Source organism: Beta vulgaris, chromosome 1, assembly GCF_026745355.1.
Source record: "Beta vulgaris subsp. vulgaris cultivar EL10 chromosome 1, EL10.2, whole genome shotgun sequence".
Lineage (NCBI taxonomy): Eukaryota > Viridiplantae > Streptophyta > Magnoliopsida > Caryophyllales > Amaranthaceae > Beta > Beta vulgaris.
The window spans coordinates 3,783,177-3,855,265 of record NC_079202.1 but is presented as its reverse complement, the minus strand read 5'-3'; the positions used below and the strand labels follow the sequence as shown (position 1 = coordinate 3,855,265).

The following is a 72,089-nucleotide window of genomic DNA, read 5'->3' as shown; positions in this document are numbered from 1 at the left end:
CTCATTCTTCCCAATTTTCTCTCTCCTTCCATTCCCCCACTCACTGCCAACACCCTTCCCCCAGTCGGCGATCAACAGCAGGCGACCTTCACCCACTCTGGCGCCGGCAACCCTACCCCCTCCTTTCGCCGACCAGAACAGCAGCACCCCTGGCGACCCCACCCTCTCCCTTTCCCCTCACCCTAGCCCTCCCTTTCCCCCCACCCTACCCTCCCTTTTCCCATTCTCGATTCCCCCATCCCAGTCCGACACCACCCCCTCCACCCTTTCCCCCAATCGAAAATGTCCCCCTTCCCTGTCTCCCATCGTGAGTCGACCCCCTCCCGCTCCCCTTCCCCCACCCAGATACCCCCCCAAACCCTCAAACCCACCCTCGAAACCACACTAGACTGTTTTTTTGTTGTTCTAGCCAGCGCCAACGCTGATGGTGAGGGAATGGGGAATGGTGAAGATAGGGGGTAAGGTTGCTGGCGCCGGAGTGGGGGAGGGGGGGTTGGCAGTGGGTATATGGTGAACTTTGAAAAAAGTTGGGGTATTTGGTGAATAAATTTTTTTTGTCAGGGGTATTTGGTGAAAAAATCATATAAACAACCCCAATAGACATACTATCATTATCAGCTTTAATTTTGTTTACATCTCTTTCCTCAAATATTAACTTTGTTTCGGATACAAACATTGTACGAGATAAAATACTCCCTTCGTTTTCTTTTGTTGTTCATATTTGGATTTATTTTATGAGAGAAAATTGGTCAAAGTAGGAAAAATTTTCGTAAATAGAGGGAGTACTAGTTACGTCAATTATTCTTTATAATCAAGTATCTGTAATAATTGTCAAAGTTAAGGATGTGGATTTCTTTGTTAGTAGTAATGGAAGTTGCATTATAAACAATGTTTACTTTCAGTATCATAAATTTGTAGTATACTTTTTTTTAAGGACATGAAGGGGACTCACTTGAGGGAGGAATAAGGAGAATTCTCATACGAATCTCTAAACTTCGGGAATATAAAATGGGGAGTGATGCCACTACCCACCTCAACTTAAGTATAATTGGTTGTATGCTTTTTATTCAGGTGTGACTGAGGGGTGAGGGGTGAGGCTATGTTGCCCGTGTAGTTGTCAAAGTCTCAAAGAGACATTGTGCATTCATCATTCTCAAACGTTCCGAGCAGATCCGCCAATTCATATCTCTCTCTCTAAATGAGTTCTTTTTTTTATCTTTATCTTTTTGAAGGGACTTTAGCATGAGTCATCAACTGATTGAGAGCATAGTTTTCCTCAAACTACAGTTCATATGTGACGAACTGATGACTGATGAGTGAATGACAGCTTATATGTCATTGTTTACGTATGATATCATGTCACTCATTCTTTATGTTATTTCCATTTTGGGTACTAGTGATAGGAGCATATTCTTTATACCTTGAATTTATTAATTAGAAAGTATCTAAAATATTTAATTAAAAATTAATTAGAAAGTATCTAACATATTTAGTTTATTGAATCATGTTTTGATCTTTATTATCATTTCTCATAATTTATTAACCCTCATCTAGACTTAGCATGCGTCATTTTCACTTCAAAATTATAATTTTAAGAGATAATTGGGTCGATTCAGGTCTTCAGGTGAAGAAAACACACCCTTAAAGTATGTTTGATTCACCTTATTCATGATTTTGTAGTTGATTCTGAAATATAATTAGATTAGAAAAAATATTATATCCCAGTCCAAAAAATAATGTTAGATAAGATGAGATAATTTCTTGATCGAATAAGTACATGTCTATGTTTGAAAATCTTATTGATATTATTGTTTTCACGATTACTGTTAATTAGGAAGACTGGTTATAATAATACAAATTTTATTTGATATGTATGTGCAAGATAATACAAACCAAATTGATTGCTTGGAACAACACAAACTTCAATACTAATTATGCAAAATAATACATGTCTTCATGGACAATATATTCTGATCTACTTAATTAAACACATTGTAATATATAAATTAGTTATTAGGTTCGGACCATGCCTCGAGTAAGGAAGATTTTCATTTATTAATATTGTACATTAAAATGGTAACACAAAATACAACTTGGTCAAGTGGTTAGAACTTTACTATAGGAACTTGAGATCATGGGATCAAAACTAATGCACTGCGATTTCTGATTTTTTTTTTATTGTACATTGATTAGATGCTTACATGAACTAAAACTCCCTTAGCAAGAGCGCCACATGGCACTTTGTTTAGAAACGCCTTTTAATATATTTACTAGTTTTTAGGCCCGAGCTATGCTTCGGATAAGAAAAAATTTCATTTATTAATATAATATTTTATGATAATAACACTAAATACAACTTAGTCTAGTGCTTAAGACTTTAGTATATGTACTTGATCAGGTCTCGGGATCAAACCCTATACTACGCAATTTCTAAAAAAATTTATCGTACATGGATTTCATAAACTAAAACTCTCTAGGGAGAGCGCCACGTGGCACAGTTTCTTGTTTATGCACGCCTTTTAATATATTTGTATAGATACTAGCATTTTTTGCATGCGATGCGTGCTTGGATATTTTTTCGAGACAAAAATTCGATTTATTGATGACCAAAACATAAATTTTATTGAATTTATTTATGATTTCTAATATTATAATTCTTTAGTTGATTTTTGAATTAAGTGCACTACTTCATAGATTGTGAAGAAAGTTGACACTTCGATTTCAAGTCAAATTTTTGCGAATGTGTTTGTGAGTATGTATTGACGTTGTAGTGTATTGGTTGTAGTTTGTAAGTGAATCTTTTTAGTTTTTGTAAAGTTTCCTGATTTGAGTGATTTGTATAACGTAAATTATGCAATTTTATGATTATTTTAGTTGACTTGTGAGTGATTGTTATAATGTTATTTTCGGTAATTTTGTTTGAACGCCCCCTTTGATTTGTAAGTGAATTTGTAATTTAGAAAGGCAAGGGGGGTAAAACAGTCTCTTCATTTGGGGACGCCATAGCTTCCCCCTTCCCTTATATAATAGAGACAGATACAACAAAAAAAATCATAAATGTTGGAACCAAGGCTTGAAAAGCCTTAACTTCTTTTATTGAAATATCCCACATTGCTTGTGGGAGGGAATACTTCCTTGTTTTTATATTCCCTCCCTAATTCCCATTATTGAGTTGGTACTTGAGATGCTTTTGTGGTTGCATGTCATGTTTGGTTTAGGCTTGCTATCACGCGCGCGTGCCGCCCGGGCCATGGGCCATGGGCTTTGAGGAATAAACTTAACTTAACTAACTTTTTGGACTCGGGCTGAGCGCGTGTGTGACTGATGAAGATTTGTAATGTTTTGACCGTTAGATGATTAATGTCAATCCCATAATTTCCTCCCTATTTACTGCCTTCCGTTTTTTAGCCTGATTTTCTCCTATAAAACTAGTGCTTCCCTATTCTCTTCTCTTCCTGGGTTCGTGCTATTCTCCAAGTCTACACTGCTAGTGGTGGCAGTTTTAGGCTGTGTTAACCTCGGGCAGTTTTAGAATAAGGACCAAATTTTAAAATATGAAAAAGATAATAAAACTGTTCGTTTCCATCTCCTTAATCTGATGAGAAATAATCTGTTTGATTTATTCATGGTGTATAAGTCATCTAAACTGATTTAGGAGGCCCTTGAGAAAAAATATGGGGATGATGATGCTGGGGAAATAAAAATATGTTGTAGGAAAGTGGTTGGCTTTCTAGATGCTTGATGACAAACCTGTCATGGACCAAGTTCATGTCTACGAAAATCTGTGTGTTGATGTTTTAAATGAAGATATGAATTTTTTTGAAGTTTTTCAGGTTAATGTATTGCTGGAAAAATTTCCTCCTTTCTGGAGGGAGTTCCTTAACAATCTTAAGCATAGTAAAGAGTTCCTGTCTCTACAAGAACTAATCAGTCATATGAGGATTGAAGAGGCAAACCACATCAAGGACAATCAGGACTATGTTCTTGTTAATGTTACCAAAGCTAATCTGGTGGAATCTGCTGCTGTTTCATCAGAATCTGATAAGTTTAAGGGTAAAGGTAAGAAGGTCATCAATAAAGGTAAGAAGCAAGGAAAATTCAACAAACCGAATGGTAAGATTCAAAAGAGGATTGTTCTTTGCTATGTATACAGCAAGCCTGATCATAAGGCTTATAAATGTCCTCAATGCCAAGGGTATGTCCAAAAGGAAACACCTCAGGCGAACCTTGCTGAATCTGATGATATTGTTACTGTTGTGGTTGTTGAAGCAAACCTGATCGAGAACAATTCTGATTGGATTATGGACACCGGGGCTTCAAGGCATTTCTGTTCAAACGAGCTGCTCCATGACTTTCAGGATGCTACGAAAGGTGAGTGTGTCTACATGGGCAATGCGACAACTGCTGGAGTGCTTGGACAAGGAAAGGTCACTCTAAAACTTACCTCTGGAAAAACCATCTCCCTTTCAAATGTCTTGTATGTTCCTACGATGCGTCGCAACCTAGTGTCTGGTGCCTTGTTAAACAAAGCTGGTTTGAAAATTGTTTTTGAGGCTGACAAGGTGGTGATGACTCGTGGTGGGGAATTTGTGGGGAAAGGGTATTTAAGTAGGGGTTTATTTATTTTGAATGTTGCTTCTTCTGTTGTTCCTGGTATTAATAAAACTGTTTGTGGTTCTGCTTATATTGCTAAGTCTTTAAATTTATGGCATGGTAGATTAGGACATGTGAATGTTGCTTCTATCAAAAGACTAAGGACCTTAGCTTTAATCTTAATATGTCCTCAACAGATTTTTCTAAGTGTCCAGTTTGTGTTGAAGCAAAATTTACTAAGAAACCTTGCAAAACCATGACTCAAAGGACCACCCAACTTCTAGAATTGGTTCATACGGACTTAGTTGATTTTCATAACACTAGAAGTAGAGGAGAAAAATTTTGGTACATTTCCTTTGTTGATGATTACTTGAGGTTCACTAAGTTATACCTTCTTAAAGCCAAAAGTGAGGCAGAGAAGTTTTATAAAGTATAAGGCCGAGGTAGAAAACCAACTTGATAGGAAAATCAAGAGGGTTAGGTCTGATGGGGTAGAGAGTATGAGCACTTCTCTTTGAATGACCATTGTGAAAAATTGGGTATCATTCATGAACTTAGTGCTCCCTATGTACCTCAACAAAATGGTATAGCTGAACGAAAAAATAGGTCCTTGAAAAATATGATGAATGATATGCTTGTAAGTTATGGGTTGCCTGATGAAATGTTGGGGGAAGCTGTTCTTTCAGCTTGTCATGTTCTTAACCGAGTACCTTACAGAAAGTTAGATAAGACCTCTTATGAACTATGGAAGGGATATCCTCCGAACTTGAGTTCCCTTAGAGTGTGGGAGTGTCTAGCTAAAGTTCGGCTTCCTGACTATAAGAAGTCAAACATTGGACCCGAGACTTTTGATGATGTGTTTATTGGCTATGCTCATGCTGCTTATAGATTCATGACTTTGAGTGATAGGTCTATTTGTGAATACAGAGATGCTGAGTTTTTTTAACATGTTTTTCCTTTGAAAAAAGGGTGATATTGCATATGTGTCTTCTTGTTCTTCTCCTGCTGTTGATTTATCTACTTGTTCTACACATGATGTTGTTCTACCTGCTAGTGATATTCCTGCTGATTTGACTTTGAGTAGTACTTCAGTTGACATGCATGATAGTAGTTCTTCTGTTGTAGATGAGCCTAGGAGAAGTAAAAGACCTAGAGTAGCAAAAGACTTTGGTTCTGATTTTGTTACTGCTTTTCTTTGAAAGTTCTTGTGTTGACTTGTTGAGTGATGAACTAGTTTATGCTTTCATGATAGAAGAGGACCCAAAGACCTTTGAGAGGCAATGAGATCTGTGGATGCTAGTTTTTGGAAAGAGGCCATTAAGAGCGAGTTAGATTCCATAGTGTCTAACTCTACTTGGGAGTTAACTGACTTACCTAAGGGATCAAAGACCATAGATAGTAAATGGATCTTTAAAAAGAAGTTGAGACCTGGTGGGACTATTGAGAGGTTTAAAGCTAGGGTTGTCAATAGGGGCTTCACTCAGAGGAAAGAACTAGATTACTTTGACACTCACTAGCAGAATTTTTGCTTATTGTTCCGGTTTTACCCATTCGCAACAATATATCACGTAAAAAGAAAAGCAAAAATATAAAATAATCATATTGCTGCGGTTTCAGCCGAAAAACCGCAGCAATATGGTAACAACGGAAATTTTTTGAAATTTTTTTTGACTATTTGACCAAACATATTACTGCGATTTCTGGCAAAAATCGCAGCAATATATTAAAATAATATTTTTTAATAATATTTGAACCTATTGCTGCGGTTTTTAAAAAACCACAGCAATAGATTATTCACGCGTGGCAGTTATTAGGGTTCTTGCTCCCTCACTATTTATCACTCTCATCCTCTCATTTCGACATTGCTCTCTCCTCTCAACCTCTCACACTCCTTGTTAGTCTAGTACAAACACTTAAGCAACTACAAGAGGGGGGGGGTGAATTGTAGTTGGGGAGATTTTCTAACTTTTTGCGGAAATAAAAGAATGATTGACTAAGAAAGAGATAAATGCATAAACAAGAAAGAAATAAGAACACGAGATTTTTACAAGGAAAACTTCCTAGGCCCAATAGGAAGAAAAACCTTGACCACGAGGGATTTTTGACTCAATTCTCTTTAATAACTTTAGGCCAAAAGACTCACTTTTGTACAACCTAAACTCGGACCTACTATGTTCCTCTAGGAACTGGTTCCCAGTCAACTTGTTCCCCCTGAACAGTTGACTTTCTCTCTTGACTTCGCTCGAAGTCTTTTCTCTTTCTCTCTTCTCTTTCTCTTTCTCTTTTTCTCTCAAAATGATTGCAGATTTAGATTCACTCAACCCAATCTATAATATACTAAGTAATAATGAAAGAAGAGTAAAATCGAATACACTTTCACTAAGATATTACACTTAAAATTCTGAAAGCATACATTAAAAGATTGTTACACAAAACTATTTGTAGAAGACAATCTTCCCATGATCTTCTCCACGATCTTCTCCACAATCATAATGGAGCTTGTATTGAGCCACACTCCTTCCATGATCTATCCGTTGCAAGTTACCGTTGGGAGTTAGGCGGTTAGTTTCCACAACTTCAGCCACTAACACACACGTATCCATTATCCCACGCCTTGTAAGTAGGTGGGTTGTTGTGGTTCCTAAAATCTAGGAACTACCTCAACTCATCCACATTAGGCGCTTATTAGGTTAGTTTTTGACGGCTCTTCTTCAAGAATTCTATACAAAAAGCTGCGCACAAACTAACTTCACAGAATATTATGGAATCACAAAATATAACAATTTTTACAACCATAATATAAACGGTTTGTCACAAACACAAATAAAGTTTAACAACTTAATTTTTGATTAATCTCCTAATTAATTCTCCATAAGTTATTTAACGTATTATTTGTGATATCTAAAAGACAATAAACTAAAAAGAATAAATCTAGATTATAAACTAAGCGAAAACAAAAACGACTAAATCTAATAACATAGAATAAAACTAATAACAAACAAATGAAAAAGAAACTAAATTAAACAAAGTTAATTATTTGTCATTATAAAAATAGTGAAACAACACTCCTCACTCCTATCCTCTCGCCATCTCACACTCCTCAATCCTCTCGCCATCTCACACTCCTCACTTTCTCTCTCCTCTCGCCATTTTCTCACACTCATCCCTCCTCTCCTCTCGCGATTTTCTCTCTACGCTCAACCTGCCACACTCATCTTTTGGTTCTACAGCAGTGATGTTATTGTTGTTCCTCTTTTTGAGGTCGATTTCGCGGGGAGCGCGCGGCAAAAGGTGGGAATGGCAGCGGAGTTATCATTTTTTTTGAGAGAAAATTGCGTTTGTTCCCGATTTCATTTTATTGTTTTTTTTTTCGTTTTTCTATTTTTTCGTTTTTCTTTTTATCATTTTTTTTCCTTTTATCATTTTTTTTTCGTTTTTCGATGTTTCAGTTGGTTTATTTTTTCGTTTTTTTGATTATTTTAGATCTATTTTTCTTTTCTCGTTTTTTCTTCATTTCTTTTGTTTCAATTTTTTTTTTCGTTTTTTAAATTGTTTCAAATTTGTTTATTTTTTTCGTTTTTTTTATTATTTCAGATCTGTTTTTTTTGTTTTTCTTTTCTCGTCCTTTTCTTCATTTCGTTTGTCAGATGTGCTTTTTATTCGTTTTATAATTGTTTAGATTGTTTTATTTTTTCGTTTTTCTAGTTTGTCAAATCTGAACGTTTGTATTTTTTTCGTTTTTCAATTATTCAGTAGTGAGTTGTTAACTAACATTAATGTTTTTGTGTTTTTTTTGGTTCGACCTCATGGGAGCTGTTTTCTTTTTTTAAGAAGTTGATGAAGGTTTTGGATGACGGGAAAGCAGATGAAAATGAGGAAAACTTTACATCTTTTAGTTTTGATTGTTTATGCTAAGTTTGTCTAATGTAATGTTAAGGGTTTTTCTTTAATTTTTTGTTAATGTATTAGAATCAATGTTAAGCTTTTTTGATGTAATGGTAAGTTTGTCTCTTCATTTTTTTGTAATGTTAAGCTTTTCTTTCTTTTTTATGTTTTGTACATAGATTTTGTTGAGAGTTTATGATTTTTTGCTATTTTACTAAATTTTGTCCATCTTTCGAATTTAATGATAAAATGCAAAAAAAAAAAAAAAAAAAAAAATTGACCTACTTCACTACCTATTGCTGCGGTTTTGACTAAAAACTGCAATAATATGCTTATTATTTATATTGTAAAATAGAGTATATTGTTGCGATTTGTCCTAGAAACCGCAACAATATACTAAACTTTGTTAATATAAAATAAATATATTGTTGTGGTTTTCGCTAGAAACCGCAGCAATACCTTTCAAAAAAAAAAACCGCAGCAATATGTTAAAATATTGATGCGGTTAAAAACCGCAGCAATATATTAATTACCTATTCCTACGTCCTTAATTGTTGCGCAACTAAAACTGTCGCAATAGGCCACTTAATGACTGCAGCAATAAGTATTTATTCTACTAGTGACTTATTCTCGTGTGACTAAGATAGCCACCATTAGGACCCTACTAGCTCTTGCTGCTATTCATGACTTAGTTATACATCAGATGGATGTTAAGACTGCTTTCTTGAATGGTGACTTAGAGGAGGAGATTTACATGTCTCAACCTAAGGGTTTCGTGGTGCAAGGTCAAGAAGATAAAGTGTGTAAGTTTAGGAAGTCCTTATATGGTCTCAAACAAGCATCAAAACAATGTTATGAAAAATTTGATAGTACTATTGTGTCAAATGGCTTCATTGTCAACAACTCTGATTCCTATGTGTATTCCAAATTGATAGGATCAGATTGTGTTATTATATGTCTTTTATGTGGATGACATGCTGATTTTTGGTAACAACTTAAAGGTGGTTAATGATACTAAACTTTTATTGTCTTCAAAATTTGAGATGAAAGATTTGGGAGAAGCTGATGTGAGTTTAGGAGTAAGACTTAAGAAAATCTCCGGTCGCGTTTCCCTTAGTCAGTCTCATTATGTGGAAAAGGTGCTCAAAAAGTTTAATTACTTTGATGTTGTTCCAGTGAATTCTCCCTATGATTCTAGTATTCATTTGATGAAGAATTTAGGTAAAAGTGTCTCTCAAAGTAAATATGCAAAAATCATAGGTAGTTTGATGTACCTCATGAACTGTACTCGACCTGACATAGCTTGTGCAGTGAGTAGACTTAGTAGATATACCCATAACCCTAATAATGAACACTGGAATGCTCTTCATCGTCTTCTCAGATACCTAAAAGGAAATGTTGATTTTCGTCTGCATTACTCTAAATTTCTTGCTGTTCTTGAAGGATTTTGTGATGCAAATTGGGTATCTGGTAATGATGAGATTATTTCAACTAGTGGCTATGTGTTTACCCTTGGTGGTGGTGCTATATCCTGGAAGTCTTCGAAGCAAACTTGTATAGCACGTTCCACCATGGAGTATGAGTTCATTACCCTCGAGTTGACAGGACAAGAAGCTGAATGGTTGAGAAATCTGTTGTCTGATGTTCCCTTATGGGGAGGACAAGGTGCACATGTCTCTCTTCATTGTGATTCTCATGCAGCCATTGGTGTTGCTAAGAACAGTGTCTACAATGGTAAGAAGAGACACATACGGATCAGACATGGAGTCGTCAAACAACTCCTGAAAAATGGGGTGATTTCTTTGGACTATGTAAGGTCAGAAAGAAATCTTACAGACCCCTTTACTAAGGGGTTATCTAGGAGAGTCGTCCTAGAGTCGTCGAGGGGGATGGGGTTAAAGCCCATTGGTTGAGATTTTGAGGTGGATACCCGTTTGGGGTCAAACGAAGCTATAAAATCTTTACTTGCACTACATCTCTCATCCCTATGACACGTGGTAATGCTTTTAATCCATAGCCTTTTGGTGGTGCTACTGAGACGTACTTGATGGATTTACATTGAGAGGTTGAGCTTTTGCTCTTAATAGTTCCATATCCCTTCGTGGTGGTGTTATTGAAACACTTGATGGACTACCTACGTAAGTGTGGAGGTTAAGCTGCCTTCTATGAAAGACTGGGTTGTCTTTCTAGAGCACTTATTAGACCCAAGGAATGCGCATGGCTATAAAGCGCTTGTGACATATCGCGGAGACTGCACGATCTTAAGGTTGGTATGTGTTGTGGGGGTCTCAATGGAACTCTAGTGAGTTCAAGAGAAATTCACTCACTAGATAGTAAGTTGTTGCCTCATTTCACTATGTATCAATTCAAATCGAAAGATATTGATGCTTAAGTACTTTCCTTTCCTTACCCAGAAATTTCTTTTGCTTTTTAAAGCCTTTGTGGGGGATTATTGGAATCAAGGCTTGAAAAGCCTTAGCTTCTTTTATTGAAATGTCCCACATTGCTTGTGGGAGGGAATACTTCCTTGTTATTATATTATTGAGTTGGTACTTGAGATGCTTTTGTGGTTGGATGTCATGTTTGGTTTGGGCCTGCTATCACACACGCGCGCGCGACCCGCCCGGACCGGGCCAGGGCCATGGGCTTTGGGGAATAAACTTGACTTAACTAACTTTTTGGACTCGGGCCGAGCGCGCGTGTGACTGATGAAGATTTGTAACGTTTTGACCGTTACATGATTAATGACAATCCCATAATATCCTCCCTATTTATTGCCTTCCGTTTTTTGGCTTGCTTTTCTCCTATAAAACCAGTGCTTCCTGATTAGTTCAATACACACAAAACATTCTCTTGTCTTCCTTCTCTTCTCTCTCTTCCTGGATTCCTGCTATTCTCCAAGTCTATATAGCTAGTGGTGGCAGTTTTAGGCTGCTGTGTTAACCTTGGGGAGCTTTCAGGCCAGATCGATTACCATCGTTGTCGGGCGGTAATAGCTTTCAAGTCAGTGGTCTCCTACCAAGACACAACCTTGAAATCAGTGTTCATTTGCCATTGTGATTGTCAGTTCCTAACAATAAAGATCAGCAAAACAGAAAATAACAATGTTTAAAATTGAAATTTCTAAAAAATTTCTGCAAGATCATACCGTAATATTTTTTGTTCAGTACTCCCTATATTATTTTACACATATTAATTATAATTACATAAGTCAGATTTCAATCATTGTAATATACTAATTTACATGTCATAAAAACAACTCTGACATTTGTTAATATAAAGTCCAACACATGCCTTATATACTTTTAATGCAAATCATTATAAAAATAATCATGTAACACTGTAAGTATTATTTTTCTTCATTTATTTAATTTAACTTGTGCATCTAGAAGAATAGTTTTTAGGAATACAAATAGATCACATATAATAATCGATTATATTTAAATAATCGATTATATTTAAATAATTAAATTAATATGTCTACTTTCTAATTCACAAATCACAACCTAATACTCTCTATGTTCTCTTTTATTCTTGGTATTTTGACTTTTTCCCCTCTTTGTTTAAAAGATTTTAAATAGAAAAAATAAAAGAGAACAAATGGGATATATTTAGGAAGTTTAGAGCTAAACAAGCTATTCAAAAAAAAAAAAAAAAAAAAGGAAGTTTAGAGCTATTATATATCAATGTTTTGTCTCATTTGCACATCTTAAATCTAGTCGATCCATGATAATGTATATGAGCTTTTTTTAAAAAAAATTGAAACTATTTATTACACTTATTTTACAAAAAACATATATAGCTATTCTTTATCAAAAAGTGAGGTGTGAGATTTTCAAAGCGGATCGAAATCAAGATCTATGACTTGTTTAGCAAACTATCATTCAATGCTTAAGGTTCAATGTGGTCATTCTTTTCCTCCATACTTAGAGCGTTAGCAGCTGTTAGAGTATTACCAGTGGTTAGTCCACTGACAGTTCATGAGAAGAGAGAAAGCTAAAAAAATAATAAACAAGGAATAGAGAGAAAAAAAGGAAGGAGGGAGAGGTTTGCCCAGTTTATGGAGATGGACCATTTACAAAAAAAAAAGTTGAGAAGTATCACTTGGGTGTGACAAGTGGCAAGTATTATTGGTTCATGGGAATTGTGTCTTTGGATCTAATGGTTGGTAATTGAATGTGGTGAACGGTTGAGATTGTGAATAAATTATTCATGCTTTTTTTACCCTATTTAAAATAATGGTCATATTTAATAATTAAAAATTAAATAATTAATTTTTTTTATACCAAAAACTCTATTTTTTTCTTCTCTATAAATAGAGCTCAATATTAAGGTATTCTCATACATTTTTCATACACCTCTTTTTCATTAAACACTTATTTAAAATACGAATCCAAAAAAATGAGAGGAAAAAAAACCAACAAAAATCCAAAAACACTCTACAACCCCAAAATAATCCAAAAACACTCCACATCCCCAAAAAAGATCCTCTTGTACTTAATTTTTCATTCATATAATTTGAAGAAGGTTTTAAAATAATTTCAAGTAACATAAATAAATAGGTAGGATACAAATTAAATAATATAAATATTATTAACAGTTTATCATTAGTGTATCTCAATTACTCCAAAATGATAAATATGGTGAAGAATTGAGATGAATCAAATTAATAAAGAGAGAAAAAATATAGTGGGGTATGGTAAATAGTAGGAGAGAGAATTTGGTAACCCAAAAGTTGGTCTAACCATTGAGAGTAAGAAAATAGAGGTTCTTGAATAGATTAGGTATGAGTGATGTGGAGGAGAGAAAAATTAATATAGTATTTGATAAACCCCTTAAAGGGTCTAACCATTGAACATACTCTTAGTCCATTGACAGTCCATGAGGAGAGAGGGGAGGCTAGAAAAATAATAAACAATAAAGAGAGAGAAAAAAAAAAGGGAGGAGAAATGTTTTTGTCCAGTTTATAGTGATGAATCGTTTTTTAAAAAAAATCTGAAAAGTATCACTTGGGTGTGACAAGTGGCAAAGCATTATTGGTTCATGGGAATTGTGTCTTTGGATCTAACGGTTGGTAATTGATTGTGCTGAACGGTTGAGATTGTGAAGAAATTGTTCATGCTTTTTTTTACCCTTTTTAAATAATGGTCATATTAATTAATAAAAAATTCAATAAAAAACAACATTACCGACACCTCTATTTTTCTCGTCTCTATAAATAGAGCCCAATATTGAGGTATTTCCATACATTTTTCATACGCCTCTTTTTCATTAAACACTTATTTAAGATATGGATCCAAAAACACTCCACAACCCCAAATTAATCCAAATTTGCAATCTTTTGCAATTCTCAAATAGATCTCAATAATTATGTTGAACCCATTTCACAAAACTTTCCACAATATCCAAATTATGGAATGCAAAATATAAGTTATGCCACTCAGTATTCCCAACTACATCCGTCACAAAATATAAGTTTCTCTAATCCTAGTTCTTTCTCTCAATTTTCTCCTTATTCACAATAAAACTATGTTATCCCAAATCATATTTCTGTAGATGAAACAATTTTTCCTACGTCCTAATATTTTCAAACACAAGGTGGAGGTTCACTTTCGAAATTCAATACTTCATATCATACCCGTATTTGTTGAAGGTGACAACACTGATGAAGAAGGAAATTATGCTAAAGGTAAAGAGTCGCAAGTCAAAAAAGGACTAAGAAAATATTGGTCTGTAGCTGAAGAGGAAGTCCTAGTGAAATCTTGGCTTCAGGTGAGTCCTGACAAGTTTCAAAATACTAAATAAAATAGAGAGACCTTTTGGGGTAAAATTACAAATATGTATGAACAGGTTAGAGTATACAAAAACAAAATGTGGGAAGGGGAGCTTAAAGGATGAGAGAAACTGATCTATTAAAAGAAAAAGAATTATTAGATCTTCTAAGAAGTCGTTGGAAACGAATAAATGCTAGTGTATCGAAATTTATTGGTGCATTTGCTCAAGCAGAGTCAAGGAGAAAAAGTGGTGAATGTGATGATGATGTTATGAAGATAGTGTATGCTATTTACAAGAGTGACAACAAGTCTCACCATAGGAATTTTAATGACCGGCATTGTTGGGAAATTCTTAAAGGTTGTGATGTATGGAATAAAGCTTGATGGGGATATTTTTAAGAAGTGCAAGAACAAGGCAACAACTCAAAAGTGGTTCAAAGAGGTGGAGGATTAATGAAACTGGAAACTACTCTGCTTCAACTGACCCAAATACATCAAGCGGTGGTGATATAGGGTGTTCTGTCCAAACTCCAAGCGATGGGTCCACCAAAAATAAGGGGAAGGAAAAAGTTGTGAACATGCCATCAGAAGCATCCCAACAATGGGTGGATAATATTTAGAAAATAAATTTATCGAAAAATTTAGAAACTGAACTAGAACTAACTAGGTTGAAGTATGAAAGTCACAAATTGAGAGGTTGAAGTAAGAAAGGAAAGTTCAAAATGAGAGGGTGTTGTTGGAAAATAGGAAAGTTTCTATGAAACAAAGGAAGATCAATTTGAATTATTCAAAGTGCTTGCATTAAAGGACTACTTAACTGAAGAAAAGAAAAATTTAGAGAGTCATTTAGTGAAGGTTTTATTTTCATGAGATGTGATCTCATTTATTAATGTAATTTTTAATTCATAGGTGTATGTGTTATTCAGTTGTTTAATTATGAATTTAGTAGTGGTATTTTTAATTGTTGTTCTATTATATGTAAACTCTGTTAACGTATTAGTAAAAGTTAATTTCAAATAAGAATTCTTTTAAATGTCTTATAATTCTGAAATTATTATTGTTTAGTGAAATAGTGGATTATTGTTGTGATAAATAATGTGGTGAAATAACCATTCACTTGCTTTCTTCAGTGAATTATTGTTGTGATAAATACTGTGGTGAAATGAACATTCAATTGCTTTCTTCAGTGCATTATTGCTCTGATAAATATTATGGTGAAATGATCTTTTACTTGTTTTCTTCAGTGCATTATTGCTGTGAAATGAAGTTACTATTCAAATGCTATTTTCAAAGCATTATTGCTCTGAAATGAAGTGACAATTAAATTGCTATATTCAGTTTATTATTGCTCTGAAATGAAGTGACAATTCAATTGCTATATTCAGTGTATTATTGCTCCTCACCTTTTCTATATATTTCCTTCACAATGCTTTGTACTTCAATACACTCAGCTTTCCACACAATATCTCTTCTTGTAGCATCAAATAAATTCTCTATAATGTCATCTAAATCAAGTTATAATAGGTTCATTTCATCTTCAAATTCTTCTAGTTCCGATTATGTCAATTTAATTCCACCAGATTATATAGTCGCAGAAGAACAAAACAATGACTACAGGCGGCGTTTTGAAAGACGTAGACGTGCAAATCTTATGATGGACCAAACGATGGAGCTCTTTATTTTGGCTAATCCAGCTGAAGTATATGCAACGGTAACTCAAGTTCCTAGGGCACCTAGGCAACAAGTTTATCGAAATCGTGTGGATGCACACACTCGCTTATGGAACGACTACTTTGTCGACACTGCCCTCTACCCCCCACAATTATTTCGCCGCCGATTTTGCATGCAAAAACATGTTTTCCTTCGTATAGTAGAAGCGCTGACTAATACGAATAAGTTCTTCCAACAAAGGTCAGATGCAACAGGGAGACTTGGTGCATCAGCATTGCTAAAGTGCACTGCAGCTATAAGGTTATTAGCATATGCCACATTAGCAGATTCAGTGGACGATTATCTTAAAATAAGTGGCTCTCTTACTAGAGATTCACTACAACATTTGTTGAGGGTGTGGTTGCCGAGTTCGGTGACGAATACTTAAGAACCTAGTGAAACAAATTTTACAAGATTGTTATATGCAGGTGAGGAAAGAGGATTTAATTTCCGGGAATGATGGGTTCTATTGATTGCATGCATTGGCGATGGAAAATTGTCCACTACAATTTAAAGGACTCTATTTGGGAAGAGCTGGTAAACCGACTTTAATTCTCGAAGCTATTGCATCATGTAATTTAAGGATATGGCATGCTTTCTTTGGAACACCATGTAGGTGCAATGATATAAATGTTCTTGAAAGTTCTCCAATATTTAATGATGTATTTGAAGGTCATGCACCTCCAATAAACTTTGTTATCAACGGCCACCAGTACGACATGGGTTATTACCTAACTGATGGTATATATCCTCAACGGGCCACATTTATTCCCACAATATCTCTTCCATTGAATGAGAAGGAAAGCATTTTTGCCCAAAAGCAAGAGAGCAAACGAAAGGATGTGGAACGTGCATTTGGAGTATTACAAGCTCTTTTTGCAATAATTCGTCAACCGACACTAGCTCGTGATAAATATATGTTAGGAAAAATAATGTTTACTTGCATAATACGTAACATGATAACTGAAGATGAACGAGATTAGTACTCTCTTCGTTAAGATCCTCAGGATTATGACCAAGATTTTCTCCCATCCTCAAGCCGGCGACAAAACACCGATGAATCTTTTATATATCACAATAGTGATAATCGCATCGGAAATTTGCACATACGTGAATATAGGGATCGCGTTCGTGATCAAGCTACGCATAGATAGCTCAAATTGGATATCGCAGAAAATATTTGGCTTAAATTCGGGCAAAACAGCGAGTAAACTAGTTAAGGTGTTGTGTTATTTTTATTTTGAAAATATGGTATATCAATCTTTATTTAAGAAAAGTCGGTAAGTCTAGTAGAACATCTATGTATTAATGTTTGATGATGCTTAAGCCATTCTTTGGATGGAGTTACCTACCTCTAGTTAAGATGACTTTTTAGCTTGGAATTATTAAGCTTCAGGGAATTATTCTATTAAATCAGGTTATGCCTACTTGCTTCTCAAGAAACATTCGATCTTCGTCCCTTCTAATTATTCCTTTTTCAAGAAAATTTGGCACTTGCTTATCCAACCAAAATGCAAGCTCGTTCTTTGTAAATTGGGGAAAAATTGCCTTTCCTCTTAAAATAAATCTTGCTACAAAAGGCATTGTTTCAAATTATCTATGCCCCTTTTTCCATCAAGATAATGAAGACGTCAATCACCTCTTTAGATTTTTTCATTTTATCTAATGCATTTGGAGGAACGGTCAACTTGGTATCCATTCGATAATGGTTCGTAAACATTTTCCATATCAGAAACAACTTGGTAATTGTTCGAAAATAATTCATCTTTTAAATATATCGCTGGCATAACTCAATTACTTAACACAAATCGCTGGCAAGTACAGGCTTATAACAGAACTTAACATAATACTCGACCTTATCTGGTCTTAACTCATATACGAATGATTTTACTCCACCTGTACCTTGCCCACTATTCATCTCAGTTCATAAACTAAGCCAACTAAAACCATTTTGAAAACATTTTCTCATTATCACACTCAAATCACATTTCTAGAATACTTTATAGTTTCCGAACAATTCCAATAACTAAATCAAACATACTTTATATTAATCAATATAGTTCCATAACTCACGCATGTAAATGCATCTATAACCATGGCCATGACTATAATTGATAATACGATATCAAAAGACCACAAACACACACGGGCATTTAAATGAATTTTGCTGAACATAAAAGTTACCTCGATACGATAATCACTTCAAGATAAATTTAAGAATAATAACACGAAACCTCTCCGCATCATAATTCCATCTCCAATCCAGTTTGAACTCCACAATAATCACCTCAAACAAAAATAGCATAATCAACAATAATCCTCAGACTAATCTTATTTAATTACCATCCTTCAAAGAGTACTAATTGACTTAAATCTCTTAAGCTTAGTTCCAATTCCCATCCTCAATACTAAAACTTCTCAATGAAAGAATCTATAATCTTATTGATCCCCCTTTCTTCATATACTAAAAACTGATTTTAATAAGCTAACTTAACAAAGATCTAAATTATGATGTCAAAGCTGAGTTTCCTTTTTTGTAAATCCATGACAAGTTTAGCTATATAAGTAGAAATCATTTAACAATTGAAAGCATAAAAATAAGTTCAAATTAATCAAATGAAAGTAAGACTTAGCCCAAAATTTATACCAATCGAATTATAATTGAGACCACATCTAATTAACTTACTACTAGAGACTTTAGTTTGAAAATGTAACCATAACAAAACTGATTTACAAGGTCATTTATCAAAGTTGCCATCTGATTCTAAGGTAGTTTCATCAACTCAATACATCATTTCAATTTTGGGGTTTTTATGAATCAAAGAACATATATACTGAAAAGGAAGAAGTGAAACAATAGCTTACCACACTAATATAACGATTCAAGGAGAAAACCAATTGATTTGGACAACACCACCAGCAATTACGGCGGCACAACCCTTGACAAGACCGTACAACCCAGCAACAACCCACGGAACAGTGGCGGCAACACCATACCAAAACAGAGGAGAGAGAAAAACAACAAACGAGCGACACGAATTGTATAGCAGCAGCGACGGTGCCGGAATTTCGGTCGAACACCGACAACAGCAGCAACACATTGCAACATCACAGATTGAACAATTAATAACCACAAGGAGGAGAGAGAAGGAAGCAAGAACAAACGACTATAGCATGCGATGGCGGTATGCGATACCGGCGGTGGTCGGAGAACCCAAAAGTACCACCGACGATGAGTGATGATGAAAAAAATGAGAGTAGTAATTCACAATTGAACAGAGGATGAGATGATAACTTGAAAAGCTGAGTTTTCTTTTACTTGCTCTCATTGAGCTAATATCAAGGTTTGGTAGAAGCTTTATTGAGGAGTATTTATTTGATGAATTAAGGAAAAGCTGAGTTTTCTTTTACTTGCTCTCATTGAGCTAATAGAGTTAAGGTTACTAGTATGAATCCGAATGGACAACAATCATTAATGTAAATGTGATTCAAATGCAACGATTATTCAAGGTTTAGTTTTCTTCTAATACTCGAGTCCTCTCTCGAATGGTACTCAAGAATAATCGCTTAATCAATCAACTAAATCCTCTCTCGAATGGTCTTTAGTCAATTGATTACGAGATTCAATAAATTCGAAAAACCCCTAATAAGAATCCCCTTATATTCTACCCAATATCTTGGCATAAAAATTAAGTTAATTTATGGGGATGATAAAAGAGTTCAAAATTCGATCAAGAACATTTGAAATCAAAATACCAAAGCATAAATGTGATCAATATCTATCCTAAGGCCTCAAAACACCAAGATCAATAATCATTTTTAGATCATCACAATCACATTAATAATACATGTAAACCCTAATTCATACTTTCATCCTAACCCTAGATAGGACACTACCTACAAATCATGGATTCTAAGCATAAAATCATGAAATTTATAACTAATCTAAGGCTAAGCATGATTAAGAGACAATTAATCTAATGAAAATAAACAAATAGGAAACTATAATAAAAGAGAACTAGTACTATGAAAAAGGAGAGATTGATAATATAAAAGATCAATAAATTTGAAAACTTTGAAATTAAATTGATGAAAGTTACCTTGAAAGTGTAGAAAATTAACAACTTTAATCTATGGATCTCAAATCTAAGAATAGGTCAAAATATTTTTCTCTCTAAAGTGAACCCTAATAATCCTCTCTAAACTATAGAATAAAGCATCCATCAAAACGAAAACATCCTTACTGTTTATAATTAGGCACGAGGCTTGACAATTTTTGACTGAACATAAATGGTGCGAGCGCATGACACAAACAGGTGCGGGTGCTCCAAACACAGTGATCTCAAAGTGCAACAATATGTCGAAAGGTGTAGGTGCACCTCAGCAAGTGGTGCGGGTGCACCTCAACAAGTGGTGCGGGGCACCATTTTTATGCGGGCGCACCTCATTACCTGGTGCGGGTGCACCAACTTTTCTGCTCTGGTCGGAAATTCAACTTAAAATGCGCATAACTTTTTCGTTTTAGATCCAAATCAAGCTTATGACCAGTCATTGGAAAGCTATCGAAACAAGATTTCACCTGAAATTGGAATTACCTTCATCCAATTTTTGGTTTAAAATTTAAAGTTCTCTGTACAAGATTCTATTTTACAATGTGCTCCTTTGTGCGAGCAGACATGGGGCATGGTGTAAGCGCAGCAGTTCTTAACATGTGCTATATTTTTATTGCTTTCTTTTTCGACTCTACAACTTGTAGCCATCTTAGGTAGTTCCACCTTATTATGAGCATAATAAAACAGGGTGAAAGCAAATGTACTAGAAATTCGGTAAAAAAATGACTGAAAATCTAGCAAATGTCACTATGATCAAGAATGATCAAGTGAATGAAATAGATGGGGAAAGAGAGAAGAAAAAGGGAAGAAAATGGAGAAAAAGGATCAAAATGAGTTAAAAGGACTCCATAAAGGTTGCTAGAAACGCACTTATCACTCCTTGAACAAACTGATTCATCATATTGGAATTGCATGGTGTTTACTGAATGGTTCAAAAAATTCCTCTGCAGGACAACACCTTTCTACTCGAAATGCTCTCCAAGATGAAGTCTTGGCGTGCCTTCATGCTCTTAAGTGGTCATGTTTTCATGGTATTCACTATCTTCATATTTACACTAACTCATCAGCTCTCATCCACCTTCTCAAGGCTCCTACTCCACACCTCCTTCCTTTATTTTGGACGATCAAAGATCTGCATCAACTGGGGGCATTGTTTGAGCGATGTCTAGGAATGAAATTTTCTAGAGCACAAGTGAATTTAGATGTAGCCAATGTCGAAAAACATACAATTTTTTCTTTTTTTTTTGTGCATGGTGATTACAAGGATACTATCAAAAGATAACCAAGTAGGGGAGTGAAATTTTCCATTGTTTTTTCTTTCCTTCTTATAACATTGTGAAGATTGAGCATAAAATAACTAATCAATTAATATTTCCCCTTATTTTTCAAGAAATTTTGGGTTGTGATCAAACATGATGTGTATGAAAAAATCTTAGAATTTTTTCAAAAATCTTTTATTCACTATCAATGCAACTGTCAGTGGTTCCTAAAGTTGATTAAGCCATCCATGCTAAGAATTTAGACTTGTTGTACTATCATGTACAAAATTATTTCTAAAATTCTCACTCATAAGATGTAATTTGGTGATGCATGAAGTTGTTAATTCTGCTCAGAGTTGATTAGAGATTATACTAGAGCTCATATTTATCTATGATATGTCATTAATAAAGTTGACATAAAAAAGCTTATGATTATGTGGAATGGTCTTTCATGGAAAGTGTTTTGACTGAGCTTGGATTTCCTAATACTTCTGTTAGTTGGATATATAATTGCTTGTGTGAGAAGTGTCTCATGTTCAATTCTATTGAATGGTATTCCATCTTCTTTTTTTCAGCTAAGAAAAGTCTTAGACAAGGGGACCATCTCTCTCTAGTTTTGTTTGCCTTAAACATGAAATATCTAAGTAGATGCCTGGCCGAGCTTAGTGATAATCCTGACTTCAACTTTCACCCTAAATGTAAAAGAATTTAGCTTACGCACCTTATGCTTGTTGATGATCTATTGCTTTTCTCAAGAGCATATCATAGCTCGGTTATCAAGATCATGACTGCTTTTCAAGAAATTTCCTCACTGCCCAATCACAAAAGAGAATTCGAACCATCACTTCTCTCTTCAGAGAAACCCTAGCCCTAACATCTAATTTGTACTTAAAGCCCCTAAAATTGAGCCACCTCAACCATAATGACAAAAGATTAACTATGATTTAGCTAAAGAAGCAAAAATCACTCCACCTTTAATACAGATTTACTTTGCAAAACTGAATTTTTGGGGTTTGAACTCTATACACGCTTGCAGAAATAGCCCTAATTACATTAGGCATAGACTGAAATTTACCAATTGGAAGCAATAATATTCTTGAGAAGAAAAGATTTATTGAAGGAAAGACAATTTGTAAGCTAATTAAAGTACAAGATTAACCATGATTGAAAACGGAAGTTAGGAGGATTTCAGACTTTTTCCGAAAAACTAGGGTTTCTTAAGGAACTGATAGAAGAGGGCTTAGGGCTAGAGACTCTCTCTCTTACTTTTAGATTTATATTTAAATCATCAAACTATAACTTTTAATCATAAAGATATTAAAACAAACTTTAAAAACATAAACTTTGCATTAAATAAAACTTGAGGAGGAAGAAAATAACCAAAGAAAAGATGAGAGAAACTCGTAGCAACCGAGGGGGAATGTTGATTGCTGCTGGTCAGCAGCGCTGTTGCTGCTGGGCGGCGGTGATCCAGTGGTCAGGCAGTCGAGCGACGGAGGCGAGGGAGAGAGAAGAAGAAAAAGAGGACAGGGCCGAAAGAATTGGGGAGGAAAGCAGAGAAAATAAAATGTGTTTAATGTGTGGGAAATTGTGTAATAGAGGGTATTTATAGGTTATCCCATTAAGGATCCAATAATGAGTTGGGTTTTTTGATAGGTTGGTTTAATGAAGATTTTCATAGGAAAAGCTATAAGGTTTGGGCTCCTCTAACCCAATATTGAAATCCTTTTACTTCAACACCACAAGTTTAATTATAAACTAATTTTATCAAAGAGAGTGACAGGTGGGTTAGCGGGTTTGAACGAAATTGGTAGCGTTTGAGATAATATTTTGAAAGGGGAAGCGAATGTGCACAGCACGGACATTATGGTCCGACGCGAATCGTATCCTAAATAAGGCCCAAATGTAATTTAACACACGATAATAAGAAATCCGTCACATTTAACTTACATTCGACGTAAAATTGACTTTTATAATTTGCGTCAAACATTGATTGGGGTCCGATGCACATAATCTTGCACCCATTTACTTTAAATTTTTGCATCGAATGTGTGATATATTCGATGCATATAAAACATAATTTGTGTCAGATTCTGTGAATGTCCGACGCACATGATGCACTCCTCCACTTCTGCGTCGATTTATCTATTGTGCAACGTAATTTAGGAGACACAAATCAACGTTTTTCTACTAGTGAAAGTAAAGAGAGTCTGTTAAATTCTTTTGAAAAATATGTTGTTTAATTTATGTCAATGAGTATATAAAGAATGTCAAACATTTACCATAATTCATTAATATAAAATGAAATGTATTTTAATAACATAAAATGTAGATTGACAAATATTAAAAAAAACAAAAAAAATAATTTATAAAAGGAGAAAGTATATATTTTTTATTATTTTTTAGCCAGAAAGAAAGAAACTAGGGAGGATCCTACATAACAGGCCACCCTAAAGCATCCTTACGGATGATCTTGGAAAAAACAATATTAGGAGATTCAAACCAATAACAGAGATTGGTAATGGAATGACCATGATGTGCCATCCAGTCGACTGCAAAATTAGCCTCTCTAAAAACATGCTGAACATTATACTTATCAAATTTTCTCCAATCATCCGTTGTATCATTGATAAGAGCATGAATAGATCAAGGAATTTTCCAAATTATTTTGATAGCTTGAATAACCGAGAGATTATCACCCTCAATAGTAATATTATTAGCCCCTAGAAGGAGAGCACCCCTAACACCTTCTCTAAGACCCCAGACCTCAGCAACTAAAATAGAATTATTATCAGCAATGGCATTAGCACCACTAAGCAAAAGATTCCCCATAGCATCTCTAATAACAAAACCATAAGCTGTACTGCCATTCTGTAACTTAGAACCATCAAAATTAAGTTTAACAAAATCAAGAGGAGGGGGGACCTAATAATATTAGGCCTATGTTTTTTAGCTTCTTTAATACCTTGAAGACTATAACCCAAATGGGAAAGATTAGAAAAAGAACAATCTAGATTATGCATATAAGCTTTAATCATAGCCCCTAGTTTGTCTGGCGAGAGACTTTCTTGACGAAATGTGATACAATTTCTAGCATACCAAATAAACCGGCCACCAAACAACAACATAGAAATTGAGGTTCTTAAGAGTCAAACAAGACTTGAGATTGACAAAGTACTATGTAAAAGAGAGATCATTAATATTAGGAGGAAGAGGAGAAAAAACCCCATTGCCATTAACTACTTCTAAAACATCATGCATAAAAGGACAGTCAAGAAATAAGTGATGGTCATCTTCAGAGTGAAAGTTACAAAAAACACATTCTAAAGGAAGGAAAACATGACTCATTTCTAACCGCTTTTTAGTAGGGAGACCCTTCTAACAAATTTTCCACAAAAAGAATCTAATCTTGGGTGGAATGGACAAACCCCAAATCCAAGCATAACTAACCTGGTTGGGCGGATCTAGTCCATACCCTTGAAGCAGAGCAGCACCTGATTTAACCGAATATTCTCCATCTGCAGTAAGACCCCAAAATATTCTATCTGCCATTCTATTATAAGGAGAAATTTTTTAAGAATATCCTTCACTATATTTATTATCGGAACATAATTTAAGAGAAGATCTTTATTCCATTGAGCAGCATCTATAATGAAGAAGCTAACCTTCAACTCCTCTTACCCAGTAATAGGGGAGTACTTATTTTTAAGAGGGTAATTAAACACCCAATTATCATTCCAAAACGAGATAATCTCCCCATTTCCCACAATCCATCTAAGACCTTGTTTGAAAGGCGAATGAAGCGTCATAAGTTTACGCCACTGCCACGATACATTAGCTTTAGTTTTATAAGTGAATAAGGTGTCTTGTTTTAAATAATTTCGCTTAACAAGTTTGACCCATAGGTTATTAGGCATCCTAATAATTTTCCAAAGAAGCTAAGTTTAAACTGAAAAGCTAAGTTATTAATTTTAGCTTTTCTCAACCCTAATCCTCCAAATTTTTTAGGTGTACAAATCTTATCCCAACCTATCAAATTGGGAGCTTTAGAATTCGGATCTTTATTACAAAGAAAATTCCTATAGTTTTTATCTAGAGAAGAGAGGATATAAGGAGGGAGGGTAAAACTTTGCATTTGAAAGCTAGCTTTAGAAGCTAAATTAGACTGAATTAAAATAGTTCTACCCGCTTGAGATAGAGAATTGGCTCTCCACTTAGAAAGTTGAGAGGAGACTTTTTCTTGAATTGAACTAAAAGTTGCATTTGGGACCTTGCTACTAATGATTGGGCAACCCAAATAGTTACCTAGTGATAGAGAATTTTCCATCTGGAGAATATTCTGAAAAACACTTAATAGTTCTGTTGGGGTATTAGAAGTACATTGAAAGGCAGATTTATGGAAATTGACAAGTTGGCCTGACATTGAGCAGTACTTGTTAAGTATAGATTTTATAGCATGACAACTTTCTACTTTAGCTTTTGCAAAAATCATTGTGTCATCCGCAAAAGTTAAGAAAGGAATACTGAATACTCCCTTCGTTTCTTCTAATTGAATATATATTTCTTAAATGGTTGTTTTTTTTAGTTATTACATTGTTTAAACTTTTCTTGTTTGGAGTACTTGACTTTTGCACTATTCCACATATCACTTTGATCATATTTTTTATCAAGGACCGTTGAGTATAATGATATGACTTCCCATCTCACACATGAGAGACCAAGGTTAAAATTTTCGTAGTAGTGAAAATTTCAATGTTGTAGTGGGGGGGGGGGGGGGTCGGGAGGGGTTGGGGGTTTGTTGGGCATCTGGATGAGGGACCCTGTGTGCAGTATATAGGAAATTCTTCTTACCACGGATTTTCAAATGAGGGCACGAAAAAGAAAGAAGAAAAAAACCTTGATTGTTTTTTTTTTTTACTAATATATGAAAACAACAAAAATGATCACATAAATTGTTGGATTTATTTCAATGAATATTTTCATATTTCAACTTTTTATAACATTAGCAAATACATAATTCGAGATAAATTGTTGTATTGACAAGTGTGAAAGTCAAATTGTTGCATTTATTTAAAAACGCAGGTTAATATTTGCTTCTCTTTTTCCATAAAAAATACATTTTTTTTTTCACTTTTTCGCTTCAAACATTAAAATGGTCAAACAGTACCATCCAAAAGTTTGAAAATGACATTTTCTAAACTCTTGTACAAAACATAATGCAACAATGAAAAAATGGGGAAGTAACTAACAAGTACAACTGAATTATCCAATTCACCAAATATACCAACTACATCACCCCGATTACATATAAAACTTGGTTAACCTATCAGATAAATTATTCACTATTAATAAAATTTAATCTAAGATAAAATCCAACTAATCATTAATATTAATTTCTTATTAATATAATTCTATTAAGGTGTTGTTTGGTTGGAAGCTATTTTCCTTGAAAATACAAATTCCTAGGAAATACATTATGGGTGTTGTGTTTGGTTGGAGGGAAATGAGAGAAGCATAGGAAATAGAAATTCCAAGGGAAATAGAATTTCCCATGAAACATGGGAAATCACTCACCAAGCCCCCCTTAGTGAGTAATTTCCTAAGAAATACAATTTCCTAAGGTGTCAACCAGACAATTTTGTCTAATTCCTAGAAAATTAACAAGGAAAAGAATTTTCCATGAAATGTAAATTCCCATGGAAAATTACTTTCCAAGTAAACCAAACGAGGCCTGAGAATTGGTAATCTATATAAATATATTAAAAGGCGTGCGTAACTGCCACGTGGCACCCTCCTCCTACCACCGGAATTTTGCTACGCGTCTGTTGACCAACAAAGTCAAGTGGTCATTATTTAAAAAAGAATCATGCTGAAGCCTAGGCTCGAACCCTTGACCTTATGTAAGGGTTTTCAAAGAATCACCATCTAATCTAACGTCTCTTAGTGATCCATGTTTCCACAAAATTACAAATATGTGTTTGTAATTAGTTAATGTTATTAAACATATCCCTTGCATCCTTAAAAATAAAAAAATTGCATGTTCATTAAAATTAATTATGTAAGCATGATACCATTTGAAGAGCAGTGTTGACCACTACAGTACTACCCTTATATTTACAGTAATACTATAAACAAAATTTGATCATAAGTCTGTACTAAATATGGGCCTAGGCTGCATCTGCGTCTAATACATTAAGAAGCGTTCCTTAGAATGTATGTGTGCCATGTGTCACAATCCCTTAATGAGTAACATTCTATCCACGTCTTTCTCATATAGTAAAAAAAACATACATGAACATTCGATCCCACAACCTCAAGTATGAAAGAAAGAGATATAACCATCACTCTATTATACTATTATTGCTTATTTAATCAAAATTAATGATGATGTATGAAAAGAGAACTTTCGAAATCTATATAATGAATGACATAACTTTTTAAATGAGTATGAAATAATTTATTTAATTATTACTAAATTATAGTACAGAAAAACTTCGAGGCATCGCTCGGACCTAAACACTAGTCTATCTATTAAATCATGTCATTATGTACCCGAGAGTCCCCGATTACTACTACTATTCAATATTCATTTCATGATTTTCATCCTCCCGAGATTCACTCAAACTCAAGCGACAGCCATTTTCCACTTTCCAGCAAAACCGCACCCATTCCCTTCATTCACAATTCACAAAACACAACCAAAAAAAAAACTTATTCCCTTCTCCCCCACAACTAAAAAAAAAAAAAAAAAAAAAAATTTAGTTGAACCTCTACGCCACCTTCAAAATTCTTTGCCACCTTTTTCTCTCTCTTCACTCTCCCACTCCACATTCCAAAAACCCAAAAAAAAAAAATATGACAGGCCAGGACCAAAATAAAACAGAGATCACCAGAGAAACAATTACAAAACCCCGACGACAAACCCACTCAAGCCGTCAACCTCGTCCCACAACCCGACCACCACCACCTCGTCCTCCACAACCTCCTCCAACCCGGCCCGCCCGAGTCCCACTAAAAAAGCTCTTAAAAGTAACATCCGTTGCAGGTGGCATACAATTCGGTTGGGCCTTACAACTCTCTCTCCTAACTCCTTACGTTCAAGAGTTAGGCATCCCTCATGCTTTTGCTAGTATCATTTGGCTTTGTGGTCCTGTCTCTGGTTTCATCGTCCAGCCTTTAGTCGGCCATATTAGTGACCGCTCTACTAGTCGCTATGGCCGTCGTCGCCCTTTTATTCTTGCTGGTGCTGCCATGATCATTGCTGCTGTTTCAATTGTTGGATTCTCCGCTGATATTGGGTTTTTGATGGGGGATAAAGTTGATGGAGGAGAGAGAAAACGACCGATGGCGATTGTTGTTTTTGTTATTGGCTTTTGGTTGCTTGATGTTGCTAATAATACTACTCAAGGTCCTTGTAGAGCTTTGCTTGCTGATCTTACTGGTATGTTTGCTTCTCAATTTTGTATTAATTATTAGTGTTGGAAATGCGACTAAGCCTAATGATGTAGGTAGTTGATGAGATTCGATTTCAAGTCTTTAGTACTAATCTTACCCGTTAGTGCTCGTTCGATATGATTATCGGTTTTTAGTTTTTGATTTTATGAATACAAAAGTCATATGAAAATATATTATTTACTATTTTATAATATTTTAAAATAAGTGAAATATATCTCAAAATAGAAAAAAGTGATAAAATGATAAGAGTAGGCATAAATTTGTGTAATTTGTTTTTCTCTTCTCCTTTTAATCATGAAAAGGATATTTTGTGATTTTTAACTTTCGGGAGTGATGTTTATTAAATTTTGCACTCCATCATTTACTCCCTCCGTCCTTTATTAGTTTACTTTTTTTAATCATCAAAAGGAATAGTATTGTGGAGCGTAGAAAGAGAGAGAAAAGATTATTTATACTTTAAAGTTAAATATATGTGTGATGAAAAGTTTGTACTCTCATCTCAAAAATATCAAAAAAAAAAAGAAAGACAGGGGTAAACTAATAAGGGACATCCTTAAAAGAAATACAGGTAAACTAATAGAGAATAAAGGGAGTATTATGGAACAAAGAATGTGTGTCAATTTTAAAACTGACAATAGAAAACCGAAAATTATCTTCTTTTTATTTTTATATTTTTGTTTTTGCTTTCTAAAAAATTGAAAATTAAAATAAAAAACGATAATGAATGAGCTTATGTTAGATGATTTTTATTTGTTTTGCGGTTGTTGATTGATTGCTTTTCTAGGGTTTTGTTGATATTTTTGGGATGCAAAAAGAAAAAGGAAAGTGTGAGTGAGAGAATGCTGTGTTGGTTTATGCCGGTTTGGGTGTCAGCCTATCAGAGGGGAGGGAGGTGGCGGGGAACGTTACTTTTTTTGCATTTTTTAATTTTTTAATAAAATGTTTAAAAAATAAGATAAAAATGAAAATATATTGTGAAAGAGACAAAGAGCCAAGAGGATTTGCTTTATTAGTTGGTAGGACGGTTTTGCCCCTATCTCTAATTGAGGCTGACATCTTGGAGTGAATTTACTTGTCTAATTTATTTTTATTTTTCAAAATTGATTTAATAATTCTTTTTAGGGGTAATTTGATTTAATTAGTGTAGTGTGTCTCTCGCTTGTTAATTTTAAATTAATATTTATTGATTAATTGGAAATTATACAACATTATAATAGATGTCAATGATGAAAACATATTCAACTTGGACCATAAATAATTCTTAAAAGCCTCTAGGGGAGGAAAAAATCAAAACTTTTTTAATTTATTAGGATTAGTTTATGTCCGTGCTATGCGCAAGTATCTAAACAAAGGAAAATAGGAATAAAATAAAGGAAAGATTTACCAAACATTGATTTATGTGACTACATAATTAATCTAAAAATGTTTTTCTATTATAATATTATATTTAGTTCTCAAAATAGTAATACCTCTTTTGGAAAAAAGATGTGTATGATTATCATAATATGAATGACTGAGATGGTGCGAGACTAATAATTTTTGTTGATCACAAGTATAAATCTTATTAATTATACCAATTTTTATCAAATTTTTAATTTTTTTAAAATAAGTTTCCAAAGCTTAACAAATGAACAGATAACATTACCAATTAAATTTGAATGGTTCATTCCCCTCAAAATAATTTTTTTTTGAATGGTTCATTCCCCTCAAAAAAAAAATATTTGAATGGTTCAAACTTTGAATAGTTACAATGGCTACAATTTTTTTTTTTTTGCTAAGTCATTAAGAGTTACATTTCAAGCCCAAACTTTACAACCTACACCAAGAGAACTAATTATAATCAAGAGTAAACTCTCTTAGGGAATGTTCGGCAAAAGTAACTGTTAGGTAGCTGTTGGCTGTTGGAGTAGCTGTCAGCTGTTAGCTGTCGGCTAGTAGCTGTTAGCTCTTAGCTGTAAAAGTAGCTGTTTACAATATAAGTGTTCGGTAAAAGTAGCTGTTATGCTTATATATGATAAAAATAACATATTTTTTAATTATAATATTAATTATAATTATATGATTAATTACTATATGGTTCATACTAAGATGACAGTGTCCTCATCAGTCCACTTAAATACCTCATTCGTTCCTTCTTTGTTATTAGATGAAGTCATCTACGTATCTAACATAACCATGAATAATATAAAAATATTAATGAGAATATAATGCACCAAGCCATCTACGTATCTTGCAGCCATATTAGTATACTAATCAACGTTAAAAAATATAAGCCGAACGAAAACAAGAGAGTTAGTTGATAAAAAAATTTATCTTTGATAAAAATGAGAAAGTGGGATTTTTCCCTAAAAAAGAAAGTGGGATTTTTTATCCTTAAAGAGTGGGATTTTTTTCTGTTAATCTGAAATTTTTATCCTGAATATATGATATTTTATTAATCCCAAATTTTAATCCTTAAATAGTGGAATTTTTTCCTTTGAAAAAAAAAAATAAAAAAAAATAGAAAGCTACTTACAGAAACTGAACGCTATAAAATACTTATAACGTTTGGGAAAAGCTATCCAAAAGCTTTGAAACTCCAATAGCTACTCCAACCTCTACTATGCCAAACACTTAATTAGTGTTTTGACTTAGTCAAAACACTAAAAGCTAGTGCAAAAGCTATTGCCGAACAGGTCCTTAATCACATTCTATCACTTCTAGAGACTTTTTTTTGGCACAACACATAGATTCTATACATGTTTATACAGCATTGCTAGTTTACTATTCCATAGAACATCATTCCTGGCCCACCATATCTGATAGGCAGTAGCACAAATCACAACACTTTTCACTTGTCGCCTGAATTTGTAACCTCCACTGTTGTTCACCATCAAGATCAATCCTTGAATTGATCTATCCTGACAGCTCAAATTCAGCCATCTCACACAGCTCCTAATTACAACCTTACTGAAAGGGCATGAAAAAAATAAGTGATTGTGAGTCTCTCTTTCATTCCCACACAACAGACAAGCAGGATCATCAATCACTCCCACATTGTTTAATCTATCAGCTGTGTTCAATCTGTCCAACATCATCAACCACCACAAGAATCTGTGCTTTGGTACATTAATTCTACTCCATACAAATCCATGCCAAGGAACAGCAGGATGAACTTCAATCATCTTTTTGTAAACATCGTGAATAGAGTACTCTGTCATGTTAGTGATCTGCTGAAAAGAGAACTTCATCTTCATTTGATCTTTAGCTAGGCATACTATTTTCCAATACCAGCTGCAGTGTTGAGGTGGTTTATATTCCCACCACTCTTCCTCTTTAACATAAACTTCATGGCCCCATCTTATCCAGAGGTTGTCTTTTTTTGTAGCAATAGCCCAAACATATCTTCCTAGAGCAGCTTGATTCCATACCATAGTGTCTCTCACACCCAGACCTCCCTCTCCTTTAGTGCTATGGACTTTCTTCCACTTCACATTTCCAACTTTCTGACTGTAATACTCACCACTCCACTGATAAGCTCTGCAAATTTTATTAACGTCTTCAAAATTTTCCTTGGCACAATCAAGATTTGTGCCCAGTGTACATGTAAACTCATCAAAACTGAGTTTAGCAAGCAAAGCCTTCCTTGATAAGACAGATGCCTACTGCTCCAGCATCTGATTCTAGCAATCATTTTTTCAATCAGGCTATCACAATCTTTAGCACTTATCCTCTTATGACAAATGGGAATCCCATATCTCAAAGGAAATTTACCCAAGCTGAATCCAAACACATTCAATAATCTTTGTACTTCCTGCTGCTCGACTGACTCCTACTGTGTACATTTCAGTTTTCTGCTTATTAGCTGTCTTCGAGAAGTGTGCAAACCCTTGCAACATACATAGTACAGATTTGAAATCACCTTTACTGCACGTGATAATATCATCACGAAAACATAGGTGATTTAATTTGACCCCAGTGCATCTTGGATGGAATTTGAAATCATCTCTCTCTCCAACTCTCTTCATGGTTCTGCGATAATACTCCATACATATCAGTTATCACAAATAACAAAGGAGAGAGAGGGTCTCCTTGTCTAAGAACCCTCTTCCCCTTGAAAAAACCCACTAATGACCCATTAATCATCAAAGAGAAATTGAGAGTTTTTACACATTCCATCACCATCTCTACAAAATTTTCAGCAAACTTCAAAGCATTTAGTAGATCTTCAATGAAACACCAATCAAGTGGATGATATGTTTTTTTCAGATCCATCTTCATAATGCATCCAGGGGAAGTTCCTTTCTTCCCATAAGTTTTGACAATATCTTGACATATCAAGATAATATGAGCAATGAATCCACCCTTTATGAAAGCACCCTGATTTGCAGCAATGATCTCAGGGAGAACTTGACTCAGTCTAAAGCATAATAGCTTAGTAATGCATTTATAAACTATGTTGCACGGAAACGGGTATGGGGATGGAAAACGGCAAAATCAAAATTGCAAAAAACTGGTACGGCATGGATTCGGCAAAAAAAAAAAATTTAACTAAATTAAACATCCATACATAAATAGTTCAAAGTTAAAAATACTTTAAAACAACAATTAAATTTAATGTCTTAAAGTAGATAAAGCTTAGATAAGGCAACACCGCAACACATCAATCTTCAAGGAGCAACTCATTTTCTGAATCCGGTTCATCTAGTGAAAGTTCCGCTACATCCTCCAATGAATCAAATGCATCTCCACCAATATCCCACATCTTTGTATAAAGCTCCTAATATTCTTTGGAATTCCTTGATAAAAGGCGAAGATAGTTGTGGATGAAAACCAAATCTTGTGCACGACTTGGATTTAGCTTGTTCCTCCTAAGTGAGTGAATGAAGGAATATGTACTCAATTTCTCTCACTACAAGATGATGAAGTAGGTTGCCCAAGCACTTTAAATGCCAAAGATTGGAGGAGAGGAGTTTGAGCTCCAAAGTTTGCCCACCAACTCTTAGGATCCATAGAATGCATCCTTTAATACAAGTTAAATCCTCAAAAGGTCCACTCTTCATAGAGAATAGTGCATATTCATCCATTACTTTACCAACATCATCACTAAGTGCAAATAATCTACGAAAGCACTTCATTCTTTCTCGAGATACTTCACCATCTCTATGAGGAGCAACTCTAGATGGAGCTCCAAGTAGCCATTCATCACTATAGAACCTTCAATATTTAAAAAAAAGATTATAAATTTGTGTTAAATATAAAAGATAAAAAGAATCCAAAGAATATATACCTCGGGTTCAAGGAGTGGGCTAAACAATGGAGAGGAGTGTTGCTTTTTGCCCAACGAGCTACCAAGATTTCATAAACCACATGAAAAAAGGGACTAAACTCCGAATGAGGACGACATTCTTTCTTGTAAATCTCAAGCTTCACTTGTTCAATCATAGAATCCCACAACACTAAGTGAAGGCATGGTTTATCGGTGTCACAATGCCTAATCATGTCATAGATAGGCCTTGTGAAATCAACAATGTAAGAAAGTTTGTCCCACCAATCATCATTCACAATCTTCTCCTTCACAAAGTTTGCCTTCCCTATGTCTTCTTCTCTATAAGAAGTCCACTCATCACTTATAACCATGGCTTGAAGACCTCGTTTGATGAGCTTAAATCTCTTAAGCATCACAATAATGGAGGCAAAGCGAGTATCGGCCACGGAAAGCAACTTAAGAGGAGAAAACATCTGGAACATGGCCAATCTCATGTTGTGGTTCATGATGAAATTTTCAATTTGAAAGTCATCCCCATGGATTTCAGTGATCCAACTACATTCTTCATAAGTTTCATGATTGCTATTCACATTCCTTGCCGCACAAATATTCTTCAAAGCAAGATTAAGGGTATGAACAACACATGGTGTCCAATAAATGTGAGGAAACTCACTCTCAATGAGCTCCCCGCCCCTTTGCAATTTGCTGCATTGTCAGTTATGATTTGCACAACATTTTGATGGCCTACTTCTTGAATGACTTCTTTCATAAGATTAGCTAAAATACTTATCTTTCACTTCACCAAAACAATTCACAGCTTTAAGAAAGATTGGACCATTACCAGAAGTAGCCATGAAATTAATGAGAGGTTTTCTTGTTGGATCACTCCATCCATCAGTCACAATTGTTACCCCTTTTTCTCTCCAAGTTGATTTCAATGGTATCATAAGCCTCTCTACATTAGCTTTTTCTTGTACAAGTAATGTAGTTCTAAGCTTGTTGTAACCAGGAGGTTTGTAACCTCCTATATTATGGTGGCAGAAAAGTAACCCTCATATAGTGTGGATTCCTAGCAAGATTAAATGGCAACCCTCCTGTGTAAAACATCCTTGCAATTTCTTGATCCAATTGATCCCTATTTCAATCCCAAAACATCTAGTAATAGGTGATTTTCAGACTTTCTTTTCTTGAATGTAGAATCGGAGTCCAAATGAGAAAGAGATTCACTAGGCAAAGGAACTTCCCTAGGGCCCGAATCGTTTCTTATTCTCAAATTCATCATCGTTTTTGCATTTCAAGTTTATCAATACGAGACACTTTCTTACAACATGCAATTCCTTGACCCTTAATTTGAAGCAAAGGGACTCTAACTCTAGAATAACTAGATGTTCGATTTTCATTACAAAAATTACATCGATATTTGCATGTTCCACCAACCGCCCCTTGTTTTTCAAGTCTTGTTACAAACATCCACAATGGAGGAAAACCCTCACTTTGCGTTGATTCGACGCTAATGGACCCAGACCAGACCCACTATCCGTGCTGCTACCAATATTAGTACTTTATTGTTGAGATTGGGATGTCATATTTTTCCTAATAAACACATTCAACACAACAATCAACAATTCAACAACACAACAATTCAACAGAACACAACAACAATTCAACTTTCAACATTGAAGTAAACTAAATAATCTAATAACACTAATTCACTAGACACTAACTTACTGCCTTTCTTCCTAAAAAAAAAACCAAACAAAAACAGAAAAAATGAAAATAAAAAGCAAGAAAAACAGACCCAACATTTTACATGCGAAAAGTTGAAACCCTAGAATCCGAAAGTAGAGAGAAGCTCACCTAGGCTAGTGAGAGAAGAAATCAGGCAAGTTGAGCTACCAAGGAGAAGAAAACCGATGACTTACGAGTCGAGCTTCCAAGAGAAGAACCAGCGAAGAAAACCACGAAGAAAAGAGAATAAACGAGTCGAGAAGAAACCGACGGCGAGGCGACGAAGCACTTCGCAGTTCATATGAGTAGTAGAGAGAATTTGGGAATTTCGAAAATCTAAAACCCTAAAAAAATGAATTTGGGCCTCTCAAAGTTCATTAAACAAGTGGGTACGTGGCTCCTTTCTAAAAAGCGTCCCCAGCCCGTCCCAAAATCTTCAGCCGGGGTCAAAGGAACCATGAGGGCATTCCTATGATCCTCATTCAACACAGGAACACAGGACCTGCTAGAACCACTTCTTGCTGTATTGTGCTTCTACTTTCTCTAGAAGTACCCAGGGGACTATGTAATACTGTAAAAAAGCCTTGTTCACCTCTTCAACACTTTCAACCCATTGACCATTCATATCTGCTATCCCATAGACACTATTTTGCAATCTTCTAGCTTTAATAGCATTATGGAACATCTTTGAGTTCTCATCTCGTGATTTAACCCAGGCGAGTTTACTCTTGTGCTAAAGAAAAGATCATATTTTGAATGCACCTGTTTATACTCCAGAGCTAACTTCTACTCAAGATCACTAGCTTGAATGCTAGTAGGATTTAGTTGCAGTGCATTCTGAGCATCTTTCATGGCTATACTAGCCTTAGTATCACATATATGAATTTGAGAAAAACCTTCTCTATTCATCTCTTTTTTTACATGTGTTTCACTAGCTTCAGCTTTTGCACAAACTTAAACGTGGCACATTCATTTATATTCACACTCCAGACTCTCTACACCTTCGCTTTGAATTCTTCCACCATACTCCACATATGAAAGTATTTGAAGGGAGTTTTGTTGCTTGTGACCCCCTCATGAACTCCTGGTGTATGATAAAAAATCCCCTCATTCACAAACATGGCTTCAGCTGTAGGGAACTTGTCAGTCCATTTCTCATTTCCCATAACTCTATCCAATTTTGAGAAAACTTTGTCACTTGCTTGCTGTTTGTTATTCCATGTGTAATAACAGCCATTGGATTTAATGTCATCCAATCCACATTAAGTAACACATCTTCGAAAAGAGATCATTTCATTATCTCTAATAGTAGAACCCACCCTTTCCTCTTTATTCAAAACACAGTTAAAATCACCTCCTACCATCCAAGGAACATCCATATTGTCTGCTATTTCCATCAACTCAACCCACACTCTGAGTATGTCTCTATCTCCTGCATTATTAAATGCATATATAAAAGAACAGCAGAACCCATCTATAGCCCCAGCAGGCTTTACAAAGCAGTGAATTAGTTGAAGCAGTTTATTAGTTGAGCACTAATCCATCTAATATCCACCTGAAAACTCAGTGGAGTCCAAGATAAAGTTAGTCTTCCACCAGAATGAAAGGAGGAATTGGAATAGAAACACCAACCTGCAAACAAGTTTTGATACATCTTACCCATATTTTTGGCTTTCACCTTAGTCTCAATGAGACTAACCATTCCAAGGGATCTTATATTAATCATCTTCTTTACTTCCTTCTGCTTCATCAAGCTGTTTATCCCCTGAACATTCCAGATCAAAATACTATCCATTTGCCTCAGGAGGGGGGCGCCCTCTCCTTTATCTGCCTCACATGGCACTGTCCCTACCATCACTTGGTCTTCTATGATTTCATTCAAAACCGTGAAGGAATTATTGACACTGACGGGACCAGCAGGCTGTATACTTCTTCTTGCTGATTGAGTAACCCTCTGAAATTCTGTTTCAGCTTCATTCATTACTTCCCTTTGCACCACTGGTTGCACTCTAACCTCCTTTGCCTTCCAAACTTGCCTCTTCACTCCTCTATTACACACCTTTGCCACATGGCCCATTTTCTTACACACAGAACTCGTTTCCATTCATAAGACACATCAATTACAACCTCTTCACCATTCTCATTAATAAAACTTAGTTGATCAGATGAATTTTAACCTCAACCATCACACGAGCATACTGTAACTTCTCCCTCTTTGCTGTTGCTGTATCAACCTTAACAAACTTCCCTAGAGAGCTCACCAATTTGTTTAAGCACCTCTCACTCCAGTATTTAAAATCTAATCGCAGCTGTATCCAAGTAGGAATGAAATCAAATTGGTCCTTCGTAACATCCATGTCCTGTTCCCATGCTCTCACAATCACCGGTTTATTGTCAAAGAAAGGAACAGAACCAGTCAAGACATAGTCCTTCTTTTCCATTGACAAAAAACGCACTATATAAACTCCATTCTTCAACAATGCTACTTTATCCACTCCATTGTTTTTCCAAATTCTTCTAATAAAACCTTCCATAACATATGGAGGAGGACTAGCCCCAACGACATAGAAAATAATAGAGGAATTCCAAAAATCTACTTCAGATTGTACATCTTCTAAATCAATTTTAACCAGATTTTTCACATTACAGACATTATCACCATAACCAGATGGATCAGAATCTACCTCATTATCAGACATTTGCAAAATTGGAATCGGATTAACTCTACGCATACTCCTATCAGCAACTACACTTCTCTTTACAGTATTCCTCAGAGGTGTGAACAGCTCATAACCACTCCGAGAACATTCTATGAGATTGCATAGATTGCTGCACTGCTCGAATTTCTTCCTCAGTTTTTTCCTCCAATTGAAAATCCATAGCATTGACACCAAGGTTTCATCCATCGATCTTGTCTTCTTTGCATTTGAATCAGATACTGGATCTTTTGGTTTTTGATTGCTAGAATTAACTTGGACTTTAGAATTCCTCGCCATGGCAGAGGGAATTCTAGAGAGAGAAACACTCTAGTTATCGTACTTTCGCAGTGCTAGAAATTTATTGTAGGCATGTAGAATCTTTCAGAAAATACATAAGTGAGAACATAACATTACTTTTTATACAAAGTACAAAACTAGAACCTAAAACTTATATGGATGTTTTTCTTTTATATTAGACTTTATTTGAATCCATTACGTTACCGGAGAATTTCATTTATTAGCTTTAGTCCACAATCTGTAATATATATTATATATTGGACACTTTTTAAGAGTGATTTAACATGTCTGTTAATAGTAATCGAAAAGAAATTATTGTGTAAATAATGTGGTGGCTCACCCTCAAAACTATTAATTATCGCTCTAATTGGTTTAAAGTACATCTTGATTAATTAATAAGCAACAATTTCTTTGCCGAAGTCTACCACTCTTGACAATTGTTCTTTAAAGGCCAATGGATTATTTCAACTTTAGCCATTTAAAAGCACCTCAACAAATTTGTGATCTTGCGTAGAGAATGAATAGAACAACTATTAATATAATTTGTTCAATGTTGTCACATGCAACGTTATCTTAGTAAGTGTTGCTATTTGTTGATTACTCGATGGAGATGCGCCACAAAATTGATCTCTTCATGGAGAAAAATAAATCATAGAAGGTGCTGGGTAGAGCAATCGTTGATGTCCCAAAGGACAAGAGGTCCAAGCTTAATAGAAAAACCAAAATATGTATCTTTGTTGGCTATCCACAAGATGAGTGCAATTATAAGTTATCATGTTTGATGGACTACAGAAAACTTATTCGAAGTAGACGCGTTTCCTTTTTCTGAAGACCAAACCGTTGGATAATTTACAAAAGGTGAATAATGTTTAATTAAGAATCGACAAAATCCATTTGCTATTCTAGATGTGATTATGTTAATGAGAGAGAAGTAAACACAATTTAATATATTGGTGATGATGATAATAGTAAGCAAGAGGAACACATCACAAATTAATGAAGCATTGACACTAGGGTTAAGAAGATTCACTAGAGATAAACGACTTCCATGAAGATTACTTAGAGGTGTATCAATTGATAATAGAAGGAGAAGAGCTATGTTATAGTGGATGTGAAAAAGAACAAATAATGAACACAAAAAATAATAAAGAACACAAAGATTTAATGTGGTTCACCACCATAGTGTTGGCTATGTCCACGAGCAGAACGAGAGAGCGAGAGAACAGAAGATCTTCCTTGGAGAGGATTTGCATCCCTATCTCACTCATATGCCCAAGTCTTATGTTCCATAGCTTTGTTATCTCCTCCTTCAGAATTTAAGGTGAAGCAACAACAACCGAGCTTGAAAGAGTAGAACCTTGCAAAACGTACAAAGTGCCACATTGACTCCCTCAACACATCCTTTGAACCTTTGATGACCTACACAACTTCACCCCCACCTCTGAAACTGAACCCCTTATTGTCTAACATACTAAGCGAAATCAATTTCTTGGTCATCTATGGAACATGCCTAAGATTCTTCAATGTGCAGAATATACCATCATGTGGCCGAATCTTAATAGAGCCAATTCCAACTGTCTTGGAGAATGCACTCTTAGCTATTGAAATATTACCCCCATCTACCTTCTCATAAGTAGTAAACCACTCCCTACGAGGACTCATATGATACGATGCTCCAGAATCTAAAATCACTTATCAGTGCAATGTGTTTGGTCATTAGCAACTAAAGCAAGACCATCCTTAGAATTCGAATTTTGTGTTGCAACAGCAGCAGAACTAGACCAGATTTATTTTCCTGATGCTTTTTCTTAGGACATTCCTTCTTCCAATGCCTCTTCTCCTTACAAGATATAATTAGGTTTAGGACCCTCTTTAAAATTTCCGAATATTCTGAAATTCTTTTTGTCAGAATTTTCATGTCATTTATTACTACTGGCCACTAATCTAGAAGCTTGATCATATATACCTATACTACCAGATGCCTTATGGCGTAATTCCCTAGTATGAAGAGATGATCTAATCTGTTATAGGGACACAAAATCTATACCAATAATAAAATATTGCACAAAATTCTCATATGACAATGGTAAAGAAACAAGTAGAATTAAAGCATAATTCTCATTCTCCACCTTAACATCAATATTACGCATTTCTAACGAAAACATATTTAATTGATTTAGGTGATCTCTAAGAGGTGTACCTTCATTCATGCGCTGACGTTGCTTCAAAAGCAACTTGTTGGCTAGAGATTTTATCATGTACAAACTCTCAAATTTTAATCACAGACCAGATGTGGTTTCCTCCTCTGCGACTTCAGTGATGATGTCGTTAGCAAGACACAACATAATCGTTAAATGTGCCTTCTCCTCCAGAACGACCATCTCAACGTTAACTGAATCCGATGACTTCTTTGCCAACGATGCCCACAATCCTTGTTGCTTCCATCTTGATTTGCCACAAACTGAAACTCTATCTCCCAGTGAATTTATCGAGTTTCACATTCATCCTAGACCTGTTTCCCATTCAGATCAGAAACCAAAGCTCTAATACCAATTTGTTATAATTATAACGGATGTGAGAAAAAAAACACTAAACACATAAAATAATAAAGAACACAGATTTAATTTGGTTCACCAAGAGAGTGTTGGCTACGTCCATGGGTATAGAGAGAGAAGTTTTTTTCTCTCTTTAGGAATTGATGTGTTTCTCGCACTAATGAAAACTTAAAACAATATAGAAATAACATATTATAACCCAACTCAAAATCGCCTACTCGCGTCAAAATACCCACCGCTAGATCGGGCGGTCAATTTCCCCAAACCTAAATTCTTCTCGAGCCCGATGGGGCGCTGGTCGTCCGGTCGTGATTCGGTGATCACGCCTGATCGGACGAACCCGTCGAGCTCATCGGGCGGCCTGCTTCTAAGGCCCGTGCTAAGACTTTCTCCTTGCCCGATCGGGTGGCATTGCCCAACTTGATCGGGCTGCGACATCTCCCTTTGACGAGATTCAAGTCCTAGAAGCTAGAATCCTATGAAGAGGTTTATTTTTGAGAAAGAAGATGAAATCCATGCAACCTGATATATGATTATTGCATGATAACCACGCATCTGATTTGGTAGAACTAGGAAAGAAATAAAGCAAGGCTAGCTCTGAAGGGGTTTAGTTAAAAGAAGGGAATTGGCTTTGAAGAAGTCTTTTCTCTTGGGTGAAAATGTCCTCAACCCGATTTGTCCTTGGCATGGAAGCATATATTGATTTAGAAATTGAAGACATGAAAATAATTTACATCTAAGAATTTCAGGTGGATGGTGTGTCGGTTATATTAGAGCTTTTGTAAGAAAGTTTCACGACTTTTGTACAAAAAGTACAAATATAATACTATATGAAGGATTATGATTATCAAAGACAACATCATACCACTTTGTGGTTGATTTGTAGTGGGAGATTTTTATTAATTTTCTCCTTTATGTTGATGATATGTTAATCATTCTTCTAATTTGAAGAAGGTGATGAACAAGTTGTTTTCCATGAAGGACTTAGGGTATACAGATTCTTGACATGAATATCTCCCATGACACGAAGAAACGGCTATGGTTGTCAGAGGAAAGATATATGTCTATTCTCCACTTGTAGGCCATTTTAAGTTTAGTTCTAAGTAATGTCCGACAAGTGAGAATGAAAGAGAAGAAATAAGGGAAGTCCCTTATGCTAGTGTACATTGTTGTTTAGTGTTACTATGACCTCGTATAGCCTATTTAGTAGGTGATTTAAGTAGGTGAATAGAGGGAAACCATCATTGGGAAGATCTGAAATGGATTTATATGTATCTTTATAGGACATATGAAATGGGTCTGTGCTTTGGTTAAGGAGAACCTCTCTAATTAGGATACATAATTACCAGACATGTGGACATGGCAAAGCATGTCAGATTAAAGGATGATTTAAGTGATGACCATTTAGTAGGTGATTCTAGTAAGTGATGACTTTTGTAGTGAAAGCTCTATCATGGCTTCTAAAATATGTTGCTTTATAAAATAAAAAATACGACTATATTGTTGTAGTACGAGCTTGCAAAACAGTTGTTTTAGATGAAGACTTTCCTACAAGAGTTAGGTATTAAGCAAAAAAAAATTGCATTATTGTGATAAGTAAAGTTCTAGTCACCTTGCTGGAAATACTACTTTTCATCTTCGTTTGAACTTCGATATTTGAGGTATCATTAAACATGAGAAGTTTGTGAAGACAAGCTATTGCAGTTGAATAATATTCTCATGATCACAATGGTTCATATATGATTATTAAGACATTGACCATGCAAAAGCTTGATGTGTGCCGAGAAATAGCAATATCATCATGGATTCCTTAATATGTCGTCAGGGGAAAATCTGTTGGTATCCGTTCTTTTTTACTTGGATACAAGGAGAACGAAGAACTAAAACTAAAGAGAGTAAGGATCAGAATCGGGAGATGGGAAGGAAATTGAGAGTAAAATGAATTGAGAAATGTAAACAATGTGCACAATTGTTTTTTTCTTTTCTTAATTTGTTCTCTTCTTTTGGTTTAAAGGATTCTTTTGAAATTTAACAATTCATTACTTAATAATACACATCATATATATGTTGTAATCCCCTCAAAAAAAAAAATATATATGTTGTAATCATTTAGTGATAGGAATTTCAAATTATATTACAAAACTAGAGATATGAAGCATGGATCAATAGAGTTAAGAAGATTCACTAGAGATAAACGACTTCCATGAAGATTACTTAGAGGTGAGTATCAATTGCTAATTGAAGGAGAAGAGCTATCTTATAGCGGATGTGAAAAAGAACAAATAATGAACACAAAAAACAATAAAGAACACACAGATTTAACGTGGTTCACCAATGTAGTGTTGGCTACGTCCACGGGCTGAGAGAGAGAAAAGAAGATCTTCCTTGGAGAGGATTTGCATCCCTATCTCACTCATATGCCAAGTCTCATGTGCCATAGCTTTGCCTAGGGGGTGCCCATGTGCTTCCTAGACAACACTTCCCCTAAAGAGGCTTATTTGTGAGAAGCCTCGTATGCCGATTGAACACACATATTGGAGTAACATAATAATGGGCTGTTTGGGCCGAAAACAAGCTTCAATTGGGCTCAAACTTTGGGGTCCATATTTTGGGCCTCTCAAGATAATTGTCAGGCCACATTTTGGATTTCTAGGAGATGGTGCCTGGCCATTTTCTGTGGTGCACCTGAAGGATCTAAAAGATGCTTTTATATTCTTGTATGTATTTTCGTGGAAAACTCTAGGCTAGGGAGTCTCTAGAATTTATCTAGATTAGTCTTTTGTACACAAGTGTCCAGAATGTACTAGGCGGTAGAGAGCTTAAGTTGTTTGTAGGATTTATGTTTTTTTTTTTTTTAACTTCTACTAAACAGAAAATATTCTATGCATCCTATATGTATCCATGTGGCGCAATGAGCTACCCGCTAACCAATCAAGTTATTATACAATCTTCTTTTTATTTAATTAAAGTCCCTAACCCCCCCCCCCCCTACCTACCTCTCCGGTTTTGTGAGAGCTTGGCGTTGACATGTGGTGTAAGTGTAACTGCTACATGGAAAAACTTCTGCTCATATATTAAAAGCCTTGTAATAGTTCTGATTTTTAATCTGTTCAAGAGAGAGCAAGAGACAGGTTTAGATGTCATTATCTATGTAGAAGTAGATTAGTTTTTCTTAAAAATATTATTTCTTGTGTCAGGCAAGGATCATAGAAGGAACAGAGTAGCAAATGCATACTACTCTTTGTATATGGCTATTGGCAACATCCTTGGCTTTGCCACAGGATCATACACTAGCTGGTACACTATTCTTCCATTCACTCGCACTCATGCTTGCAGTGAAAGTTGTGCCAATCTCAAGTCAGCTTTCCTCATCGACATTATATTTATAGTAATAACAACGTATATAAGTATCACAGCTGCTCATGAAGTTCCTTTGAATACCGAGGATGGAGGCACTGGCATATCAGAAGGATCTCAGCCATCTGGCCATGCTGAGGAAGCCTTCTTTTGGGAACTATTTGGAACTTTTAGATATCTACCTGGACCTGTTTGGATTATCCTTTCGGTTACTGCACTGACTTGGATTGGGTGGTTTCCATTCCTACTCTTTGACACTGACTGGATGGGTCGGGAAGTTTATGGTGGTGATCCAGATGAAGGGCAAATCTACCATAGAGGAGTCAGTACAGGTGCTCTTGGCCTGATGTCGCAATCAGTTGTTCTGGGTATAACTTCATTGTTGATGGAGAAGCTCTGCAAGAAGTTGGGTTCTGGGATTTTGTGGGGCATCTCAAACATTATTATGTCTTTGTGTTTTGTTGCAATGCTTGTCATCGCTTTTGTACTGAGCAAGGCAGACTCCTTTGGTTCCGGGAGTCCTCCTAATGGTGCTGTTATTGCTGCAGTGATTGTTTTCACGATTCTCGGTATGCCATTGGCGGTAAGTAACTCTCAATCTTTATATGATCAAATGAGAAGACGCTTAAAAGTAGAGAAGTAAGAACAATTTGTGTGGATTTTTTTCGTGGCTATGTGCATTCTTTTAGAGTATACACAGTTCTTTAAAACTAATGAATAAATGCATTCTTTTTGAATAGAATGTGCATATCTTTTTTGTGGATTTTTTATTTTATTTTTACCTTGTCCTTCTATCCCCCCCCTTTCTCTCTCTCTTTTTTGAAGTGGAATCGCTACTTTTTGTCTTTAGTTTTCTTCAGTGCCTTCTCATATATGGTACTCAGGTAAACATAATGAATGATCTAATTCTAGATTTAACAATAGAAATAGAACACTTTATTATAATCAGGTGTTGCACTAGGATACGTTTGCTGAATTAGCTGGTGAACATGGTTTGTGATAAATTTTTATGGTGAAGGGGCTACAATTTTCTCTTTAATTTGCTAAAAATCTAGGGTGTGATAAAGACTAAGTAGAATTCTGAAAAAACATTTGTCAGTGGGAGGGAGGGATCAAAGAAGAAAATATAATGAGGATGGAAATACACATGGATACTCTGAAGGAGGTGGCTATGTAGGAATATTCCCACAAAATTTTATGGATGTCGCTAATTTCCACTAAATTGGGTCCTAATAAGATGTTAATAGCTATGATGTTGAATTTTAAAGAACAATGCTCTTAAAGAATGTGCAGTAACTCAATGTTATTTTTGCCTTTTGATTGCAGGTTACTTATAGCATCCCATATGCACTGATTTCCTCCAGGATTGAGTCACTGGGGCTAGGCCAAGGTAAAGGTTGCTGGATTTTTCCTCAGTTACTCTGTATTAAAATACTGTAGACTAATAATTACTTTCTCTGCAGGCTTATCAATGGGTGTGTTAAATCTTGCAATTGTGCTTCCCCAGGTGAAGTTTCAAAGCCCATTCTTATTTTTGTCTTGTTTTTTCGACTTGAAGCGATAGTACTCATCTTAATTCATATAAAAGAAACATCTAAGGTGCAAGGAGACATGATATGTGGAGCAGACTAGCCTGACAACAATGACATATTCAACCCTTGTACCTGCGGATTAGAAAGATTTTGTCTTTGATAAAGCAATGTCCCAAGAGAACCAGAAGTCTTCTCCACAATGTTATAATTAATCACTGTGAATTCACCCTATTATACATCAGATAAAGAAGCTCACAAGAAGCTCCAGAAGCTTATGTCAACATTAACATATAAATTCATCATATGTTAAAAGAGCACGCTATTTGAGCTTTGCTTTCTAGCTAGATCCTTATAGTTATTCACATCAAACCACACATCTAAGTTTACTCCAAGCTTAGGCTAGTAACTCGTGATCAAGTTAGGCTGTGTGGGCCAATCCGGTCCTAGTTTGGGTAGGTAGAACTAGAATTATAAGTAGTATTATGCTATCACTTTGTCTATTGGTGTTGATAAGAGAGAACCAGTTAGGTTGTTTTGGGAATTTGCATCAATTAGATGACCACACTGATAAAAGAAGTCAGAGTTGCGATTGGTATTATGGAGATTTTGGAAGTCCGAGGAGGCCAAAAATGACTTTGTTAGAGGGCGTTAAGAATGATTTAAGGAAATTATGTTTGCAGGAGCATATAGCAATTGACAAAAAGAATGGATGTGAAGGTTCCATGTGAACCATCACCAGAGATAAAATTTGATTCATGTGGCCGTCTTCATCCTATCAGCATTGTCGTCTGACAGTGTGCAATAATGATTTGTTGTCCTGTCTAAAACAAAGGTGGATGAAGTTAGGGTGAGAGAGAAACCTTTTAAAAAAACTACGTGACAAACAATTCTTCGAAAATTTGCTCTTACGGGGCAAGAAGTGTAGTCGTGCAATTGAAACTATCATTGAAGGAGTTCCTCATAAAAAAGTTTTATAGGCAATTCCTCACAAATTGACCCTTTTAAAGGAACTATGTGACAAACTGTCCTTCAAAAATGGTTTTCTTAAAGTATCATACACAAATTTTTGAGTGTAAAATTGATTGACAACATGAGTAAAGTAGAAGCATGCCATACTAAAGATCAATCAGAGGGATGCCACATAGGAAGGCCATGGGATAAGGGGAGATAATGCCTTTTAAGATGATATTAAGAACTTAACCGTATAATATGATACTGTATTACTATTAGTAATATAAAAGGACCAAAATCTGAAAGACTCATCCGTGACTTACTATAGTATCATATTATGCAATTTGGTCCTTTTTATATTCATGAAGCATTAAAAGGACCAACCTTAAAGCCATACATCTAATGGATCTAATACTTTATGAAATTCATTAAGAGCCTACCTCCATGGTACATCAAGGGGCCATTCTGTAATAAATTCTCCAAATGAGCAAAATTCTGTTCATAATTCTATTCACTTATTTCTCTCTTTTCTTTCCTCCTCTTTTTTTACTCCTCTTCTTCATTAATGTCTCATTCGTTGTTTTTCTTACCGCTAAATTTTTCTCTCCTTTATTGTTTCTCACCTCCAAATTTCTCTCTCCTTTATTGTTTCTCACCTCCAAATTTCTCTGTTTTATTGTTTCTCATCTCCAAATTTCTCTCTCCTCAATTTATTTCTCCTACATTGTTTCTCTCTTCCCTCCAAATTTGCAATATTCATTGTAATTAATCAATAGCAAATCAAGTATTGGAGTTTTGAATTTCATCAATGGTGATTAATTTCAGATTTGAAAATCAACAATTGTGTTTCTAAAATTCTTCAAGGGCGGAATTAATGATAGATAATGCAAAAGATAATTTAAGAATCAACACTAGTTTTAGATTCTTCTCTGCTCCATTGTTTCTCTTACCTCAAAATTTCTCTCTTCCATTGTTTCTCATCGTCTAATTTCTCTCAACTTTATGGTTGATGAGAATCAATAGCAAATCAAATGATGAATTGTAAAATATGATTTGAAAAAGGTGGGCTTCATCGATGGGAAAAACAAATATAGAAGTTTCGGAGTTTATCAATGATGAACTCAGTTTTACATTTGAAATCAATATGAGCAAGCACTTATAGCATAAGCGTTAGTTCATTTGGGCAAAAGTGTGCTCAATTTGACAAATGAGTAGAAGTGTTTCTCATTTGAAAAAGTTCGCTTATTTGAGATTTCTCAAATGAGTAATGAGCAAAAGAGTCTTGCGTATACCGTGAGTCCATGAGTATGATACCTCTAGGTGTATGATAAAAGTTTATGACGAAATAGCAAACCAGAAAATGAATCTAAACCTGATTATATCCAGAACAAGCCAAATATGGCGCAAGCCGACTGATAGAATAGGAAATATTTTTGTATATATTTTGTGATTATATTGTAATCTCTTTTGACTTTATCTTTATTATTCTGTTCACATTTTGTATGACTGCTGTACTGGTATACATATTGAAGGGAGTACGCAATTCCATGGTATGGCAATTATGGAAAAACTCTTAAGATTTTCTTTTCCTCTCCCCCAGCCGTGACCTGTTTACCTCCTCTTCTCCTCAATTTTCTCTATGGACGCAGGAAACGAAGATCATCTTACTTCATATTACCCATCTTCCACCTGGTCCTAGGTGTCACCAATATTCAGAACCTTGTCCCTCATAACCTTTTGATCTGGAAAAGCTGCAGTTTTCCTCATGGACAGAGTTATTCAAGTGCTTGGTCTGTGCATAACATCCTTTGTCGGATTAATGCTAGAAACCCTAAATCCTCCAACATCGATGATTTTTTGTGGAAAAGACTAGATGCCATTATCAAGCAATGTATATATTCTCCAAACAATGCTCAAGCTCCACCGCAAAGGACACATGGGATTACCTATCTGACGTATTCAAAAACAAATATACACGTGACGACATGACGTCTATCTCGAAAATCAGCTTTCTTATACTTTCTCTCGAGATCCCGTAAGGCCTCTACCTATTGTCAACAATTGAAGAACTTATCTCATCAATTGTATAATTGTAGGAGCGTCGTGTGAGATAGCAAGCTTGATCTTCAACAACTTCACTCATGATTATAGTAGAGGGGCCACAATGATGCTGCAATCAGATCCTCTCCCGCCCTTCTACAAAGCATGCTCAATGTTGGTGCTTAAGGAAACTAAGCATGCTCAACATGCCTATTCCTCCCGCAACACTCGTTTAACCCTCCTTTCCTAAAGTCCCACCCCAAGAATACAATAATGGATGTAATACTATTAACCGTGGAGGAGCCAATGGGCATGGGTGTGGATTGAAGAATCTCAATGAGCACCGTGATAGTGGCGGATGAAATGCCTGCGGGGGTGGCCGTTGGAATAATAATCAGCATTGAAATAGTTGGCAGCAGCAGTAACTCTGGAACCAGTCTTGTGTGCATAGCAGAACCACAGGGGTAAGTGGGCAGCACCTACGTGTCCTTACCCTTTGATCCCGCTCCATCTGCAGCACCCACTGGGAAGCAATATGGCTGCAGGAGTCCTTGGTCCGAGTCTGTGGCAACAACAAGCATATCCTGTCTGTCCTCCATCAGTCCACAACAACGATACTTTTTAGACAATGAGTCCTACTCGCCCCAATGATGCATGGTATGTGGACTTAGGGAGCGTCGTTTCATCTCACTACAATGCAAGTAACCTCACTAGAAGGTTAAATTTGCGCACTAATACTAATATTTTGGTGGGAAACGCTCATCTTGTTCCAATATAAGGTCTAGGCTCATCTCAACTACACCCTTTTCTTTCACCATGCTCTCTATCCTCTGAAAGTCATTAAAAACCTGATATTGAGTTTCTATTGAGTTTGACCTTTGGACTTTATGTGAAGGATCTTCATATAGGAGCTTACCTTATGAGATGTAATAGCTCCTGAGAGTTGTATCCCCTCATGCCGTCAACTCACCAATGTGCTGCCAGCCTGCCACTATCATTTCCCTTGCTGCCATCTTTCCTAGCATCTGGCAACAATCATTCTGTTCATCCTCTTCGATGTCTTCATTTTAGGAATTTATTACAGTGGATTAAGGAGTCCACCTCCACCTATTGTTACTCTTGTCAAGTTGTAAAACATGTCAGGAATCCGTTCTCCCTATCTGAGAATGTAACCCATTCCTGTTTTGAAATGATAAATAGTTATTTATGGACTTTTTTAGTGCCCGTTTGTTATCGTTTTTTGTTTTCAATTTTCAGTTTTTTTGAAATCTAAAAACCAAAAACTGGAAACTAGAAAAAGTGGTTTTCACTTTTCAGTTGTCAGTTTTCAAAGTCATCATGTTCCCAACAAAATTTGACTAATTTTTTTATTCATTATAGGACATATATCATATGACTTTAAAAATCAAAAAACCAAAAAACAGAAAACCACAGTAATACTGAACAGGCCCTTAGTTTCTAGTTAGAATGTTTTCATTTTTATTTAGTGCTTTTTGATGATTGCTCTTATTATCTTTGGGTTTTTTCCTCTTAAGAATAAATTAGAAGTGTACAAGATATATTTAATTTTATTGTTTATGTTCAAACTCAATTTGAGCACCTTGTTCCAATATTAAGGCTTTGCGGACTCCAAATAGGAATGCAACTATGCAAGGTAAGTATAGTGTGTTGATTAACAATAGTACTTAGGGACTTAGTGCCATGCCTCCTTGGGGGCTTATGTGATCAATGTGGTTATATAAGATCAAAATCAAATCAGATGGTAGAAAAACATAAAGCAAGATTGAAGGTAAATGGTAAGTCCAAGGCTCGGAATTGATTATAATGAGATATTAGACCTTAAGTTTATTGGTGAAACCGGAACAATGCACATTGTATTAAGCGTGGCTACTTTGAGTTCATGGCCTATTCATCAACTTGATGTCAAAAATGCTTTCTTGCATCGGAACTTACATTCAACAGTGTATATACATCAATTGCCGGGTTTTGTTGATAAAAACGTCTTGTGATCAAGTGTTTGCTTCGGCGAAACCTTTGTATGGCCTTAAATAGGCTCCTTGGGATCGGTACCAAAAATTTGCCGCATTTATTATGCAATCAGGATTTGTCAACAGTAAATCTGACACTTCTTTGTTCATCTACCTCAATGGTGTTGAAATGATATATCTTATTCTCTATGTTGATGACATTATGCTCACCACGTTGTCGAAACACTTTGCATGTAACACCCCCAAAACCCACGTGCGCCCACCACTGCTGCGTCGCGTCGACCTCGGGGGCGTTACCGCCGCGATGGAACGCAAGGCATAATAAGGGTTAACGATAACTTAAAACATTAACTTGAAAACTAAAATGCAGCGGAATTAAAATATAAATACAACTCGGGAATCATCAATGACCCCTTTCATTCAAACCACAAACCATATATAAGTCTTAGAAAAACCAATAATACTTATTTCAAAATGCTTTAAATGTAAATACCCAAGCCTAGTCCCCGTATGCTCGAGATTATGCAGCAGCACCAGCACACCTAGTCTGCTCCCCATTGTAGCATCAATGGTTCATCGCAGTTCATCAAACACATAATAACACACAATCAGCTATGCTGAGTACGTAATGAACCATTGAATACATGTAACATAAATGATGCACACATGAACAATCTTAAGCATGATGCTACACTATGTTACATCTTATCCTTTAACCTTTAATCTTTAATCTTTAATTGGCATCGAACGGCACCGTCATCTTACTAGAATCATACGGGCTACTGAATCCTTAACAGACACTAGGTCTGTTAGATGAAATGCAAATACGGTTTTGTTCCGTCTCACACCCATCACCTTAGTATGCATACCCCCAAGATCGAACGGAACCTTCCGCCTACTTGAGTGTCAAAATATAAGGACACTACTGTCGTCACAGTAGGCCTGCGTAGGAGCGTAGGACAAGTCCCACACTCCCCCCATTGTTCATCACTTGTAGGGAGTCCAGCTACAAGATATTGCCATAATTCATTTTAATATTAACCATTCATTTCATAACCACATATAGTCATTTACCTTTTTTCTTAGTTACAATGCTCAAATCGTATCTCTTGTAACACTCTTGTTACACTATGGATACATAGAATCATTTACCTGTACTCTTATTAAATGCTCAATCATATCTCTTGTAACAACCTTGTTACACTATGGATAGATTAAAAATGCTCTTGTTTATACTACGATAGAATTACGCATTCCAATGCAACATATCAATTTCAATTACAAATGTCTAACCAGACAATCTCAATCAATCAAACATTCCCTATCATGCTTCTAGGTTCCAATAACATAGATTGCAACCTAATCATGATACTAATACTTGGGATTAAACTGGTACGCGTACGTACCTTGTAACGGAGAATTTTCGCTGTCTTAATCGAACGTTCCGCTTATGAAATTGGGACCTAAACCGTTAAATAAAAGCTTTAGTGCTACGTCGTTGGTAATATTAACAACTACTACGTAACTAAGACTATACGGTTTAATAATTGAAGTAAACGATAATAAACCCCTTGTTTATGAATTTTCGTTACTTTTCTATTATAAAGAGTTTAACGTCTTTTAAGAGTCAAAGCTAGTGAACATACTAATATTAGTTAGTGTCATTAGTCCACTATCTTTACCAAACCAGTTAAATTATAAATCCAACCATGTTTTATCTCCAAAATCTTATGCCAAAAGTCTTAAATCCAATCCAGTATTGTGTCCAAAAGTTATATTCGCAATTATAGTCAGAATAATAACATGAACTCATTAACTTGTATTATTAATTAATTAATTATAATTTAACATAATTATGAAAACATAACTTATAATTAAACTTTAATAATATAATTGATTTTATACCGTTAAGCTCGCCGGCAATCAATTTCCGGCGACCGATTTCCGGCAACGGCGCAACAACTTCGTCGCACCACTTGCACAGCAGCAGCAGCGCACGTTTCGAGCTTCGTCGCACAACTCGCACAACTCGCACAGCAGCAGCCTTGCGCAAGGCTTCGTCGTCCCTCGCTCAACACTCGAACCACTCGACTCGCACTTCGAGCTTCGTCGCACTAAGCCCCTCCTGCTTGCTCAACACTCGAACCACTCGACTCGCACTTCGAGCTTCGTCGCACTATGCCCCTCCTGCTCGCTCCTTTGCTCGCACCCGAGCCTCGCACCAGCTTCGTCGCTCGCAGCCCTCGCACGTCCCTCGAACACACGGACTCGCTCGCTCACCCACACACCAGCACGTTCGCTTGCACACACCCGCTCCCTTCACTCGCACACCTCGACAAGGATCCGCGAAGAACCCAGCGAGGGAGACGAAGAGAGAGACGAACAGCGAGAGAGAGGGAGATGAGGAAGAACAGTGCGAGAGAGGAGAGAGAAATTGAGAGAGAAGAAGAAAGGGGGATGACGGCTGAAGGAGAAAGGAAACTTAGGGTTTTCTGAAATTTCTCCTCTTGCTTCCCTTTTTATAACCTTCTAAAAGTGGTAACTCTAGATCGGGTGAACTCGGTTTAACCTTTATAAATCCGAAATTAACACAACCGACTCGTATTAATATTATTATATTCTTATTATTCTTGTAAATAATACTAAATCCTTTTTATTAACTTCCTTATATTTTCTTAATTAATACGAATTAATTCTCAAAAATACGGAGTATTACATTGCATGTGTTCTGCATCTAGCCATCTCACATTTACATGTCGAGTTTCCTATGACAAAGCTGGGTCCTTTGATTTACTCTTTGGGTGTTGCGGTCACTCAACATCCTAATAGTTATTTATGTTAGAGGAAATAGTTAATGGTGCTAGCATGTCGAATGATAAACCTGTTGCTACACCGGTAGATGCAAAGGCAAAAATTCAGTGATGACGAGGCCCATTTATATTTGATTCTTCACTCTATTGTAGCCTTGCCAGAGTTTTGCTATATCTCACCTTCGTCTGATATAGCTAGGTGTGTCTTTTTATGCACGCGCCTCATGAGCCACACTTTAATGCTCCACCGTTCATAATTCGGTATTTTAGAGGTACCTTTGGTGCAGTAGGGTACCCGGACGCATGCAGGTCGACTTCAGTTGCTAGGTGACAATTTTGTTTCTCGCAATGGAGCTGAAGCGTAATATAGCAATGAAAATCTCTACTCAAACTGCATTGACCATTATATTGTGCTACAATCAGTATGGTGATAATGTCAATGTCATCTACCTTTCTAGTAATCCCTTAAGCATCGACGAACGACACATGTAGAGATGGATATTCGTTTAGGCTCAGAAAAGGTTGCTTTAGTCCAAGTTGGAGTCCTTTATGTTTCTGCTTCTACATTCAAGCATGCGCTCCCCCCCCCCCCAATCCCCTTCCAATTGTGAGGTGTGATAGAGTAGGTAATGTTCTTGGTTATATTTTGTCAATATATTATGATCTCTTTGATTTCACCTTTATTATTGTACCGACAATCTTCACCTTTTGGATCACTGCTGTATTGCTATTTATATTGAAGGGAATACACAAATCTAAGTAAGGAGATTCTCATATATCTAAATCGACCTAATTTAATAAAAACGACATTTTTTTGTTTTGCAAATTGTGTTAAAAGAGACCTCTAGTTGTAATTTATTATTTTGGGTCTATGGCCATAGTCACAAGTTACAATCGCGTCTGTGATGTTCGTTATAAAAACCAATTTTAAGAGAATGAAAAGAAGGAAAAGTAATAATACCTATGAGACAAAACCCAAACGACTTTTATAGAAAGCAATAATGAAATTAGTGCTTCTCATCTAGTTTTTGAGCTTAACAACTTAAAGCAAATCGTGGAATTATTGAAACAACAACATCTTCTTTAATCAAATTACTGCTCCAATATTTTCCCAAATCCCAAGCACTCTCTACTTAGCGCCAGAAACCAAGTGTGAACTAAGAAGATCTTGTTCTTTTTATCTTCCCCTCTTCACCAAGAAAAACCAGTCCATCAATTTCTCTAAATTCCTTCAAAGAGGATGGAACAAAAGCATTCATATTATATAATCTGAACATGGATTTCTATGAAATTGTTTTTCCCATGTTGTTTTATTTCCTAGGATGTATAATAAGTTGTTTAGTTTAGGAGGACAAGTAATACTCCCCATGTTTGTTTTAATGTCAACCAAACGAGTTCAAAGTATAACTCTCTCTTTTGTAACTATAACTGTTGTTTACCATGGAGTGGAACGGGTTAAAAAAGAAAGAAAACGTAAAGGCAAAATGACAAATGAGAAGCGGCCACCCCACTTGGCTAGGTCAACAAAACTGAAAATGCAAAGGCAAAATTACAAATGAGAAGCGGCCACCCTACTTGGCTAGGTCAACAAAAACTCCATTGGATTTAGAGTTGGAGATGAGTCTTTTGATCTTGTAAACCCATTTTTCACCTATAGCCAAGGAAAAAATCACGGATGTGGTCGCGGTCGCGAGTTTGCACCGTCGTGGAAGTAGCTTGTAACGGATGATTGAAACAAATCACTGTCGACACGACATCCAAAAATTCACATTAATATATGCTAAACTTATTTGCAATTGTTTTAGTTTATGAAGCATTATTACAATTTACAACATAATTAAATCAAATCTATCATAATATCATGTTTTATTAGCTTTATAATTAATTCATAAATTGAATGTCTGAAAAAAAGATCTAACAGGGATAAAAATGTTCTAACGCGGGGAGTTCGCGTTACGGAACGGAAATGCAGCAAAAATTATATGATTTTTATTATAATGTTTCTTAACGAGACTTCACGAAACGTGCAAATCCAAAATTCTTTTGTAGAACGACCGTTCTGTAACGGAACGGAAGAGTTTTAATTCCATGCCTATAGCCTTATGGCCTTTTGGCAATGTAACCAACTCCCATATATCAATTTTCTCTATTGAGTGGATCTCCTCTTTTATTACAGATCTCCATTATTCTTTTGTAGCAACTTCTTCAAAATTGATGGATTCATACGTTATACTTCCTCCGTTCCATAAAAAGTGAAATGACTTGACCATAACACGTTAACTAGTGGAATGTTTTGATTCCGTAAGACTTTCTCCAGATGATCTAGTATCCGGAGCAGCTTTTCTTCATTACTTAAGGTCTCGTCAAGTTGTAGGGCCTCGTAAGATAACACATGAGAGGGGTCATGTACATACTTCCGTAATTGGGATACATGAAAAACATTGTGGATTTAGGACATCTTTGTCGGTAGCGAGATCTTATATGCTACCTCACCGACCCTTTGAAGAATCTCGTACAGTCCAATAAACTTCGGGCTAAGCTTCCCCTGAATACCAAATCTCTTCCCACCCTTAGTAGGTGATACCTTAAGGAAAACCTTATCACCCACCTTGAATTCTAATTTCCTACTCCGATTATCGGCATATTTCTCTTGGCAATTTAGGGTGATTCTCATTTTCTTCCGAATCACTCGGACTTGATCCACGGTCTCTTGTATTTCGCCACTCAAATTGTCCCAGCAAATCGGTGTTCGACATCTTCGATTATATAAAGCTTCATGTGGGGCCGTTTTGATTGTGGTTTGGTATCCTCTCAAAACTCTTGGAACTCCATGGCACATGCCTGTAGCATGTTAGTGCGTTCTGTTTGACCATTAGTGGCCGGTTAGATCGCGATTCTAAATTCAGTGTTATCCCAAATGCTTCTTGAAACTTTTGCCAGAAGTGTGCTAGAAATCGAGGGTCCATGCCTGAAACAATAATTACCGGTACCCCATGAAGTCGAACAATATATCGGATATAAGCTTCGGTTGTCTTTTCATATATGTCTGTTAGGCTTCTCATCTTAGCATGTGTTTTCATCATATGAATCATTGTTATTTCTTTGAGTCTTTGGTTGAGTTTTTTCAGAATTCGTCCCCGTAATATAATATGTTCTTCAAACACATTTATTTTTCCTTTTTCCCTGTCTTGATTATCCCATTTCCATGATTCTTCTTCACTAAAGATTACAACTTATGATAATCCACATTATCGTCATTTTTCTAAATAGGAATTTTACCTTTTCCAAATGATTTCCATTTTTTTTATAATCTTCAAATCGTGCATAGGAATTAAAGGAGCGATCATATTAAGAGAATAATTCTTTATTGCCCTATATGATTGCTTGATATGGTGTCACATTATCTTGGCCTTCCTCATTATTACAAACCAATAATACCGTCTCCTCTAGTTCATTTTCAGATTTCTCCGTGTGATTAACCTTTTCTTCTACAGGGGATTTAGAATAACATTCTGTAATGTACATGTTTATTGCAATTGAAACATTAAACACGAGACTTATCTGGATTTTCATTACTTCTGAATTCTTGACCTCAACTACGACCATATCCACGCTCACGACCTTGTTGTCGCTGATTGGAATTATATTCACGATGGTACCAAACACCTTCATTCACAATGTATCTTTCTCCTCCTTAAGCCTCAACCTCCAGAATTTCCATGTCTATTTACAAGTGTTTTAGCTTGCAATGCTTGCTCTTCAAGCTCATAAGAATTCGTCCTTTCCTCATGTACTAACAGTACCATGTACCTCATTTAAAGAAAGATGTTTTTGATGCTTCGCTCATATAACATGCATACTATTGTCTGAAACTTAGAAATTATAGATCTAAGAATCTCTAATACTATTTCGGATTCTTTGATGTTATCGCCAAGTGCTTTCATGTTATTTGCTATAGAAATAATCTGATCAATATGCTCGGATGTTGTTTTCGAACTTTTCATTTTTAGAAGTTCAAAATATGATTTCAAATGTTGAATTTGACAATTTTACAAGGGTATTTCCTTGACAAGTTTTATCAAGGATATCCTAGCTATTTTCTCAAACGGGTTTTGTCCATCCATAGCCGAATGGATAAACTTAAAGACTTCAATTCTTTTTTTCTTGTTTCATTTAGTTCCTTCTTTTGTGGTTCAGTCATAACAACCTCCTCTTCTTCTATTGGCTCCTTATAATCACTTTGTACAACATCCCACACTTCATGAAACTTGAAAATAACTTTCATTTGCACATTCCAAGGCTCATAGTTTTTATCGGAGAATTTAGGCAAAATGGGACTTGAAGTGGTACTTGATGATGCCATTCTCTTAGGTTTATAGTTAGAGTACTTAGAGGGATATTGTAATTCACGGGATATATAAGGTTTTGCTAATATTCGTTGAAGGATTAGTGAGACCGTTGGTTGTTCTTTTTGTACCTCTTAAGGGGGAGGTTCCCACGTTAAATTTACGTTGTCATTGCTTTAAATTTCGCTCCTTAGATGTGATATATTGTTACTTGCTACTACACTTCCGCATAAGTCCTAACAAGTGGTATGAAGAGCCTAGGTGAAACCTAGAATAGATGGACAAGATTTTTGGAGGAAAGTTCAAGATGAAATTGTTCAATGACAAGAACAAATTTGCATTATTGACAAAGCATGATGAAAGATATTATGACTCAACAAGGATTGTATAATGCCTTTGTAGACAAGAAACCCGAAGATGTCAAAGATCCCAAATGGGAAGACATGGAGAGGCATGCAACATTGAGTATCGGATTAGCCCTTGCACCAGAGATTAAGTATGATGTGCTTAAAGAAACAAAACCCAAAGAGTTGTGGGATAAATTGGAGAAGGTGTTTCAATCTAAGTCTTTGGTGAGTAAGTTGTTTCTTAGAAAAAATTTCTTCGGTTTGGAAATGGACCAAAGCAAAGACTTTACATATCACATCATGTTCAATAAATTGATCACCCAATTGGTAAAGTTGGATGAGATGTTCAAGGATGAAGACAAGACAAATTTGCTCCTAGTATCTCTTTCAATAAAATTTAATACTGTTATTACTTCTTTGTTGGTAGGGAAGACAACATTGACCTTGGATGAGATGCCTTTCATAAGTCGAAAAGTTGATGAAGCAAGGAGGAGGATCATCAAGTCAAAAGGGAGCCTTTAGTGTGTCGGCGTGTGGTAAATGGGGTAAGAAAGTGTGTATTTCTGATGTGACCTCTCACTATTGTGATAAAAAGGGGCACTTCCAATCGCAACGCCCAAAGGCAAAGATGGATTTGAAGAAGCTCAGGGAGTGAAAGGGAATGACGACCATGGTTTGAGGGGGAGATACATTTGACGAGGAATATCCACATGACGCTCCGTTGGTTGCAAGTATTGTAGAACCAACAAGCGAATGAGTTTTAGATTTGAGATGCTTGTTTCATATTTGCCACAAGGAGCATGACTGTTTTTTAGAAGGTGTGAAAAAGAAGCGATCAATCTACTTGATGGGGATAGAGTGAAGGATGACGGGATAGGTGAGATCGTGCTCGAGCCTCATGGTCATTGTAGACATCTTACGCAAGTAAGATACATCCTACTCGTAAATAATAACATGATTTCTCTAGAAAAACTTCACGATGGATGCACTATCAAGAGACATTAAGGAGCTATTTTAGTTATAGAGTGCTGGGAGACAATCATGAAAGCAACACGGAATACGAAAAGCGTCTTCGTAGTTGAAGCATGTGTCAAGCACGGAGAGGTCTTGGTTTGAGGGGAGGCATCGTCACCCCACCAACGACGTGAAGCTCTTGATCGTTGATCGAAGAGGTTGGCCGTGTTTGAGCTTGATGGGAGGTTCTTTGTTATGCAAGTCCAATAGTCCAATATGGTTAGTATGTGTGTTTTGGGAGTGTTCAAGGAAAAATTAATACGAATTGGATAATTTTTGTTTGCCCGTAGGGTAGAACCCTCTCCCGCGGGACTTTTTGATTTCTTTTCTTTTTTTTTATTTTATTATTTTCTAAGTCTTGTCATGTTAGGATTCTTTAGAGATTATTTATTTCCTAATAAATTGATAATTGTATTAAGAAATAAATAATTACTTTTCTAAGTCTAGTTAGAATTAGATTGTGTTAGATGCTAATTCTACTAGTGATAGGATTTCATCCTAAGTATAAAGGGGGATTAGGATCATTATTTTATACACTCATCAAATACATGGGGAAGTTACAAAGACTCTTAGGTTTCTAGTTAGAGTTATTGAGAGATTGTAATTCACGGGATTTGTGAGTTTTGGAGTTTTGCTAATATTCGTTGAAGGATTAGTGAAGCCATTGGTGGTTTTTCTCTGCTTGTTGATGGGGGAGGTTTCCACTCTTTGCATTTGTCATTGCTTTAATTTTGCTCCTTTGATTTGTTTATATAGTTTATTTGCTTCTAGACTAACGCTAAGTCCTGACAGCTCCAAGGTAGAAAAATTTCCTAGCTATATGTAAATAGTGAAGAGTTTATTTTGTTTAAAGCTGATAACTGATAAATGAGCTTCCATGGTCAAGATGCACAAGTATTGTGCCTCAATAAATACTCTGATGAATTTGCAGGTGATTGTGTCCTTGGGAAGCGGGCCATGGGATCAATTGTTTGGTGGGGGAAACTCACCATCTATAGCTGTAGCAGGAGTCGCGTCTTTTGCTAGTGGACTCATGGCCATCTTGGCTCTTCCTCGATCTAGAACTGATAAATCCAGAGTTCATGTGATGCATGTATGAGGTATTTAAAGTTTTGATTTTGTTTAGCTATTCATGCATATGAATAGCAAGATGTGAAACATGAGAATCTGTACATAGTGATATACCCATTTGTTATAATAAAAAGAACGTGTTCCACTTGATGATGGTTCAGCTATAACCATTACTGAATATAATTGGATTTGCTATTTTTATTAGATTATTAGATGTTTGTTTGTTTTGTTCTTCAGGAATGGAAACATTTCTCTTTGGTGGCAAGGTAAAACTAAATAGAGATAAAAGAAAAGTAGAGTGGTTTTTATGCAGGAAGACTCTGAAGATTCATATTATACATACAAATTTTGGTATGGTAATTCAAATTGGAAAAATCCTGCTAAGTTCATCTCAAATTAGTCATAAAGTTCCAAAAGTTACGTTTGTGCATATTACATTATCATATGTGCATGGCTACATGTCTATGATATAAAAAAAGGATGTTATACATGGAGCCTCGGAAAGCTAAGATGAGTCATGTTATATTGCTCGTTCTTATGGGTAGATTAAGCTATGTATGAGTATGAATGAAATATCAGCGCACTAAATTTTCTGAACTTTCTTGTTCACAAAAATGGGAGACAGTCCTCTCTGGCTTCCAAGGTTCAAATCATTCCAAATTTGACATGTAATCTGCTGCTTTTTTTGGTTATGTGGTTATCTTGCGTCGCAAAAGTTTCATATATTAAATATGCCAACTGGAAAAAAAATCTACGTACAGATTCTATTTTTGTTTCAAGGCATATTCTTGTTTGTGCTTATAACATAATTCTTTTTGGAGGGGATGTAGATGTTACTTGAAGTGAAATTAGGTTAGGTGCAGTAAGGAAGAGATCAATGTCTCTTCTGCTAATGTTCTTAGTGTTCTTACCTCTGAGAGGATTATATGGGAAAATGCTAATGGATTAGAAGTATGGTGGAAATTCATGTTGTCCAATCAAATGTGTCCTAGCTAATAAAGTCTATGACTAGGTATGAAGAAAAACCCTCATTTCGTAATTGTAAAATCTATCCAAACAGAACCTTTCACAAAATCAGTAAGAGTTGCTGGTGAGGGCATACTACAGTAGTATGCAGTGACAGAAAATATCACTTGGCCATCCACTAAACTTTTGTGCCCATGAACCCTACACAACTTTTCAGTAGGTTTTGGATAAAAGATTCCACAATCGTCAGCCACTCTTTGCTTGGAGCCATAGTTCTCAGGATACAGTCAATATTGGAGAAAGAAGACATGCACAACAGGCAAGTATTTTAGAGCGGAACCATTTGGTTTTTAAAAAACTTCGGCTGCGAGAATCAATTCTTATTCTTATGGACATAGCACGCCATAATTCTAGACAGGGTATGAAACAGAAATGATAGATTTAGCACGACTGACAGCACTACAAGAGGTTATACGGGGAGTTCTTGCACATTTGCCACCCTGAATCATAGGTTCTCACTTATAATGGCCCAAAAATACAATGCATCTTTAGCTAGGGGTGATGGTTGCTTTTTAGTGTTGTGCGGATCAGTTATTCAACATCTAATGCGGAATCACTTTAGTAAAAAGAACGAGCCATGTCTTTTACATGTCTCTCCTGATGACTAATTTCCGTAAGAAAAGCAGCATCATCATCTGCTGTTGGATATGGGGAAGGATTGCTCCCCATTACGACTTCTTTGCCAACCAGGATACGTTGTTGATATTTCAGGATTTATTCCTCTTATGAGAAATGTCATTTTAACTTACATTTTTGACTTGTCCTTTTCATTATTCTCTCTTGGTGCTGGAATCTTAACCAGTGTTATGTGCTTAAAATTGATGCATGAGTGTTGGTTGAAATATGCTGAAGTGGTGGGGAGTCTTTGAAATTTATGCTTTCTGAAAACTTGATGGAGACACCTCTTTCATGCTCTAGATTTTCGCACTTGAAAAGCCTACTTGATATTCTATTAGGGAATGTTCTTTATTATCACCATCTTTTCTTTTCCTTCTAAATCATGGAATCAATTCCTCAGTTTATCTTATGTTACCTGTATATCTCTGCTTTGTGATGGCCTCTATGTCCATGTTCTTAGAATCATGTAATGTATACTGTGATTGCTAACATGTGATTAGACAAAACACTAATCAAGATACTGTCACCACAAGAAGGGACGAACATGACCTTGTGCTCTAAGATCAGGGTGTCAGTAGGTTCAGCAGCACACGAAGTCACGTGTTCGTTATCTAACGGAGGGGATCAATTGTCGTAATATAATAATGATTTGGTTCCCAAATTGTTATTAGTTACATCTAATTTAATACAAATCTTTGCTAATCTCCCTTCAGCCACCAACCCCACCCCAATCAGGAAATGAATAGCTGCTGCATAGACTTTTATTCCCAAAAATTTTAGGCAGCTTCAGAAAAATAATTTCCCTTGCTGGCTACTGCAGTACATGTGAGTTGAAATCACCCCAACTTGATCCTAGAGCTTGTCAGTTTCTATCACTTGTACATTGTTGTATCTAACCCCACTTTCTCACTTAAGAAAAAATTCTGAAAAATCAGAAATAATCTGCACCTCACAAATATTTTTTGATGCTTTCAACCCTCAAAACACTTCCTCTCTCCTGTTAATGATCAACAGATTCACTGACGACTGTAGCATAGTGCATTTTAATGGAGAGTTGAACATATAAAAATATCTGACATTTTTTTTTGGAAAATTTTTTAGAGTGGGGGTCTGGGTAGGGGAGTGTTTGGTTTTCCAGGGAAATAATTGTCATTTACAGAAAAAAACAAGGAAAACTGAAACTTTTGAAGGGGTGAAAGTTGCAGACTGCCAAACAAGAGAAAAAAATTATTAGGGGGGGGGGGGTGCACATATAACTGCTAGTTTGAAGAGGTGGCAGGCAGAAGCAGAGGAGGGCAGGAGGGGGTCCTTTCTAGAGAAAGTTTAGGGTCTTTTACTTTTGGGTTGGTGCCTCAAAAACAGAGGGCAGTGCACTTGTGCACCAAATGAAGAGACACCTTAATCCATTGCTCTATGACGAGGGATACAATTTCAATGGTTATTATTGGACCACGTTATTGACTTTTTGGTGTTGCCTTTCCTTTTGTTCCATCTGCTTGTTTATTATAAGGCCAATCCTATGTCATTTACCACCACCTTTTTTTTTTTTTTTTTTTTTTTAACTTTTCTGGCCCTACTAGACTACACCATGCATGGACATTTTTTAATCCTAACTTACTCTTGTTCACTTCTTTTAGCCAATGATTCCAACCCATTGGGGAAATAATAATCTATTGGAACTTTTTATCAAACTTATCCAATCTTATCTAATATATGTGGAATGTGGTGTTTAGTCGCAATGATGTAAACAAGATTTGCAAACGAGATTCAATCTCTAATTACGGATATAAATTTTTACCAATTAGGCTATCTAATATATATATATACTACAAAATTCGATATGGAACTTTTTATTTATTTAGAAAAGGTGAATAGAACTTGTGAAGAGCATACATTCTAGCTTAATACTGCGTATGTTGCATTTAGAATCCATATTCACATGTATTTTATTTTTAGAAGTTTTAAATGTCGTTTTTTCTACTATGACGCTACTTAAATTGATTGACAAAGAAAAGACCGTAATGACTCAAATTTGATATGGGATCTTTTGTAAATTATTTCTAAGCTCTAACATTGATGAGAAGTTGAGACAACGTTACGACTATATTCTTGATACAGTAAGTATTCTAGGTTACACTAAGATCATTTCGAGACTCTTGCTTTTAAAGGAACTCTTCCCAAAACACGTTTGTTAGTTCGTTGATATAGAAAAAAAGGCGAAACGTGAGGATTTGGGTATAAACAACTCCCTTGTATTGTCTCCTTAATTTCTTGAAGAAAATATTGAGTTTAGTGGCGGTGTGATTAGTTAGTCATACAAGTCGAGCAAGTTGACATGAAAGATTTAAATGTCTACAGGAATTTCACTATTTTATGTTGTTTCAATATCATTGGGGGAACTTCTTTTGACTAATATCACTTGAGCTGTTACTTCATAACCAGCTAATAAATTTGAAATATACCTAATTATGCTACTATATATATCATATATGAACAAATATGCAATGTTACATCACACTATTCAGCAGATTTGTTTATTGGTGTTAGCTTTGGCTTCATCTTAATTTAAAGAGTTTCTAGATCTTAAATTGTGGTGTGTTTTTGTGTAATGTCTTGTACAAGATCTAATTTAGTCCTTTTTTGTGTTCTATCCTAAATTAGATTATGTCAAGAAATGATTTTCTTTTTTTTGCAAAAGAAGTCATTTCGTCTATTCCAAAATTTTGATCGCTATTCTTGTTCTCGATTATTTTTCTTTTGGGATTTTTGGATTGAGTAAGATGAATAAAAAAACAATAATTATAATGTTCCTTTCATCAGTAACAATTTTTATATTTTCTTTAAATCTTAGTTCTCTTATCATTATATCACTTCATCATAAAAAACAAAATCGTTTAGTATAGGCGATTAGGAGATGTAACATATGCTTTTTCTAGGCATGTGTTTTTAGCTATATAAAGAAGCTCATATACCGTAGCAATATGGATGAGATTCGATTATATGTATTGAGTGGTGTCGGCTGCGCAAGACTTGACTAGTTAAGTTAGTTAGCATTCATACATAATAGATGTGAATTGTGATGTGATTAATAATTTGGGATGATAGGTATAATTAACTACTTGGGGCCTTTGAATCACATTGTCAGAACCTCTTTGGCCAAATTAATTGTTGGTGACGATTTATTTGGATTCTATTCATTATGGTAACAAGCATTACAATACCATCTTTTTTTTTTTTTTTTTTTTTTGTATACAGAGATTCTGCTCAACCAAGATAAAGATAACGACAAATAAAATGGGCAGCATGGAAATTTTTAAAGAATAGCTTGTCGCTACTTCTAATCTAGAATCACAAGTATACGTAAATGATTTTTAAGTGGAAAATGATTTTTCTTTGAAAATCTATTTTTAAAGGAAGTCACAATTATACTTTAGTTTCCTTTTGTTTCAATATGTTAGGATCAAAATCTCCTCAATTAGAGTTCATGCAGTTGATCAGTATAAATAGGGTTTAACAATATTTGTCTTAATTATATTGGGAATTCTAGCAATATAAGTAAAGATAATATTTGCAAAATCTATCTTGATCCTTAGAGAATGAATTCTCTATCACACGATGGGAGGATGCTGGACCCTACGACGTGATTTAAATTCCAAAATAGCTAAAGAGACCGGCCTTTCATGAGAATAACTGTGAAAGTTTAATGTAGGAACATATATATAGAATCTGAATCTGATCCAACACAACCTTTTGTGAACAAAGTGAATTTTCATTGCAACAGGTTTGGTACGTTATTGTTGCCGAACTAGGTTGTTAGAAGTGTAGATGGCACTGACATTTTCACACTATAAAAAAAGTAGTATGACATAGAGGTAAACGTACATCAATGAGTAAGTTCCGGAGCCAATGTCTTTTTTTTTTTTTTTTTTTTTTTTTGTGTGTGTGGCAACAGGAGCCAATGTCTTTGCTACTACATTAGCCACGCCATGATACTGGGCTTTAACGTTGGGTTTGGATAGGGAGTCCTGACGTTTGAAGACCAAGAATAGTCTCCCAAAAAGCAGCAATAACCAGAAGTGCGACAAGTGCCTGGACAATTTTCCTAATCAATGTTAGTATAAATGTCCTATATATGATCATTGGTGCCCGAAGTATAATGCAGAATGCTTTAATGCATCATGATGTCCCTCTTGAGGATCATGCATAGAAAGTAGAGATGATCAATAATGCGGGCCAATCTAGCCATCCAGTCCACTTTGCCTTTTGGGTCGTATGGGTTGAGCTTGAGCTTGAGAAAAGCCCGGTCCAGCCTAGCTTGAACACTGAAATTGGTGGGTGGATCATGGGCCAGATTTTTTGAGCCCAACCCACGAAAGCCCGCTAGTAAAACCGCCCATCTCGGTCCATGAAAGCGGTCCAGCCCAACCCATGAGGCGGACTAGTCCAGCCCAAGTAATTATTCAACCAAATTGTGTATATTTTAATCAAATTGTATATATTTTAATCAAATTGCATATATTATAATTCAATCAAATTCAAAAAATATGAAATTATTCATTAGTATTAATAATTGTATATATTTTGATTAATATTAGAGGTTTTATGCAACAATAATAAATGATTATATAACTTTGAAAAAAAAATTCTCATGCCGGCCCGCCAGCTCGCTAGGCTCACCAACCGTCACAATCGCTTCTCGAACCATGAAAACCGGTAAAAGACCTGTGTGGGCTAAGATTTTTCAGCCCATGGACCAGCCCACCCAAACCGTGGATTTCATGATCCGGTCGTGTACCGTGAAATCTCAGCCCGACCCACTAACACCCACGGACTAGCTCGCCCAACCCGCACCAGTGGCCATCTCTAATAGAAAGATAAAATTGTAGTACTACATAAGCAACATCAGGTTGAGTCATTGTGAAGTACTAAGAGCACATGTTAAGTTGCGATATTTAGTAAGATCTTAGACTACGGGAGTAAAAAAAGGACTAAGTTTGTACTTAGGGCCTGTTTGGTTAGTGGAATTAAAAGGTGGTAACACTAATGTTTTTTAGTGTAAATTTGTGAAGATATTTCCAAGTTAATAACCATGGTAATGAAATTTGATGTACAAACATGAGTTTTCTTTCATAAACTGGCATACCACTCAGTATCACCTTCTCAAGTGATGATTGATGGTAATGAAATATTTACAAGAAAATAGATGTTTTTGAATAAAGTAGTATTACCACGGATGTTGACATGATAATGCCTTCACAAATTTACAATAAAAACCATTACTATTATTACCATTTAGTACTACTAACCAAACAAGACGTTAGACTACTTGTTTGAGATAGAATCAAATAGGAAAGAGTACGGATAATACAATGCCCAGGAAATAGCTCAATGGACCGAAACCGAACATCTAGAACTAAGTTTTTAACTGATTAATAATTCGCTTTCACAAAATCATTAGAACAATGATATGATAAGTTGTGTTGTTACCTTGATGATGAGTAAAGAGGAACGAGTTGCTCTTCGTGATTATGAACCCCATTCTGTCATTCACAACAAATATCTAGCGAGGACCATATAGGGCTTTATGCAAATGTCAAACATGGTAAGGAGCACTAGGATCAACAAGAGGTAGGAAATTGGTGCATGTAAACCATATAAAAAGGCATATATGTATAAAAGTAATTCGTTCTAGTAAAGAGGGAAGAGTTGCTCTTCGTAAAAGGTATAATCCATTTGAAATATTGACCTTCTAAGGGGAAAAGATGGTTACAATTTAACCAAAATAGATTTTATATTAATTTAAAAAATAATTATTACAAAATATTATCATGTTCTCATATAAATTATTATAGATTATTCTTATTAAAACCTTATACGTGTGTGTGTATATATATATATATATATATATATATATATATATATATATATATATATATATATATATATATATATATATATATATAAGTCTCTTCATTCAAGAAATAGACGGTAAATAATCAAGAGCAAAAGAGAGGGAGAGAGAGAAGAAATGGAGAATCAATACCAATAAGTGTAACAACACGTATTTTAATTAATCACTTTAGCGTCTTTGCTAAGTTTAATTCATATCCTTTTATTTTTATGCAATAGTCATCTAGCATCTTTTCATTAAAAGTCGAAAAAAATGCCATTCATACACCACCATTACCTTTTATTATACAATAATTTAAAATAACAAAAAAGTTACAATAAAAAAATTGACAAAATAAAAGTCTTATGACGGTATATCAAGGAGAATTTTTATTTTTGTAGCAAAAGATTTCCAATATGCTTGTCGTTTCATTCCAATTTTATTCAATTCCACTTCCGATAAAAGTGAGCTTTTGCCAAAGAAATACAAACATGGTAAACATGAAAAGTTTTATTAAATTATCCAACATGCTCATCAATGGAGCAATAAAATTCCCATATCCGGTATGGGCCAATACCATGACATTTATGTAATTTTTATGACAAAAGTAATATTAAAAATTATAATTTTTTTTTCATATTTTATTTGGGGGGCTTGTTAGTTGAAATCTTATATCGTATCTTAACAATATCTTATCATATCAGTTAGCTATTATTCTATTAAATTATATCTGGACTACATCTAATCATATCAAGTAAATAGTACGAGAAAAATTGGTCCATACCGAATATGAGAGTATACTTTCTCCTCATCAATGACACTAAGCTGTGGAATTAGAGCCCACCCACCAATTCATATATTATTTAAATAGTACAATTGATAGCATTATCTATTAAAGCATGTTGGTTTTTGACCTTGGCGGTCTATAACAAATATACCGAATTACCGACCATTTATCAAGCCGGTAACTGTTATCGTCATGGTCTCATAGACCTATCAAATTTGATGTAGTAATAAAATTTGTATCTTACAATTAAAAGATTATTATACGAACACTTTATGAGATTCCCCTCACCTTTAATCTTACTATTAGAAGGGCCTTTATCTAATAAGCTGACTTGAGTTTACACAACGATTCTATAGAGCATCTCTTACTGAAATTAACACTATTATCATGATGGACTCATTATCACCGTCAAAAGAGAAAAAATGCGGAAATAAGAGAATATCAATGCCACCCTTTTAAATGCTTTTCAATGTGAGTTGTTGTTCTCTATAAAATAGAATGAAAAAAGAGTGTACAAATTTTATAAATAAAAGGTACACGATGAAAAACAGATTGTTAGTAGACAAAGATGCTACCGTAAAAATTATGATCCTTTTTTTTATTTAGCTGTCTATCGGGAACAATTCCAATATTTAGTTTTATAATGATTTATGTGAGGCAGTGAGGATGCCTAGTTCTTAATGGTTAAGGTAGCTAGTTCATTGAAGTTGTTGAATATTAAAATCACAAATTTTGTATATTGTTAGGACTCTTTTCTTGATAGGATATTATAATTATACTTAGTTTTGATAGTAGACTTTGTCATTTAGATTCTATAAATAGCTTTTTGATAATGAATGACATAATGACACAATTTCACTCCTATTTGCAAACTTATCACCCCGATGATTTAAATTATATACATAACACAAGCATCCAGAAACCCTTATATATATGTCATAATAAGAGGTTTTCCATACAAACACTCAAAAGTGTTTTATTTTCAAGCACTAGAGATGAGAAAAGATTTATTAAATGACAATCAACGTGAGCACAATTTTCCTAAAACTTCAAAGGTAAATTAGCTTGAAATAGCAAAATTCCAACCGACAATATCTCGATGCTCTGTAGAGGCAGAATATTGTTCTATGGCTGCTATGATGTGTGAGCTGAAATGGCTAAAATGATTACATGCTGATCTTGGGGTTTAGTATTCAAAAGGAAGCAATTATATTATGATAGTCAATATTTACTATATATAGCCAGAATCTAGTGTTTCATGAGCACACTAAACATATTAAAGCTGTCATTTTGTTCGAGATGTTGTGATTGATGGTCTTATTCATCCTTCCCATGTACCTACCAAGTTTCAGTTGGCAAGTGTCTTCTCAAAAGATCTTAACAGGACACAATTTGAATTTTTAATATCTAAGTTAGGCATTCGAGATCTGCATGCTCCAATTTGAGGGGGTGGGGGGGTGGGGGTTAGGACTCTAGTAGGATATTATTTGTATTTCTGATTATGTTATAGTTTATTCCTAGTTTGATTCATAGGACTTCGTCCAATAGGTTGTATAAATAGTTATTGAGTTGAATGAAATCATAAGAAAGCTTGACCAAACTTAATATGAATTCATCATATTTCGAACTTACTCAACCCAAATAACGTGTGTTCCCTTTTTACCAAAATATATAAGATTAGAAAGTATCAATAAACTAGATCTTCGACCATTAAATTAATTTTTTTGATATGTCATATAGCAAGCAATAACTCAACCATCACTTGAGATATAAAGCAGTCTAGATCTTTTATTTTATGAAGGCCAGTATAGATCTTAATTAAGTGGACACTAGAAGATCATGAACCTACTTAATACTTCACATGGTTTATCATAAAACACTAGGGGAAAAAACATAAAGGGCTGCGCAGGAAGGGCTGCGCTTTTCGTAAAAGCGCAGCCCTACTAAGAAGAAGGGCTGCGCTTTTTCAAAAAGGCGCAGCCCTTCACTAGTAGGGCTGCGCTTTTTCAAAAAAGCGCAGCCCTTCTGTAGGTAAGAAGGGCTGCGCCTTTTTGAAAAAGCGCAGCCCTTCCTGAAAAATTTTGAAATTTCGGAATCGCGCGCTTTGAAATATTGAGCGGGGATTCGTCAAATATATTATCCCTCATTCTCTCTCCTCTCTCACGTCCCTCATTATTCCTTTCCTCCTTATCTCTCACCCTCTCTTCTCTCTCATCATCTCTTCTCTCTCAAAAACTCCCATAAACATTTGTCTCAAAAACCCATTTTAAGTTTTTCCGATCTGCACTAAACATGACGACGGAGTCCGATTGCCTACTGTGATACCTTTTCGGAAGCGGAACGAGCCAACGAGTCAAACGCACTGCTACGCTGTGACGTTTAGGCTTTTTAAGCCATCCGAGTTCGTTTAAGCCTCCAAATAGCCATTTTAAGTTTTTTCGAATTTTTTTTTTCCTTTAAATTATGTATTTGGGTTTTGTTTTATGTATTTAAACATTATTAGGTTGTAGTTCTTGTATTTTTTCAGATCTATAATGTTCTTGTATACTTCTCTTTGTTTATATATTTTGATTAATAATGTTCTTGTATACTTCTCTTTGTTTTGATTAATGTCTTGCTTGTATACTTCTCTTTGTTTTGATTAATGTTCTTGTATACTTGTCTTTGTTTTGAATGTTATTCTTGTATACTTCTCTTTGTTTATTTTGATTAATGTTCTTGTATACTTCTCTTTGTATATTAGTTTTTGTTCCTTTTTTTCATTTTCGTTTCATTCTTTTATTGTTTTGGGTTTAGTATTTTCGTTTCCTTTTGTTTCTTTTCTCTTCTGTTTAATTTCAGAAAATGTGAGATTATGAGTAAAAAAATGACAAAATTTTTTTTTTTTTTTTAAATTTTTTTTTTGGTAGGAAGGGCTGCGCTAGTTAGGAAAAAGCGCAGCCCTTCTAGCCCAGAAGGGCTGCGCTTTTTCCTAACTAGCGCAGCCCTTCTGGGCTA

General features: G+C 35.4%; 2 protein-coding genes and 1 long non-coding RNA gene across 6 annotated transcripts; 2 read left to right on the top strand and 1 right to left on the bottom strand.

The window, feature by feature from the left end:
• Positions 1–16,450: 16,450 nt before the first annotated feature.
• On the top strand, positions 16,451–16,945 carry LOC104908075 (uncharacterized). The gene has a single exon (XM_010697144.1). It carries the CDS (start codon positions 16,451–16,453, stop codon positions 16,943–16,945), a length of 495 nt encoding a protein of 164 aa, XP_010695446.1.
• Positions 16,946–27,914: 10,969 nt separating this feature from the next.
• On the top strand, positions 27,915–65,863 carry LOC104908070 (sucrose transport protein SUC4). Of its 4 annotated transcripts, none has more exons than XR_007275704.2 (6): positions 27,915–28,774; positions 44,513–45,255; positions 45,999–46,062; positions 46,136–46,179; positions 59,114–59,919; positions 60,632–60,769. XR_007275704.2 is itself a non-coding variant. In XM_057394612.1 (6 exons), the coding sequence occupies exons 1-5, from the start codon at positions 28,189–28,191 to the stop codon at positions 60,797–60,799; spliced, it is 1,605 nt and encodes a 534-aa protein (XP_057250595.1). In that variant the 5' UTR covers positions 27,915–28,188; the 3' UTR covers position 60,800; positions 65,671–65,863. The 4 variants fall into 4 exon arrangements, 3 of the variants coding, with proteins under 3 accessions (XP_057250595.1, XP_010695440.1, XP_010695439.1); XM_057394612.1 differs by lacking the exon at positions 59,114–59,919 and adding an exon at positions 65,671–65,863 and having other exon boundaries at positions 60,632–60,800; XM_010697138.4 differs by lacking the exon at positions 59,114–59,919 and adding an exon at positions 61,009–61,438 and having other exon boundaries at positions 60,632–60,800.
• LOC130591347 (uncharacterized) lies at positions 51,565–53,836 on the bottom strand. The gene is made up of 3 exons (XR_008969225.1): positions 53,089–53,836; positions 52,590–52,646; positions 51,565–51,730 (listed from the first exon to the last, which is right to left on the bottom strand). It is a non-coding gene; the product is annotated as an uncharacterized LOC130591347 (long non-coding RNA).
• Positions 65,864–72,089: the final 6,226 nt, after the last annotated feature.

Bases quoted from the DNA above. Each gene is read 5' to 3' on its own strand.
- LOC104908075 (XM_010697144.1), top strand. From the start codon at position 16,451: ATGGAAAATTGTCCACTACAATTTAAAGGACTCTATTTGGGAAGAGCT.
- LOC104908070 (XM_057394612.1), top strand. From the start codon at position 28,189: ATGACAGGCCAGGACCAAAATAAAACAGAGATCACCAGAGAAACAATT. The intron at 45,256-45,998 runs GTAAGTAACTCT...TTTTGATTGCAG, and splicing joins TTCTCGGTATGCCATTGGCG to GTTACTTATAGCATCCCATA. The intron at 46,063-46,135 runs GTAAAGGTTGCT...CTTTCTCTGCAG, and splicing joins GTCACTGGGGCTAGGCCAAG to GCTTATCAATGGGTGTGTTA.